General features: G+C 49.0%; 2 protein-coding genes across 3 annotated transcripts; both read right to left on the bottom strand.

Annotated features, from left to right (window-relative positions):
- Positions 1-25,021: 25,021 nt before the first annotated feature.
- Positions 25,022-26,988, bottom strand: CSF2 (colony stimulating factor 2). 2 transcript variants are annotated; one of them, XM_089334589.1, is made up of 4 exons: positions 26,766-26,988; positions 26,631-26,672; positions 25,875-26,020; positions 25,022-25,160 (listed from the first exon to the last, which is right to left on the bottom strand). In XM_089334589.1, exons 1-3 carry the CDS (start codon positions 26,922-26,924, stop codon positions 25,919-25,921), a joined length of 303 nt encoding a protein of 100 aa, XP_089190715.1. In that variant the 5' UTR covers positions 26,925-26,988; the 3' UTR covers positions 25,022-25,160; positions 25,875-25,918. The 2 variants fall into 2 exon arrangements, with proteins under 2 accessions (XP_089190715.1, NP_001164728.1); NM_001171257.1 differs by having other exon boundaries at positions 25,053-25,160; positions 25,875-26,000; positions 26,766-26,924.
- An 8,907-nt stretch (positions 26,989-35,895) lies between these two features.
- On the bottom strand, positions 35,896-38,293 carry LOC138850088 (interleukin-3-like). The gene is made up of 5 exons (XM_070075911.2): positions 38,132-38,293; positions 37,999-38,034; positions 36,353-36,445; positions 36,199-36,234; positions 35,896-36,084 (listed from the first exon to the last, which is right to left on the bottom strand). The coding sequence occupies exons 1-5, from the start codon at positions 38,291-38,293 to the stop codon at positions 35,896-35,898; spliced, it is 516 nt and encodes a 171-aa protein (XP_069932012.2).
- Between the last annotated feature and the right edge of the window lie 31,905 nt (positions 38,294-70,198).

The following is a 70,198-nucleotide window of genomic DNA, read 5'->3' as shown; positions in this document are numbered from 1 at the left end:
ATCTTTCTGTGTTTCTGTGTGTAGTAGTACAACTTTAAGCATCTTTTGTAAGATTAAATGAGTGATGGTGAGAAATTATTTCAATTTGTTTGTTATGGAAGGTCTTTATTTCACCTTCTTTATTAATGAGAGTTTTGCAGGGTACAGTATTCTGGGTTGACAGTTTTCTTCCAGTTAGCTGTGAGTCTAATTGGAGATCCTCTGAAAATAATTGGTATGTCTCTTGTGGACATTTTAGAATTTTTTCTTTATGTTTTACTGTTGAAAGTTTGACTACAGTGTGTCGTGGTAAAGATCTTTTCTGGTCATGTCTATAATGTGATCTATGTGTCTTGTGTACTTGGTTGTCCTTTTGTTTCTCCAAATTAGGGAATTTTTCTGTAATTATTTCACTGAATAGGCCTTCTAATCCATTCTGTTTTTCCACACCTTCAGGAACTCCTAAGACTTGTATATTGGGTCATTTGATAGTATCCCGTACGTCTCCAACACTGTTTTTAAGTTTTCTAATTATTTATTCTCCTCCCCCCCACCTTTTTTTTTTTAAGTCTGACTGAAAAATTTCCAAGGGTTTGTCTTCTGGCTCGGATATTCTTTGTTCTTCCTCACCAAGTATGTCGTTAAAGCTTTGCACCGTATTTTTTATTTGACCTATGCATTCTTCATTTCTATTATTTCATCTTGATTTCTCTTCAGAATCTCAATGTCATGGGAAAATTTTTCATCCATGTCATATATGCACTTCATTGACTTGTGAATTTGCTTCTCATTGCTTCTAAGTAATCCTATATTTAATCTTTTGAATTCTGTTTCAGGCATTTCATCAGTCTCTTCATCTTCACATTCTAGTATTGAAATGTTATCATATTCCTTTGAGGGGGTCATGCTTTCCTTATTTTTGTTTCTTGAATTTCTGTATTTATTTTTAGGCATTTGTGGGAATATTTGTTGGTTCTTTCCTCTGATGGCTTTTATCTTTGAACTATGTCTCTATGGTATAGTGGGCAGTCTGCTCTTTCAGTGAATACTCAGAGGCCCCTGCTGGGTGTAGCCAGGGAGCTCTGGTCAGTGCTCCAGGATGGGGCGAGTATCCAGGGCAACACCTAAGTTGGGTGTGGCAGATCTTCTCTTGTTAGCAGAAAGGGGGACATGATCACCTCTGTTGGTGTAATCACACCCTTACCTACTCTCTTCCAAGGTGATCACTGTGAGCTCACAATGTGTGCAGTACTCATCTGTGCTGCTACATGAACCGCATAAACGATCTGTGCTGTCCACACTGTGAGCACAGATTCTGCCTCAGAGACCCACCCCAGGCAGTCAGGGAGTTCGGAGTGTGTGGAGCCCCTCACAGTGATTGCCCAGACACCCAGTACGTTCTGCACCCTCTTCTGCAGTCTCAGAATTCTGTCTCAGCACAGAAGGCTCCCACAGTCATGGAATGTAGAAGATCCACTCCACCCTGCTAGCCTGTCCCATCCACAGAGAGGCAGAGATGTTTCAAGAACCAGCTGCCTGTGGGTGCTCCAACTAGGCAGTTTGAGCCCTGGAGTTTGTGATATATTGAGAGGCTGGGGGCACCTCACAGTCTTATTGGGTACCCAGGCTCTTGCCAATCCTCCTAGCCACACTCAGAGTCAATGGGGAATGCAGATTTTTCCCTCTGGTAAAATGTCTGGATCACACATGTGTTTCACAACGGTGGCTTCTCCCCACCCGTTGCTGGGCACGCACAAGAGCCTCTGCAGCCAGCGCTGATGTCAGAATGGCATCTTCTCCCCACATGCGAGCTGGGTGCATGCTCCCGAGCTGCTGCCACCAGAACTGTTGACAAGATGGCGTCTTGTCCCTGCCAGTTGTTGGGCACGCACACAAGAGCTGGTGCAGCTGTCCAAAATCTCAGCAAGTTTTTGGGCACCATTGGGAGGCATGGGGAGAGAGAAACATGCCCCTTTTTGTCACTGGATTAGTGGGTACCCTATCCCCCTTAGGGCTCCAGGCAAGACTCAAAGACGGTGTGGTCTGCCAGGCTCTCCCCCAGCTATATAACCAGTGGCACAGGCTGCAAAGTCTGATATCACCTAGGTGTTTTGTTTTGTTTTGTTTTGTTTTGTTTTGTTTTGTTGTTGCAGGCAGAGTGGACAGAGAGAGAGAGAGACAGAGAGAAAGGTCTTCCTTTGCCATTGGTTCACCCTCCAATGGCCGCTGCAGCCAGCATGCTGCGGCCGGCACACTGCGCTGATCCAAAGCCAGGAGCCAGGTGCTTCTCCTGGTCTCCCATGTGGGTGCAGGGCCCAAGGACTTGGGCCATCCTCCACTGCACTCCCGGGCCACAGCAGAGAGCTGAACTGGAAGAGGGGCAATCGGGACAGAATCCGGTACTCCGACCGAGACTAGAACCCAGTGTGCCGGCACCACAGGCGGAGGATTAGCCTATTGAGCCATGGCACCGGCTGATGAATTCTTTATTTAGTGGAAAGTTAAGTTTGTGATTATAAAACCAATTGAAAATATATCATAAAAATTAAATGAAAAAATAACAAAGGAAGGAGGAGAGAAGATGTATGAGGAGAGGAGGGAGGGAGGGAAGGAAGGAGCTCTTAAAACCATTTATGAAATACATGAGTTTTGTCCCCTTTATATAAATTTTAAAAATTAAAAAAATAAGTGTATTTATTTGAAAGGCCGAGTTAAATGGTGGGGTGGGGGGTAGAGTGAACGAGCGATAGAGAGCTTTTTAATCCTCTCCAAATGGCTGAAGCAATCAGGGCCAGGTCAGAGGCCAGAAACTCCATCTAGGTCTCCCATGTGAGTGACCGGAGTCCAAGTACTTGGGCCATCTTTTGCTGCTCTCCCAGGCACACTGTCAAGGAGTTGGATCAGAAATGGAGCAGCCAGGACTCAAACTGGAGCTCCAATATGGGATTTTGGTATCAAAGGCAGTGGCTTAACCTGTTGTGCTACAATGCTGGCCCCATCCCAGTTTTTCTTTTTTTAAGATTGAATTATATGTTTAAAAGAGTTATACAGAGAGAAAGAGAGAGAGGCATTCTATCCACTGTTTCACTCCCCCCAATGGCCTCAATAGCCAGGGCTGGGCCAGGCTAAAGCCTGGAACCAGGAGCTTTATCCAGTTCTCCCATGTGGGCCAAGAACTTGGGTCATTCTCTGCTGCATTTCTCAGGACATTAGCAGGGAGCTGGACAGGAAGTGGAGCAGCTCAGACATGAACCAGCACCCAAATGGGATGTTGATATCACAGGTGGCAGCTTTAACCACTATGCCACAATGTTGCCCACCCCCCCCAGCCAAATTCTTAAAAATGGCACAATTCTCATCCTTTCCTACCCTTGGGGTCCTTCTACAGAGTCAGACCAGCTATGAAGGTTATAATTGGATGGATCACAGATATCCACAGTACCCTAGCCACTGACATTTGTGATAGGAGTGTCTCTAGTGGATAACTTTTGTCCCAAAATTGAATGTGTATGCAACACCTCTGCCTCTTTCTGTCATAAATTGAATGCATATGCAAGACTGCTGCCTCTTCTGTCATATTGTCATTTATGCTGCAATGGTCGCAACTTCCATTCTGCACCTATCTTGGCATCCCCAGCCCTCCTGCCTTAATATCTGTGGGGCTCGGATGCAAAGTAGAGAGCTGCCATCAGTAGTACGCCAAGATGTGAGTGCGTGGTGAGTCACAAGGTTCTACTGGCTGATAATCCTCCTCCTGGCAGCTCTGTTCCTCCTGGCCTGTCACTACTGTCTGCACACTCCTCTCCACTCTCTTTGTGACCAGCAGCTCAGAAGCTACTCTAGGCCAAGTAGATGCCAGTTTAGATATCTGGCAGTGCTCAGTGGGCATTCCCTGCTGGGTACCATCCTGAATCATGTCCAGGTCAAGGTGCTGAGTGGCAGTCATCAGGCAACAGTTCAGTATCCACTCTTCAAAGTTCTGTTCAAGATGTGGGAGCACACACTTGCTGCATCTCAATTCCAGTTTCTCATATGATCAGAGTCAGGGTGCCCCGAGAGTGAGTACAGTCCAGCTGGACCAGGCTACAGGGCTCCCTTGTCATCTGTCCCCACTTCCCTCTGGATCATACTTGAACTATGCAAGGGCATTTGACAGAGGCCTTCAAGGACTGGGTCTCTAAGTGGGTGCAGGGGCCAAGCACTTGGGCCATCTTCTACTGCTTTCCCAGGCCATAGCTGAGTGCTGGATCAAAAGAGGAGCGGCTGGGACTTGAACCAGTGCCCATATGGGATGCTCGCACTGCAGGTGGCAGCTTTACCTGCTACACCTCAATGCCGGCCCCAGTGGTGTCTCTTTAAAAAGCAAGAGGCCTCCTCTTCCAAGGACTTGATCACCAAGCTCACCTTCCTCCTGTGCTCTAGCCTCTGTCCTCTGTTCCCTTGGGATCCCTTTCCTGACTGCTTCTTCTCCTCTTTACCTCCAACTTCCAGTTGAGGCCATCACTTACCAGGGCAGTTGTAATAAACTCCTCACTGCCCCTACCCCCAGCCTGCATCCCTGTGACTTTTGGCTAGTGCACCAACCTGTAGAATCCTTAAACACATAAATCCAGCTCCTCCTTGTCAGCTAGACATCAGGCATACATCATCTCCCCAAAAGGGTCCCAATTGACTCCACCAGGTGTTCACGCCAAAACCGGTTTACTGTTTCCGTCACTTTGAGCTGATACTACATTGGGAATTCTTTTGCTTACTGCTGTATTGTCTTTCCTTCACCAGAATGTAATCACCAAGAGGGAAGAGAATTTGGATTGTTTCCCACTTGGCCCCAATGTCCAGGACAGTGCCTTCTACACAGTAAGTAGGTGCTTGATAAATATTTATTGAATAAGTGAGCAGATGGATAGATGGATAGATACATCCTTCAGAAGAGCCCCTGCTGCCATCCACTGGGCTTGTTGGGCTTGTTGGCAGTCTTCAGGATGTTCTGGGTACTGAGAAGAGAGGAGAGCCTTTTGTTGTGGTGAGCAAAGCATGAGCCTACCATAACCCCAGGAGACTCATCCAAGGCACTGTTGGCCTGGTGGCAGGCAGCCACCTAGCCACGTGTCTCTTTAAAAGCAGTAGGAAGCCAGGCACTGGAGATAAGAAGTGTGGTTGGCAGCATGATAGTGATTGGAAGAGGGCCAGAGGGTGGCAGGTTAGGGGTTGCCATTTGCCCCTGTGTTGCTCTCTGGGAATGCCCAGACTTCTGCAGCTGGTCGGCAGCCACAAATGCTTCCTGTGGAGAGCAAGCAAGAGAGGAGATCCCCTGTGAAGGCCCTGGAGCTGGGGCTGCCCCAGGAGCCTCAATGGGGTAGCCAAGACCTAGATCCTTTCATAACTGCCATTCATGGATACTTGGGAGGCTGCCCTAGGAAACGTGTTAGGTCCATGTGCATCCTGCCTGTGCTCTCTATCCCTGTGCTTCTCTACACTTTAGTCTCTCCAGTGGTAATGTGAAGTCTGGGATGAACTGGGGTCTGGGTACTGGAGTCCCAAGGAGAAATGAGAGTTTAGAAGGCCAAGATCCTGGGTATGAGAGGCTTCCCAGGGGTGATGGATGGGCCTGGAAGAGCTCAAGCAAAAGGTATCAGGACAGTGTGGGACAGACCTTTGAGGCCCTAGGACTACTTAACATTCTGAAGCAACATAGCAAGAGCTGGCAACTCTGTCTTATCCTGGTTGGTTCACACTTAGTGTCAAGGTGGGTAATGGAAGAACATCTGGCAGGGAGTCTCGAAGAATTAGGTTCAGGTCTCATCTCTCCCCCTGTCTGGCTATAACCTTGGACAAGTCAGTTCTCTGCTCAAGCTTGTTACATCATCTGTGAAAGGGAGTTCCTGATCCTCTCTCATATGACTATGCTGAGCATTAAAGAAATAGCGCAAGTCATTCCAGGGCATCTACAAGGTTCATCTACTCCTACCAGGTCATCCCCTAGGGTAGTGAGGATATCTGTGGCCACAAACTAAGGAAGCTAAAAACCACTGTCCTGACTCAGTGACTTGCCCCACCCTGGCCTCCAGCCCAGATTCTGGAGGCCTTAGTCAAGGGGCGGGGGTCTGTTTGCCTAGGGCTGGGGTTTCCCTGTAGGAAACAGTGTGGCCTGCTGGAAAAGCCCTCGAAACAGCTGGATGTCGCCCTGTCTGCAGAGAGCTTAGTGCTGTCAGAATGGATGGGTGGACCAGTTAGACTTGCCCCCTCTGGGAAACCCAGATGTGAGCTGTCACCTGGACCTGAGTATGGTTCCTGTCTATCCTGCTCTAGCAAGGCCCTGGGGAAAGTTCAGAATAGGAAGCTGAGGTGAACTGCAAGCCTATAGCTGCTCTCCCCTGAATTCTGCTCAGTATCCAGCCTGTCCAAAGGTTCCAGCCTCCACGTGCCTGAACTGTCTAGGCCTCTTCCAGTCACATCATCATCCCATCCTCTCTTACCTGCCCCAAGGCTCCTGCCACCTCACCAAACACTGACCTGCTGCCTCCAGGCTCAGGGGTGTTTTATACCCTCTAGGCCTCCCCTGGCTTCCACGATTTCACCAGTCCTGGTGCTCTTTCTCCTTCCTGCTTGATGCTTATCAGCCTCCTCTATAGCTATCTTCTCCTCTGCCTATCTTCTAGGTTGGCAGATTCTTTGGAATTTGGTTCTTTCTCTCCAAATCCATACCTGCACCCTCCAACCAGGATCCAACCAGGATCCCTGCCTTTGCTTAATCATCCTCAGACTAGTGTTATTTTCAGACGTGTTTCTGCAGGCCCCTCTTTGGGGAGAAGTTCTACCATTCTGGAGCTACCCTAACTGTGGCTCCTGGGTGTGGAATCCCCTGATCTGGCCTCAACCTATTCCTGCCGTGACTTTTACGAGGTCTCTTGGCATGGGTGAAGGACTTTCCCCCAGGCATCCATCACAGGCATGTTCTTTGCTACCCTCTTGCCACACTGGCAAGTGACTCTTCCTCATCCTTGCACAGGCTGCTCTCTACCCAAGGAATTACACCTGATTCCCTCCCCCAACCCAGATAGGGCTGACTCTGCTCACTGCCAAGGGATGATGAGTGCTTGGCTGGTGTCCATGGTACCTTCTGGCTGAGGCACAGTGAATACTCAATATTAGGGAGGGAGGGGAACCTTGAAGCCATTTCTTTTGAGGAGTTGGGTATCTGAGAATGGCAAAGTGTGACCCTTTCCTGGGCTTTTATGTCCCAGTAGAAAAGAGGTTTAAGCTGAAGCAATAGAATCTTACTGGGGAGAGGATTTCTAAGCATCAGCCTTCTGACCCATTTTCCTGGGGTCCAGGCTTGTTTGGGGCATTTTAAGGTAGTCTGTGCACATGTGATGCACAGCCCAGATCCCTCTTTATGGGTGAAGATGTTATTCAGCTGTTAGCCTTCCTTGAGGCTGGCCTTGAATAAAGTCCAGCCAATGACTGAGAAATTTGAGTTTTAAAGCTTGGCTCCTTCCCTTTTGGGAAAACTCTAAAAGACCACCCAGGAGAGCTCCCATGGGCTTGACTGGAACTGTGTGGCAGCTCACTGTCTGCTTCTGCCTAATCATTCTTTAGTTCTTGTCTTCCACAGCGGTGATCACAAGGCTTTGCCTCAAAAAGTTTCTGCATGCTAACCTCCAACTCAGTTTGCTTCTTCCTGCATTTCATCTATGGCATGTTGTTCCAGAAGGGATCAATAAAATGAGATGGTAATATGGGATTTTAGAGATTGGTCACCCCCACTGTCTGGCTGCCATTGAGGACCCCATTGCAGGTGAGGCAGACAGCCTCTGGCACATGGTAATAATATGATTGTGAAAACTTTTATTCATGTTGGAGGAGAATACATTAACTGGTGCAGTACATAATGTGTTTGAAAATTAGGGGAAACTAATTACTATAGGGACAATGGAACTGCTAAGCTTGACTGAGTTTCAGCTAATGCTAATGGAGAGCTTAGAGTGATTAATTGGCAATGAAAAGCTAAGTGTGAAAACCATAGGCCTCTTTGGTGCATATGGGGAACCATTACCTCTTACCATAGCAGAGACGAAGCTGAAAACCAAATCTAAGACTTATTTGTCAAAGTAGTTGGTATGGTTTGAATGTATCCCCCAAGGGTTTATGTGTATGATGCTTGGTCCTCAGTGTGGTGCTATTGAGAGGTGGTGGAATCTTTACAACATGGGGCTTAGTACAAAAAACTAGGTCACTGCTCATACTACCTTTGGATTGATGCTGGTCTTAGGAGTGAGTTACTTGTTCTTGTGAGAGTGAGTTGTTAAACAGCAGCAAATCTGATCCTTGAATCTCTCTGACTTCCTGTCCTGTCATGTGATCTCTCTATTGAATGGGCTCCTGCCACAATGCTGTCTGCCATGATGTGGCACAGGGGCTATCATCCAAGCTGGTATCATACTGTTTGGACTTAAGTTCCAAGCCTCTGGTATTTTTGTGATAGCAGTGAAAAAGAGACTAACATAGTAGTTAATCTCCAAAAGTTAAACAGCCCTGCAACAAGTCCTTGATACCAAGAGCAGAGCCCTGATTGGAAAGAATGAAGCCTGATCCATAAGACTAGTATGTCTGATGTAGCTGAAAATCTCAAATCATCAGTGTTGCTCCCCGTCTTCGTGGAGGAGCGACACTGAACCCTGCGCTGTTCTTTCGTCTGCTCGGCCCTCCCCGGGTTTGCTGCTGGTTCTTCCCAGGTTGGCTGCCGTCCCTTCCACCTCCGTGGAAGGGCGGTTCCCCCTGGCCACTTTCCCCACTTCCGCAGGGGAGCGGCACACCGCCGGCCGGCTCTCTCGGGGGATGCACAGGTGTTCCCTCAGATGTTCCCCTTAGATGTTCCTGGTGCATGTTGTCGCTCTCCTCCTTTATAGTCCTCTTCCGCCAATCCCAACTCGGCTGCCCACACGCCGAGTACGCTGCTCTCTTCCAATCAGGAGCAGGATCAGCTCCTGGAGGTCATCACTCAAGTTGGCAAGAGGCAGCTGCGTAGAAGCTGTTTTCTCCTCTCCCAGCGCCGTATTGTGGGAGAGCAGATGCATAGAATAAGTCTTAATTCCAGTAACTTAGTCCGAGTTGCTCCCAGTTGCTCCCCACAATCAGATTCCTATAGACACTCTATACCTGCAGAAGTGGCCCACTCATCCTTATTAAAAACTAGAGCTTAACTTTGCCTCTTAACTTTAAAAAGATAATGCAAGCCTATGTCCTACAGGATCTCTTCTCTCATTCTATCAGAATCTGTTCCCACATTACCTCTTGGCCACTGGGCCAATAACTAAGATTAAGTTATAACAGTGGCTGGCTAGAGATGTGCTTGGGCTGCTAATGGAGAAAAGAACTACACCTCAAGGAAATGTGAGACTTAACCAGCAAGTACTTGGCAAGCTAGGAGAGTATGCATAGGACTGGATTCTAGAAAAAGAGAGTGGAATAGAAATTTGGATTAAAGAGTTTTGTGGGTATGGGAGCATACTCTCTCTCTAGGACACAGCATTTAAAACTGTGGCAGGGCCCTGGGAGTTGGTGCAAATACATTGTTAGAGTAGATCCTAAATGCATGGAGGAAAGGATAGCTCACACTAAGGGAGAGAAGTGCCAGAATTGCTGCGTCAAACTATTAGGAATGGACATATTAAGGAAGACTAGATAATTCACTGAAGTACCCAGAATATACCAAAACAATAAGGAATGTGCTGGGGAAAAGGGTACCAGTATCATTAAGAAGTGAAGTTGTGACTGTCTTTTCTAATGCCATGACTGACGGTAGGAAATACTGTCACAGAACTGGGCTGACTGTTAGCAATCAGGGTGATTAGTCTCTGGAATAATAGAAGCCAACTGGTAGCACCTATCTCCCACAAGTTAGGGCACAGTTATTATGAGTAGCAAAGTTAGAGAGTAGCTGAGAAGACCTGACTCATAGAGAGTTATGGAGATGGTTAATAGAACACAGCATCCCTGGGGTCAAAATAGATCAGCAGCCAATGAAGGCACTGTTAATTCTACATGGTCAGAGAAACCCATTGTGGATGATGAGTTCAGTCACCCCAACAAAAAGTTAGCTCGGGGCCAGTGCTGTGGAAAAGCGGGTTAAGCCATCGCCTGCAGCAGCAGCATCCCATATGGGTGTTGGTTTGAGTCCCAGCTGCTCTATTTCCAATCCAGCTCCCTATTAATGTGCCTGGTAAAACAGTGGAAGATGACCCAAGTGCTTAGACCCCTGCCATCACATGGGAGACCTGCAAGAAGCTCCTGGATGAAGCTCCTGGATCCTGGCTTTAGCTTGGCCCAGCCCTGGCCTTTGCGGCCATTTGGGGAGTGAACCAGGAGGCTTCCCCCTCTCCCTCTCCCTCTCCCTCTCCCTCTCCCTCTCCCTCTCTCCCTCTCTCCCTCTCTCCCTCTCTCCCTCTCTCCCTCTCTTTCTCTTTCCCTCTCTTCCTCTCTTCCTCTTCCTCTCTTCCTCTCCCTCTCCTTCTCCCTCTCCCTCTGCCTCTCCCTCTCCCTCTCCCTCCCTTCCTCTCCCTCTCCCTCTCTTCCTCTCCCTCCTCCTCTCCCTCTCCCTCCCCCTCCTCCTCTCCCTCTCCCTCCTCCTCTCCCTCTCCCTCTCCCTCTCCTTCTTCCTCTCTCTCTCCCTCTCCTTCTCCCTCCTCCTCTCTGTAACTCTGACTTAAAAAAAACCAAACTGTTAGCTTATGAGTTTCCGTATCTGAACTGATTGTTTGGAATTTTGACTCAGAACATATTGATTGAAGAAGAAGCCAAATATCCCACAAAGAATGGTGTCATACCACCACAACAGGTAGGAATGATGACTTCCCCAGTCATGGGGATCTGTGGCTTTTATTTGGGTAACCATACATACTAGGAAAAAGAGAATATTCAAACATGTCAAGGGCTGTTGAACACAAGATTTGATATCATCACCCAGGAACCTTAAATGTCACCAAAAGCTCTTGTTAGAGTAGGAGACTTGTGTGGGCCAGGAAACAAATAGATTTCTGGCCCAAGTTCTGTTTATGGCAGGCCCTCTGGATCCACAAGACCCAGTCAGTATTATAATCAGATAAACATGTTAATTTGAAACCCCTATCTTGGGCCCCTGGCCTGTGTGGTAATAGTGAGGAAAGCCCAGTAGAAACCTCCAATACTTCTTCCTATCTGAATCAAAATGGTATATAAAAGCAATGTCACATTCTAGGGGTATTGGCAGAAATTAATGTTACCAATAAAGACCAAAAGCAAGTCTATTCATCTTCACTTAATTTACCAAAAATCCGGATGGATCCTGGAACCAGTTCAGCAATCTTAGTTCCAGCTACAGCCACTATTTCTGTTGGATGCCGAATCTTTGCTTTGCTTTGGTCCCAGGCACACAGTGTGTCACTGCTGATCTGATGAATCCATTCTTTTCTCCCTCTTTCAGAAAAAGTTTGCATTTGTTTGAGACAAACAACAGTTTGAATTTCCAAGGCAAGGTTAACTCCCTTGCCCTAGGTCATAATATAAACCCAAGAGTGGGATCTGAACCATCTGGACATCCTGTGAAACATCACAGTAGTCTACTCTATCAGTGTTATGCCATTCTGACGAGATTGGTGGCCATGGCAAGATACTTGCACTCCAGAATATAAGCACTGTGAACATTCACATCTGCCATGTCATCAAAGTTTTCAGGGATCTATGTGGTCAAGAGCATGTTGGGAAATTTTTTCTGAACTATGGGACAAATCAGTATGTCTTATACTTCCTACAATGGAGAAAAAAGCAGGCTTCTTTGCATATGGATACCATCTGCTACACACCTGGGAATGTCACTATAACCTATATATCTGTCAGTGACATAAAAGCCTATCATCTGTGAGTGGGGCTACAGGTAGGAAAAAGCTCTAGGAATTTCAGTATATACTGCAATACAAGTATCTCTGCTATGAGGGCCATATGAAACATCTGAGCCTGTGGTTTTCTAGGCATCAGTAGTGGGAAAATACATTTGTTCCTAAGTTTCTGGGACAAGGCCGTATTGTCTGCACTGGAGACTTATACACCATTTGAAAAACAACTCTTACCATATTTCTGAGTCCTAGAGACCTTAAAGTCCTGATCAAATGAGCATGCTGTAAGAACTACCACGATGAGTTGGCTGTAGGATCAGGTGGGCCCAGCAACAATCTGTCACAAGGTGGAAGGGGCACATCTGGAATCAAGCACAAGCATGATTGGAGGGCACAAGTAAGCTGTAAAACTGGTAACCCAAAATCCTGTGTTATCTTCCAAAACTTTTCTCACAGGTCACATCTGTTGCTGCATGGTTGATCCCTTAGCAGCTGACTGAGGGCAGAAATGCTTAAGCATGGTTCACAAAGAGGTCCACAACTCCATGCCTTAAGGATGTCAATAGGCTACTTGATTGCCACTTAACTACTGTGATATTCCTACCCTGGAAGGTCCAGTTTTGTCATTTAGACAAAAAAAAAAAAAAAAAAAAATACACATTGAGGTATCAATTGATTGTTCCTTCTGTGGAGTTTCATCCAAAGCTTTCAGAGTTTTTAATCCACTAGTATGGTGTTTTTTTTTTTAAAGATTTATTTATTCATTTGAAAGTCAGAGTTACACAGAGAGAGAAGGAGAGGCAGAGGGAGAGAGGTCTTCCATCTACTGGTTCACTCCTCAGATGGCTGCAATGAATGGAGCCGTGCTGATCTGAAGCCAGGAGCCAGGAGCTTCTTCCAGGTCTCCCACAAAAGTGCAGGGGTCCAAGGACTTGGGCCATCTTCCACTGCTTTCCCAGGCCATAGCAGAGAGCTGGATTGGAAGTGGAGCAGCTGGTACTCGAACCGGCACCCATATGGGATGCCAGCACTGCAGGCGGCTGCTTTACCTGCTGCGCCACAGTGCCAACCCCTAGTATGGGATCTTATATAACATTAGGTTAGACCTAAGAATCTGCTTTATAGTAAAGAAGGATGCATTTTCCAGCAAAGGGTGGAAATGTAGGTCCATGACCATGAGATCTCCTGGTTATATCGTGTACTGTGTCACCCTGGTGCTGTTAGTATGATAGAGTGCTGGCCTTAGCCTGTTGAAGACATAGTTGAAGCAGCAGCTTGCGAGTGATATTTGACAGAATAATGAGTTGTTCTTTAGGACACAGTTCTTTTAACAAATAAAAGACCATTATGTGGAACTGTGTCCCAGAAGATATAACACAAGGGTTTTGAACCAAGAGATAGAATAAGGAGACACCCAATTGAAAAATTTGAGCTTCTGGGGCTGGTGCTATGGCATAACAGACAAAGCTACCACCTGCAGTGCTCGCATTCCATGTAGATGCCAGTTCGAGTCCTGGCTGCTGTACTTCAGGTCCAGCTCCCCACTAATGCATGTGGGAAGACAGCAGAAGATGGCACAAATGCTTGGGCCCCTGCACCCATGTGGGAGACCTAGAAACAGCTCGTGGCTTCTGGCTTCAGATCAGCCAAACTCTGTCCTTGTGGCCATTTAGGGAGTGAACCAGCAGTTGGAGAAGGAACAGATGCTTGAGTCTGGCTCCAGGAACAATCAGAACCACAGCCTTCCTGGGACTCATGGGACTGGAGACATTGTAACTCTGGAAACAAGGGTCCTCAAAGCCTCTAGTCACAGTGCCAAGAGGGAAAACTTTTTTTTTTTTTTTTTGACAGGCAAAGTTAGACACAGAGAGAGAGAGACAGAGAGAAAAGTCTTCCTTTTTCCATTGGTTCACCCCCCAAGTGGCTGCTATGGCTGGCGCGTTGTGGCCGGTGCGCTGTGCCGATCCGAAGCCAGGAGCCAGGTGCTTCCTCCTGGTCTCCCATGCAGGTGCAGGGCCCAAGGGCCTGGGCCATCCTCCACTGCACTCCCAGGCCACAGCAGAGAGCTGGACAGGAAGAGGACAGAACCAGCACCCCAACCGGGACTAGAACCCAGGGTGCCGGTGCTGCAGGCAGAGGATTAGCCTAGTGAGCCATGGTGCTGGCAGAGGGAGAACTTTTTAGAGCTTCCAGGCATGCACCATCTGGGACTTAGTCAAGAATGGAACTACCACTTTTTGTCCTACATGTAGTCTGCTGCCATGTCTGTGTGTGTGCCAGAGGCTCAGACTGGAAGAGGCTAAATCTATCCACCTGTCTGTCTGTCATTCTGTCACTGCCAGTGTCCCCAGTTGGCTTCTCCATCTGTCCCTTCTGATCTCTGAGTCTGCCAGTGTCTGTCCATCTATCTGTTACTACCAGGAGTCCTGACCTGTGTTTATCTGTCTGCCTATCACTTGTGGACCTGTTGTGTCTGTCTGCCTATAAGGAAAGATGCTCATTCCTACCATGTGTGTTTATTGTATCCAGGAGACCCAGGTCCATGGCTGATTTTGCTTTGTTTCCAAGCCCAAAGCTGTGTCTCTCTGTCCTTGGGCCCCCTAGGCATAGGGACCTATAGAGGGACCATGTCCCAGGGCATGGCCTGAGGCTCTGGTTTATTTCTGTCCAGATTCAGACACTGGCTGGTGTGCATCTCTTTGGTTAGGGTCCATCTGATTCACAGCCCTGTCACTAGTCCTGAGCTGCTGTTTCAGTTGAGAACCTGGGAGAGGCCCACAGAAACCGTCTCAGAGAGGCCCTAGCAGGAGGAAGGATCTGTGGGCTATGGAAGTCAGTCAAGGAGAGCACCCCAAGTCTAAGGGGAGAAGGGAGACTATGAGTTATTTTTATGTTGTTGTGTCATTTCTGGGTTGGAGCTGAGGCTTCAGCAGCATTTGCTGCTTCCCTGGTCTCCCTCCCAGCACTTGACCTCACCCTCATCCAGCCTGGCCAGAGGAAAGGCCTGGGAAGGAGCCAGGTCCTCCACCAAGAAAGCTTGGGGCTGCCCCAGGCCCTGAGCTGGAGGAAGTGTGACACATTGTCAGAGAGCCGAGCCAGGCTTCCCTCCGTCTTGCTGCTTCCTTTGAGATGGTTCCCAAATCCATTAAGTGGGAAAATCAGCAGACAGCCGTGCTGGTGTTGAGTTCCCAACTCCCTTGGCTGGACCCAAGGGATGAGGGTGGTTTACCTTTCAGAGGCTGTTGTAGATAAGACTAATGATAACAAGGTCTGTGGCTGTGAACTGAGCAGTTTCTTGTAGCCTGCTGCTGGCCTTTGCCCCAACGAATGTTTTCTTTGGGAAATTCATGTTGCCCTTCCATCCTTTTTCCTTTTGTAAAACCTGTGAACATGTCATTTAATCAAAGGTGATAAGAGGCTCACTTTCCTCAAACTCTGGAACATAACCACTGCCAGCACCTATGTGGGGAGGAGTTCTCCCAAACCCAGGAGATGGAGCAGTTTGGAGCAGAAACTCCACAGTCCAAGGAGAAGATGACAGTACACTCTTTTGACCCTGGAGGTAGGCAGGCAAGCCCCGGAGTAGGTATTGACGAAGAGGGTACCCAATAGAGGAACTTGCTACCTCCCAGTGGATATTGGTCAACAATGTTAAGGGGACAGATGTCAATCAGTTGACTGGGACACAATCCAGTCAGGGAGCAGAGAATAGTAGGAAACTGTGGCTCATTTGAGTTCCTGGAGCCCAGGACTGCTGTCAGGGAAAGAGTGTGGTGAGCAGTGATGTGGCATGTCTACAGGAATCAGTGATAGGGCAGGATCTAAGACCAAAGGGCCTAGAAGTCACTCTGAGCCAGCAGGTAGCCAATATAGGACCTAGAGGATTAATTCCCTAAAATGTGAATACCTCACAGCTTGGGGGTCCCTGTAGAGCATGGAAGTTTCTAACGTTCAGTAAATATTGTGCAATGAATTAATGGTGGCTGTCAGGAGAGAGGGTTGGTCTGCATTAGGACAAGGGTCCATGGGGCTTTTGAGGTGCTTGTCTGTATGAATGAGATGGGCTGGGCCAGAATAAGGCTATCAAGACAGACGGAAGTGGGCAGATTTGAAAGGGGGCAGGAAAATGAACACACCAGGAGATGCTGGGACTAGGGACTTGGACCCCGGGAGGACCCAGAATGTACCTAGGGCTCTGTAGCTGAGCCTGGTCCCTCACATAGGACAACAGTACTTAAGTTTCCCCTTGGGGTCTCCCGGAGGTTTGTAGGCAAAGGCTGCACTAAACTGTGCATTGGCACCATGCCTGGGTCCAGCTGGCCCTAAGTGAGCCACCACCTCCAGAAAAGACACTGGACATGGAGGTAATCCTGCCACAGCCATGGCAACATAGGAGACTGCCGACTGATAAACTGGGCAATTTTCCTTCTCATGCATAAACACACTATCCTGTAGCTTGCCTAAGCACAGTGCCTGAGGATAGGCCCGCAGCCCTGTGAGCTTGGCTGAGGGTTCAGTCAGAACTGGGCTTTGTTCCCAGCAATTGGCTTATCTGAAAAAAATGAACAATGTAGAGAAGAATGTCCAATAGTGATAAGGGTGTTGGATAAGCAGGCTCAGATCACGTGAGAGGAAAGGAAAGATCCGACACGAATAAGCAGTGCCTACACAAGACAGGGAAACCAACAATAATATTGTTTAACTAAAGACTTCCTTGGGAAAAAAGTTTGGCAATCCCTGCTGCAGCTACAAGATAATTCCTGTGACCCAGCAACTGCACCATACCCTGCATCTCCAGCAGAAAGACAAACATACACTGACCAAAACATGAGTACAACAATATTCATAGCAGCTTTATCAGTGTGAACCAAGAAGTGGAACTGCCCAAAGGTCTGTTGGTGGTGGAATGAGGAAATAAATTGTGGGATGTTCAGGTAATGGAATACTATACGTCAGCAACAAAAAAGAGACCACAACTCTGTGTAACACCAGAGAGAAGTGCACGGACACAACATTTAATGAAAGAAGTCCAACAGAAATGACAGTGTGCTGTGTATGCTTCCACTTATCTGAAGTTCAAGAAGGGACAAAACTAGCGTATGGTAAGAGGTTGGAGGAGGATACTGAACAGGAGGGAGGAACTCAGGAAGCCTTGAGGGGTGCTGGTGGTGTTCTGTGTCTTTCTCTTGGTCTTCGTTATTTAGGTGTAAGCGTTGACAAGAATTCTCTGAACTGTACAATAATTTGCCTCCAGGGCCGCAGGCGCTTGAGGCAGATCCTGGCCTTCCCCTTGAGTGAGGGTCCAGATGGGTTGAGGGTAGGGCCTGGGAAGTTTGTGCAGATCTTCCCTTGAAGTTGAAAAAAAGAACAGGGAGAAAGGTTTTCGATTAATCATCTCTCAGGTTGAAAGAGCAGGTCTGGGCTCGAGATAGCATCAGCAGCAGCAACATGAAACTGTTTCAACTGCGCTTATCTCCAACCACAGTGCAAAATAACTGTGAAGCTTCATCTTTCCTGGCAACCATAGCCCAGGGTCTCCTCACAGGAGAGAAATCGGTCAACCATTTCCGAGGGCGAGGCCTCTGCCCAGCAGCCCTTCTGAGAGCCCAGACAGGGGCTTCTGTGGAGCTAGGCCCAAGAACTGTGTCTAGCTCACCTCCTGTGTAGTCCTGAGGAAGTCCCCGTCCTCTCTAGGGCTTGGAGGCGGGGAGCTTCCAGCACTGACAGTAGGCGAGCTGGCTGTCCTTTACCCCAGCTCCATCCTGGGGGCTGCCCCTGCCCTGACCTACTCTGCAGACCTGCGTGCCATGAGCATCTGTCTCCCTGGTTCTCTGAGGAGCTGGGCATTCTCAACAGTGACAGGTTTTTCTGACTGTATCTGTGCCTCTTTGAGTCAGGGAAAGCTGGTCTAGGCTGTGTTCTCTCCATTCTTGCTACACCCCACTTCACAGATCAGAAAGCTGAGAGCAGGAAGAGACCTGAGTGCTGGATTGCCTAACTGGGAAGCCCATGTAACACTGTGGAAAGGCCCATGACAGGAGCTGGCAGACCTGTGATGACTGACTGTGTACCATCAGCACCAACCAACAGCTTGCTCAGTAGTCCTGGGTGGCACCGTCTGTGGCTGGTCCCTGCAGCTCTTACCTTCCTCTTCAATTATTCAGACCCAAGTTACCAAGCACAAATATGTGTAGGCAGCCAGGAGCCGAGGGGAGTAAAGGCTTGGGAATATAGCACACCTAATTTCCAGGGCCAGTCTTATCAACTTGGGTATGTGTGGTACAAGCCAAAGAGGTAGCCCCCATCTGTGACTGGATAGTATCTCGCAACCTTCAGTCCCATGCTGAGAGCCATCCTGCCTGCCTGCCAGGAACAGCAGATGGGCCTCTTCTGCTATTCTTGCTGAAAGAGGTACCTTGACTCTTGCTAGGCAGCTCCATTGTCTAAGATGCTACTGATTACCAGCATCTTGGCTAAACAGCTGCTGAAAGGAGTTGGTCAATGCAGTGCAAGCCATGATCAGGAATCTCATTTAGCCAGGGACATGGAAGATGCAAGGGGACCCTATCATGTCCACTGTCCTGGGACTCATCCTCTTAGATCAGGCCATGGAGCAAACTTACCTCCCATCCCACCTCCAGTCATCCCAGTTCCCTTCCAGACCTTGGCTCTTGTGGGGTCATCTCAGCATTGGTGCTATTGTGGGCGTTTCATTTTCATGGGTGCCTTTTCACATTTGCATGTTAGCTTTACTTCCATATCTCATGGCCTGGAAGATCGGCCATTTATTTATTTATTTAGTAGATGCAAAAGTGTGATCCCTTTGGGTATGATGCTGATTCAAGGAATGTGGGCATATAGTGGTTGTGACAGATACTGTCAGAGGAAAGGGGACAGGGGGAAGGGGCTGCCGTTAGGCCCAGCATATGAGATAGGGCTGTACTGCTGTTTTTGTGTGTTTCTTGGACTCCTGGTTCCACCCTCAGTACTACTGATTTCTGTGGGAAGAGGGGGTGCCTAGGAGGTAAAAGGTGATAGAGTTGAGTTGGTTTCTGGTGATGCCCCTGTCAAGGGAGGCATTATCTCATTGTCTGGGAAGTCTTGATGTGTAATGAGCCAGTCTGCTCAGAATACCCTGCCCTGCTTTCCTTCTTGGTCTAGTGATGGACCCAGCAAAACCAAGAATGTTTCTTCAAGACCGGGTCTTCCCAAAGTTATTTCCTATAGAGGCACATACTTTCAATCTATTTGCTGGCCTCTTAGGGAAAAGGGGTGCTCAGGACCAATCTCAGCCAACTAGGGGTTAAGGCTCTGATTCTTTGGCCTAGAAGTGCATTCCAGAGCTCTGGCCTATCAGTATACCAGCATCTTCTTAGAAGATGTGTGAGTAGGCTTCCAGGAAACCATGGGCTCCAGCCTACCTGGGTCTCAGTAGCACTACCCACATGGGCCTGCCATCTGCTTTCTGGCTTCTAGCAGCCATCACAGCATCACTATCTAGATCTGATGCTACCTGGAGGGACCACTGGGGTACAAGGAAAACACAAGTGGCTCTCATTGTAGGATCTCTTCACAGGTGGCTATTAAGTGACCTTTACCAAGGTTTGAGGCCGTCAAGGGGAAAACAGCAGTATTTTGTGTAGTATAGTCTCCTTCCCATATTTTTACCAAGAGAACAATCAGACACTCTCTGTCAGCCTGACTGGCCTCAGTTTCCCCAGGGTTGGGCCAAATTCTCTAAGGCTGTTTGACTTGACAAAGACCCTGCACCTTGACTGTGGTCTGGCCTCTGGTGTACACTTACCTTTGTGGATCCTGTGGCAGAGATACAGAGGTAGCTGTCCAAGGTCACATAACAAGCTAGTGCAAGCCAGGTTTATGCATATCCTGCGGCCCTGAACATTACCATGATATTAAAGGAGTACATGTAGGCCCCCACCCCTCTACTGTCAGGTCCTCATGCTTCATCAGGAGCTCAAGGTTAGGGTCCTGCGTGCTTGCTAAGAGGGGGCTGGGGCAGTGAAGTATTGGTTCTTCCTTCCAGGGCATCCCAGGTGGCCCAGCCACTGGTGTACTCTGCAGACTGCCTGTGTGGTCCACTCAGTGGATACGAGCTCACAGGTTCTAGTGGATAGACTATGGCTTTCTCCAGATTGGAATGCCCTTGGCTCTGTACCTGCCCCTGACATCTGATCTAGCTACTGCTTCATCATATTGGTGACCTTAAGGCTAGTGTGACCTCTTGAGGTGGAGTTGAACAGAAGTGGTCTGGAGGTTCCTAAGGCAAGGGCTGGAGTCAGCTGGGCTGATCAGGCCTGAAATTGGCCTGTGTGCTCTGAAACTTGAAGTTGGCAGGGCCCATCAATGTGCCAAGGATTCAGATTCCCTGAAAGTCTGATCTGGGCCAAGTTGTGCTTGTGGCATAATAGTGATCATATTCCAGAACAAATGGGTCTTTATCTTTTCTGAGGAATCTGGGTTATAGGAATCTCCTTGGAATGGCAGGGTAATCCCAGTCACTGTCAATAAACTGCTCCCCTGAATAGGGTTAAGGTTAGAATTGAGAGAGTAGGGGGTGGGTCAGAGCTTGGTAACCCAGACTGGCGGTATTTTAGGACCTGAGCGACTGGATTCCTCATAGGCAGGGCTTTCTACTTAGTGCACTAGAGGGTGTGACTAGTCAGGAAACAGGACCTCTCATGCTTTAGAGACCCCAAGGGATGATTATGGAACGGGGCTTTACTTTAAGATCATATGACTCTTGCTGGTCTAGATGGAGCTAGGAGTTTGGGGATATTCCTAGTCTCATAGCCCTGTTCCTATCCCCAGATCCCATACTACCCTGTCTTCCAAGCAGCCTGAAAGCCCGTTCTCTGAACCATTTATCAGGATTGACATTGCTGTGGAACCACACTGGGCCTAAGGGGATGGGCAGGGATGGGTTAAACCCAGAGCTCCCAGGAGCTCAGTGGAGAACAAAATGAGGGAGGCTTTGAGTCTCAAGTCTTGGTGTTTGGATCTGGAGGCTGTTAGGAGGTGTCTGATGCTGGGAAGGAGGTCTGGAAAAGGACCTGATGGAAGTTCTGGAAATCCAAGGAGAAGGGGAGCAGTGACCAGCCTCTCAGATCCTGAAAGAGCTCTTCATGGGTGCCCACTGGCACTGGAGACATGGTGAGAGTCAAGTGAGATAGGGTTGCAATCCCCCCATTCTTGGCCAGTGGCTTCTCCTGAGAGACCCCTTGAGCTCCATTCCAAGAACCCAGTTATGGAGCTATCACCTCCACTCCTTCAGGTATATAGGGTTCCTACTGAGGTTAGATTCTGTCCTGACACTCATACACCAACATTTCCAAACCTGGGTTTATTGAAACAGCAGGTGCTGATGATCAGCTCCAGACAAGTATCCTCATGCACCCCATTCCCATTGCCCATCCAGAACCTCGCTGGCCCTCCCAGAGCCAGTGAATCCCCACGCCCCTGGCAGTACACTGTTTCCAAGCCTCCTCTGTTGGCATTTCCTGCAGCTCTAACCCTGTGGGAGGACAGGGCCCCAGGGGCTTCTCTTGACCCTCTCACAAGATTCACAAGATTTTCGTCCTTTTTTTTTTTTTTTTTTTTTTTTTTGACAGGCAGAGTGGACAGTGAGAGAGAGAGACAGAGAGAAAGGTCTTCCTTTGCCGTTGGTTCACCCTCCAATGGCCGCCGCGGCCGGCGCGCTGCAGCCGGCGCACCGCGCTGATCCGATGGCAGGAGCCAGGAGCCAGGTGCTTTTCCTGGTCTCCCATGGGGTGCAGGGCCCAAGCACCTGGGCCATCCTCCACTGCACTCCCTGGCCACAGCAGAGGGCTGGCCTGGAAGAGGGGCAACCGGGACAGAATCCGGCGCCCCGACCGGGACTAGAACCCGGTGTGCCGGCGCCGCTAGATGGAGGATTAGCCTAGTGAGCTGCGGCGCCGGCCGTAGATTTTCGTCCTTCTATGGATATGATAATGCTCTGTAAGGCTTCCTTGAACTTGGAGAAGTAATTTTGCTCAGTAGTGCAGTTCTTGGGAGAAGCTGTTGGCTAAATCAGAAATACATGTTTAAGTCATCTTCTTAGCAAAAATGAATAAATAAATAAAAGCAAACTCTTATCTTCACAGTTACAATGGACTTGCAAGCCCTCCACCTCCTAGGAGATGACTTGGCAGGGCCCTCCCTGGTCTGACTTGTGGAGAGTACTGGGGGCTGCCTGGGGAGACTGAGACCCAGAGTCAGGATCACCTGTAATCATGGGGAAAGAGCCAGAGGGTTTATGCAGGATCCGTGGCTTCTAGGACAGTGATGTGAGGACAAGCAGACTGGGAGCCCAGAGGACTATGCAAACAGTGGGCAAAGAGAAGAGGCAGCTCAGTCCTTTCCCAGACTTGCCGCCTTACACTACCCTCATCTCCCTGCTAACTCTGTCATGGGCTCCCAGTGAGTTTCCTCAGTCCCAAAGAGTCCCAAGTGTGGGGCACACTGAAGCAGGCTTGGGTCAGGCTGAGTTCATGACCAGTTCTGCTATGACCTGCCTAGAACTGCCCCACATTGACCCCTGTGTGTTGGGGCGGGGGTAGCTTGGCAAAAGGACATAGACAGAAAGCCCCAGAACCACCCTTGAATCTCCATTCCCTCATGCCCCACCCTTCACTCCCATCAGTGGCTGGATGTCTTTTGAATTGGAGTCTGTACTGGATAATAGCCATCAGTGTGGCCCTGGAATAGTCCCTCCTAGCTAGGCCTCCCTTGTGGCAGGGGTGGACTCCCTACTTTGGGGCAGGGAAATGAAGTCTCCGTTTCTCCAGCTGTGAGCTCATTTTTGTGAGTTTTTCCATGTTCTTTTGAACCTTGTTATATGATGTTCTTTTTTATTGTATTTGATAATGAGATCCTTCAGGGTGGAGGTGAAGTCCTTTGTAAATTCCCTGTAAATTCCCTGTGGCAGGGCTTCTGAAATAGTGTTGAGAGCCCTGGGGTGGTAGAGGTATGCAGTAAGCTACCAGCTGATCTGCATCCTAATCCATTCCTGGTTACCCTGCCTGGACAAAACCATAGCCTCATTCTCCCACAGGAAACTCTGGTCCCTAAGAGCCATCCAGTGTAGACAGTGAGTGTTCAGTCTCTCCCTGAGCCAAGGGCTGGGCCAGGATCGTGGCAGGAGAGCCTGGCAGAGCCCAGAACCTGGTCATGGTCATTGGTTCATCTGGTAGTAAACTCTCCATCCTTTGTTTTTTCCTCTTCCCTGGAAGTTGGCTGGTCTGATCCTCCCCTACCCCTTCAGCTCAGTGTGGTCAGACAGGTCCCAGGGGTAGGGGCTCCTTATCTCAGTTGTGGTTTGGGGAGATCTGCTGAAGGGACCCTGGAAGCAAGAGAAGCATCAAAAGCCACTGAAAGCAAAATCCTATTTGATGAAAACCCGGACTTGCCTTGTATGTGTGTCAGCAGAAAATTCTCTCCGAATCTCAGTGTAGATGGCTGTGTAATTCTTATGGGAAGGCTCTTTCACTGAGGTTGAATGGCTTTTCGACCCCCAGAGGACAGAACCCTGGAGCATGTACAGGTTCCTGGCACCACTTGAAGGTGGCTTCAAGCCAGTTTGAGCTCTGGGCTTGGCAGCTTTTCTGTGGAAGGGACACCTATGTATGTGGGTCTACGTAAATGCTTAGCCTCTTATCAGTCATCACTGGCTTATGAGGAAGATTAGAGAGGTCCTTATCACTGGGCAGGATGTGCTTTTCATTCATTTTCAATGACCACAGCACATCTCATGGATTCTTGTCTTTGCTAAAATTCACCCGTGGTCTAAGACTTTCTTTGTCTAAGACTTTTTCGTGTGTAATCACATCAGGACTCTACTGAGCCCAGGGGGTGGGACAGGAGGTAGGCCATGGGTCTCTGGCCAGGACTGGGACTGTCAGCAGATGCAGGGTGGCACACAGAGGGCATGGTGGAATGATGGGTGCACAGCTGTTAGAGGGCCACAGGCTGCTTCCCAGCCAACTGAATATGACCTGGACCCTGTGTCCCTTCCCCTGGCCCGTTCTCTCAGGGCTTCAGCCAGATAGACTGTTTCGGGAAAAAGAAACCTAACAAAGGAGAAGGCTGGCGCTGCTGACAAACTGAGCCTAGGGGATGCACCCACGTCCAGTCCCAGAAGGGACACAAGTAGCAAACTCAGGACCAAGGCCTTTAGCCTGGTCATCGCTGAAGGAGTAGCATGAGGCTACCTTCTCCTCATCCTGAAAGCAGTGGATTTAGGAGCAGATGCCTGATGGCTTTCCAACTTCATGTAAAAATAAAAATAAAACAGTTCAGAACAATGCTAGAGGCATGTCCCACTGTGAACTAACATTGTGACTGTCAAAAATTGAAATCATTCTGGAGAAAGTTTGGTGAATAGGCTGAGTCCTGACCCCTGTGGTTTGGTTTCTTTCCCCTGAGCAGTGAGTCTGTTTGCTGATCTACCTTAAGAATGACTGAAGCCCTGGGTGTGGGACATGGGGTCCATAGCCTCCCAAGGGGATTTTTCCCAGTGCCAGGGTGGGCCTGTTCATCCAGTGATAGGCAGACATGAGGCCCTTTCACTTGGACTTCCATCCAGGTGAGCCTGGGGCAGGGGCCATTGGGAATCCAAGGATATACCCCTAGGGGAGCACCTTGATCCACCTAGGCCCAGCTTCCTCCTCTGATCAACTGTGAAAGCATTGTCCCTGGCATAGTGCCCCACAACCCCAGCCCCTCAGGCCCTGGGCCCCTCCCACTGCCTGGCCAGCCTTCTCCCTTCCTTGCCCCCTGGGGCTAAGGGGCACCTTCAGCATTTGCTCATGGTTGAAAATAAATCAGCACACTGCATAAATAAAAGTAAGCTTTAAATAATTTATTATTATGTTAAAACACCTCAGATAAATATGGAGTATGAACCTAAATAAATAAATAAATAAATATTTTTACAAACATAAATATATAAATAAATATTACTGATTCCATACATTATCAGACATACCCCCTTCCTCTACCAGGCCCATAACTGGGTCAGTGTGGTCCAGGGCAGGTCCATGCTGTCCCCACAGTGGCCCCTTGGTCCCTCCAACACGAAGATCCTGAGTTTTTGGCTCTTTTGGGTGGGAGAGCAGTAGTCTCTGAGGTCAACAACCAGGGCTGGCCTGGCTAGCCTGCGCTTCCTCACTTCTGGACTGGCTCCCAGCAGTTAAAGGGGATGACAAACAGAAAGCACTTCAGGTTCTCTTTGAAACTTTTGAAGGTGATAAACTCGGTCTCACAGGAAGTTTCCTTAAGAAAAAATGAAAAATAAAAAACACTTGAGTACAGGCTAGTGGGTGCCATGGGAAAGCAGTAATGTGTTTCTGCACTCTCTAAGAACTGCAAGGCTGGAAAGTCCGTTCTGGGAGTCAGGTCATACTGTTGCCACCCATGTGTCACCTGAGGGGTCACAAACATAGCTCTACCAAAGGCAGCTGGGACAAGGGGCCTGAGAGAGTGCCAGTCGAGGCTACCCCTGTCCAGGCCGACCACCCCTGTGATCCCAGGCCAAGGTGGAGCAGTTGGATTGAGGCTGGCTCCCGGTACTCAAAAAGAACAAGATTCGAGGCCACAGACCTCACTTTGGTCCCTTAGAAAGAAAGGGGTATTTGGGACCTTTGTCTATTCCAGGTGGGCCTCTTCCTTGTTCCCATGCAATCCAGGCACCCCACATGAGGCCAGGAGAAAGTCCTGTTGGCAGATAGCATCTGGGCCCTGTACCTTGAGACTTTGGGCAGGCTCTGAGTTTCTTTGGGTTTCTCTCACCTTTGACTTCATTAATGATAACAACAGTGATAAAAAGGATGGTCACAGCTCCCTGGCTTTAACTCTGAGGGATGATTCTGGACTGGCTGCCCCCTCACTAGAGGTACGCATCAGACTCTTCAGGGTCCTGACTGCCATGGCCATGGGTCTCTCCCAGCCTGGGGATTTTCCTGCTTGGTGCCCTGTAGTGCCACTTACCGGGGTTGGGGGACAGTTTTGCTTGTAGTGGCTGGCCATCAAAGTCAGGGTACTCGAGAGCCGCTCCAGGCTGCCCCGCAGGCCTTGCTTGTACAGTTCCAGGCGGGTCTGCAGGCAAGTTGGTTTCTGTGGGAATATCCATTCTTCTGTGAGCAGAGTATGAACAAGGGCCCACAGTGGGCACAGGACAGCCTCTCCATGACTCCATCCTGTTTCTACTCCAGACCCTAAGAGTAGGGCCTGGGAGAGGCACAGGCTGAATCCCAACTAGTCTCAGGCTGGCCCACTCAAACACGCTGCCTCATCTACTATGGGTATGCATTGCCTCCTTCCTGCCCAGCTTGGGCCACCTCAGTTGGCACAGTCATCTTCCCTTATCTTGGTACCTCCAAGAGGGTCCCAGTGCCCGGGGGAGGAGCTCACTTATGCCCCCACATCACCATTCAGGGAGAAGATAGGGTGAGGCCTCACCTGAGCCCACGAGTAAGGCTTGTTTCTGAAAACCCCCTGCAGTCTGCACCCTGTGTCCACAGTGAGCCCTTGAGTGTTAGGTCTGCCTGTGGCTGCTCAGCTGATAAAGGAACTCACGTGACTGCCACAGGGGCGGTCTGAGGCAGCACAATGCTGGCTCCCATCCTGGCAGCCAGCTGCCGGGAGAGAAAGTAGACAATCCTGTGAGGGTCCATTTACAGTGAATCCCCCACCCCTGCAAAGGTAGAGAACCCTGGAGAGGTGTGTCAGAGAGAAGTGTCTTACCTGAGGATCAAACATTTCAGAGACGACTTCTACCATTTCGCCCTGCAGAGAAGGAAAATGTCACTTTTCTAGCTGACAGGACAAGGCTGGGGCCAGCGGGTGGCCCAGGCACAGCCACACTCCTCCCCCACTCACCAGCACAGTGGCAGAATCGTTACTGCGGCTCAGGATGATCCGGGCCTCCTTGATGGCATCCACATGCTTCAAGGGCTGGCTGACAGTGTTGGGCTGGTGGGTGGGTGCAGAGATGGTGCAGACCACACTGCCTAGGAGGAACAGGTTCTGCAACCACATCCTCCTGAGGACTTTAGCCTTTCTCTCTGAGTACTGGGCTCACTGGCAAGAGAGCTTTTATATACACAGTTAGAGGAAATGATTAATGGTGACCACAAAACACCAGGGAGGCGGGGGAACTACCTGAACTGTGGAATCTCCTGGCCCTTATCAGCTACACATGGGGACAGTGAGCCTTTTCCCAGGTGGTCACCTCAGGGGTTTTCATTAATGAGCCCTTCCACGAACCTGTAGCCACCCGCCTGCCTCCTTGAGCCCTCTCCAGCCCCTCTGTGGGCAATGCCTAGGGAGAGACCAGGCCCTAGGCTGACCCTCCCTTTGGAGGGCCTCCAGGCATGGCTTGGCCTTCCTGGCCTGGAGTGGCTGGGGCACAGCAAGGGAGACCCTAGATTGGGCTCCTGCTCCAGGGTCCCCTTCCTGCCTGCTATCTCAGGAGGCCTTGGGTGGGCTGTGCCGACCTTGGTGTCCCTTTCCAGGTTCAGGCTTCCCCTTCTCCTCTGGTCACCGTGAGAGATTTGAGTACAGTTCTCACAGGCCTGTCCCACTGTTCATTTATGCAGAGTCCAATGAAATGGCACAGTCCTATGACGGGTTGTGCAGGCTCCCATCAAGGACCTACAGCAGTCAGAAGCTCAGCCCAGCCAGGAACCCCTACCTCTGTGAGCAGAGGCAGTGACATCCAGTGCACATCAGCCAGTGATGTTGCGGTGCCTTCCTCCAGGGTGAGGCCCAGCTGACAGTTGCTGTCCGGGTTTACCCAGCAGGGGTGAGTTGGGGCTCTCAACTGGGGCAGATCAGGGCTCTGAGTTCAACTCCTGGCTCAGCACCCTCAGATTGAGTGACACTTACCTCTGAGCTATGTGAGCCTTGTCGCCCTCTGCAGGGCAGGTTTCCCTCTCAGGTGGGCACTATATTCCCACCCACAGTCCCCAGCAGCAGGAGCTTCAGGGACGGACTGCAGAGCTGCGCCTGTACTGTACAACATCCAGGGAACAAAGGCTTTTCCAGCAAGGTCTTGTAGACTTCATTTCCTGCATGGCCCCAGCTCCAACCTACTTGCAGCTCTAGCGGCCTCCCTTTGGGAGCAAGAATTGCTTCTGGAAAACCTACAGGCTCTTGAGGGGCTGACAAGTGTTTGATTTTCACAATGGAGTTCAGAGGGGACAGCACAAGTTTGTGTTTGCACAAGGGATCCGGCTTAAGCCGCCCAGGACCTCAAATTCCATGGCCTCAGGGCATAGGTCCATGTGTGCCCTCTTCCACCAAATGCATGCCAATGCAATGGATACACTTCCGTGTGTCCTGGAGGGGAGGATGTTTTACTGGAAGGTGCATCCTTGTGAGCCCTGACTTCTGTCACCTCCAAAGGTGCCCCTCACTCTAATAAGGGGGAACCTGGATGCCATGTTTCTGATTCAGCTTTGACTGATGGGGTTGAACACCAGGGAAGACCATATCCTAGCTCAGGTAGACAAGGCCTCAGAGAGCAGGAAGCACTGGTGGCTGGGGCTGGGTACTGTGGGCTGAGTCTGCTGTGACAAGTTTCACTATACAGTGGTGCAGTTTTACTGCCTGAGCTCTTGAAGCCAGTCCTTAGTCCTGCAGATTTCCCTGGGGCTCCCTGCCAGCCTCTGGGACCCACCATGAGGCCATCCCTGCCCTCTGAGCCTGGCAGGGGGTTTCAAGGTGGTTGGGCCAGGGTGGGAGCATGACCTGGCCAAGGCCTAGCCCTTCTCCACCCTCTCCATGAGGTCTTTGCTCAACTCCCTCCAGGAAGCTCTTGGGGGGCAGAGGGAAGACAAGGGTACTACAGAGAGATACTACATGGAAGGGAGGTCTGTGTCAGTTCCCTGGAGGCTTAGGGGGCAGGGAGGGGAGCCATAGCTGTGGGCAAGGTAGGGAGGGGGAGCTGGAGTGGCCCCTGGATGGGAACTCACTTTCCTCTTGGAAATGAATCATCATGGCTCAGTCAGCAAGCCTGTCTTCCAATCCACACCAGCCCTGTTGATGTGGGGTTGGAGGGTACCCTCTGATGGGCCTCACACCTGGCCTTTGAGGCTAGAGGTCTGGCGGGGAGACAGGCTGCAGTGGGCCCTCCCATGGTAGGGTCTGAGCTGGGATGGGGGAGTTCAAAGTTGAAGGATTCCAAGGAAACACATTCTGAAGCTTGGGATTCCAGGGATCGGAAGGCTTCCTGGGAGACACTGTCTGCCAGCAAGTGCTGGGCAGGCGGGAGTCATGTGGGCAAGTTAGGTTATGGGAAAGAAGAAAAGGAAAAGATAGGGGCCACAGTATTTGCAGCACAAAGAGGCCTAGAGTGTCAGAGCATGGTGAAGAGGAGGCAGGTTCCAGAGAGATGTGAAAGAGCCTGGTGATGTAGTGGACTCACCTACTCCTTCAGTGTTTATTGAGTACCTGTCGGGTTCTCAGCAGGGAAGAGGGATACAAGGATGATAGACAAAAGTCAGGGTCCTGCCTTCAAGGCCTTTGTAACTCCACTGATGGAGTGATGTTAACCTCTCAGCCTCCTCCCCCAAAGTATGCTTTTGAAAGTCGGAGAGTTCGAATCTCAGTCTGGGTGTCCAGGTGGGAACTGAGGAGCTGAAGGAGCAGGTTTTCAGGGCCCACAGGTCCAAGAATAGTTTGAAACCACTAGAGGTTACACACAAGGTGATGGGGACCGGGATGGTCCAGGTGCCTATGAGTGCTGAGGCCATGGAGAGATGCTCCAGTGGCAGGGCTGAGGTCTCACAGCTGTGTTTAAAGCTGTTGAGGGGCGTGGAGCTGCTGGCTACAGGCTAGTGGCTCAGGACCCTGGCAGGGCAGGGAAGGGGAAAGCAGGAGCACAGGAGAGGTCCAGGCTGGCCGCATGGCCTCTGGCGCCCAAGGCAGCACATGCAGGATGGAGCTCCACGGGCTTGGCAGTGAGGTTTGTGGGCAGCCGTATATTCTTCTCCTGGAAAGATGACATCAAGCCTTGGCCATGACACAGGCAGGCATTCCTAGATTGCACCGCGTGGAAAGAAGTGGCAACAGATAGCATCAGGTGGCCGCAGTGACTCAGGGCCTCCAAGGAGCTGTGGCTAGGCTGGGGTGGGGGCCGTGATGAGTGATGTCACCCTCTTTGGCCCCCTTCCCACAGGGCCAGGAGAAAGCCCTCTGGAAGGAGTTTCCTGTGTGTGTCCTGCCCACAGGCCCTGGAGGAAATGAGGACTTGTACCGCAAGGATCTTCACCACCAGAGGAAGTAAGTTATCACAAGCAGAAGGAAACCACCTCCCCAGTCCTGTGGGACATCTTCATAGGTACCTCAGGTGACAAAATCCTTCCTTATACCTGCTACCCCCTGGTGGGCGTCTCAGGAGTCTAGTACATGGCCCAATCGCACATTCACTGACAACAGAAGCAGGGTTTGAACCTGCCACTCAAATGTGCTCTACTATCTTGAGGGTCAGAAGTACTGGTCATATGGCTGGACCCACAGAGTGGTGTAAGGGGTGTGCTTCTCCCCATCAGAGTACCTGAAGAGGGGTACTCCTGCCAGGAGTTGGAGAGGGACTGGAGTGGCCTGTGACTGACCTGGGGAAGCCTGGGGGCTGAAGGCAGAATTTCCCCAACAGCTCCTGTCATTCAGTTGTCTACACCCCAGGCTTTGGCACTTGCCTGTGCCCAGCCACATCCAGTTCCTGGGTAGCCCAGGAAAATCCTGAGCCCAGCTCCCTCATCTGTATAGTGGACTCATTATCACTGCCTCCTTGAGGAAAATGCTGTCCAAGAAACGCTGTGGGAGACTCCTAACAGGGAGGTGGCAGTGCCTCAGCCCCTCCTACCATTCGTGGGATTTCTGAAGCCCAAACAGGGCAGCAGACCAAGTTGCTCTGGAATTTTCAGGGATAGCTGCCCCTTGCCCAGGCCCAGTCCCAGAGGGCGTCTTTCTGGACAGATGTGGTGAGGTGGAGAGCCCAGTTCCTGTCAATCCAGGCTCCACCAGACCCATAAAGCAACATCTCTGGCCTTCGTGGTTCCAGCTTTAGTCTTGTTCCTCCCATATCTCCTTGTGGCACCATGAAACGGCCAGGCTTCCCTTGGCCACCTTTGGTTCTGCTCCTGTCCCCTGGGTGGTCCTAGCTCTGTGAGTCCTGAATGTTCTGAGGGATCTGAGGGTGGTTAACCCCAACCATGGGTGAACATAGCATCCATTCAGCCAAGCTTCCAGGAGAGTCTGCTGTGGTATGGACCCCATAGATCCCTTGCTCCCACAAGTCTGTGTGGTCCCAAGAGATAGAGACAGGGACAGTGAGGCCCAGACTTTCAGGTACAGTGTCAAGGGCACCAAGCAAGATGAGTACAAGGAATGAGCTGCCACATGGAGGTGGTTGTGAAAGGGGAGTAATGCACATTAACAGAAGGCATGGAGGGGACTTGTTGGGGCTGCGGGTGTGGGGCAGAAGGTGAATGAGGAGTCCCTGGTGCCCAGGGCTCTGACTCAGGGAGCTGGACAGACTCACTGTTTCCCTCAGCATCTCTCTCCCTCTGTCATGGCTCCTCCCTGTAAGGTTGGACACACAGGTCTGTTGCAGCCCCCTCCCTGTACCCATCTGTGCTCCTCTAATCAGTGGAGGGTAGACATGCTCTTCCATTTGGACAAAAAGCTGTCATATTTTTAAAGTTAAAATAGAATTCCTGGCTGATTTTTCTTTAAAGAGAAGTAGGATATATTCAAGTTGGAAACCTGCCAGTGTGGCAAAGAGAGGGGTTCCAAGGGAGGAAGACCCAGAGGGCTGCTGGTAGTGGGGTTTTTAAGCACAGTCTTGGGGAAGAAACTTTCAATCAATACAAGGTGGGGATAAACCCATCAAAAGACCTGATTTATATTTTAATATAAATTTTATTTGACCTTGTCTGGCTTGCTCACGATAAAATAAAGAACCATCAGAAGGATGGGGATACCTAATCCTGGCTGATTTTAATGTAATCAATTTCCCTGCTGAAGAGGCCTGCTGCTGCTTTAGGGTGGGGGTGGGGGACTCAAGGTAGTAGAGAGGTTTGAGGGGTTTAGCCAGACTGGAATGGCCCTGGCACATTTAAGAGGTCAAGGGACTCCAGGAAGACCTAGTGAGTTGTGGCCATCTGGGCCCAGAGGCAAGGGCACCAAGACATTTGGAGGTCATCAGTACAGAGCAGGTTCTCAAAACCTGAGGAGCTATAATGTGCCGGCTGGGGTCATGCCAAGGGAGGCTGACTTTTAATGACAGGCCAAATACAGTGGTATCTCCTTGTCTGCTTCAGGATGCAGAAGCTGTGCCTGCCACATACATTCAGGCATACCGCAGGTGCCTGAGACCTGTCTATGATGACATCTTTGCTGCATGTGCCCATTACTCTCCCTGTGCACTCCCTCCAGGGATTGGCATTGCACTACATTCCCCTGAATCTCTGTCCTTAGTCCTAGCCCTAGCCAGGCTGATTATCAGGCTCTCAGATGGAGCTATTGCCTTTACTGCCTCCTTGGGAGAGCTACTGGGGACTGCATTGAAAAAAAAAAAAAAAAAAGAACATTAAAAGGGGAGGACATTTGGCCTAACAGTAGGATGCTGATCACGACCCCTGCATCTCACATCAGTGTGCCTGGGTTTGATGCCTATCTCCTACTTTGACTGCTGTCTCCTGCATACTGATAAATTACACCCTGGGAGGCAGCAGCAAGTAATTTGGTTGCTGCCTCTCATGAAGAGACCTGGAATGAGTTCCCAGCTCCCAGTATAGGCCTGTCCCATCCCCAGCTATTGCAGGCATTTGGGGAGTAAACCAGTGGATGAGAGAGAGTTTTGTTGCTCAAATTAGTACATTTTTAAAAGATAATTTTAACAAACTAAAAGGATGAGAAGTCAGGAGACTAGAAGCCTTGGCAACTTTATGAGGTCCCGAGGACTCCCCTACCTGCCCTGTTTGTTGGGGGTTGGGATCTAGGCTTGGCCTATGAGCTAGGGAGAGCCACAGACCCTTGCTGGGCTCCCACATCTACTGTCCTATGTAACTGATGGACCAGAATCAAGGTGGCAGAAAGACTTCCAAGATTCTTCCAAGACTTTTATAGATTTCCCAGCCCCCCCCCCCCACTTCCTTTGGCCCTCACTCTGCCCCGCCCCCTGGTACACACACCTTCTTCACTCTTTCCCTCCCACCAAAGATCCCCTATCCTCCTGGACAGCCCTCATCTTCCCCAGCATCTCTTTCCCTCTGTTGTGGCTCCTTCCTGTAGGATTAGACACACAGGTCTGCTGCAACTCCCTCCCATGCCCACCTCTGCTCCCCCAATCAGTAGAGGGTAGACAAGTTCTTCCGTTTGCCCTGCCAACAAAAATCTGTTGAATTTTTAAAGTTAAAATAAAATTTCTGATTGAATTGTAATGTAATCAACTTCCTTGACAGAGGCATCTTGAATGTAGGGTGATAGGGACCTTGGCCTTCTACTGGCCATGCTGGGATTTACAATGGGGCATTACTGCCCCCTGGTGCCATTGGGGCTGTAGACCTGGCACGAAGGCAAGTCGTGGTGGGAGAAAAGAGATAAACCTGACATACCTGCAGGGGACATGTGAGCCACCACTCCCTGCTCTGCAGTGGCCTCCCATGGAGTCACGGAGTTATCAGCCCTTCCCTGTCATTCCATTCTAGCTGCTATAACAAAATAGCATAAGTTGATGACTCAAACTTATTTCTTATAGTGCTGAACGTTGGGAAGTCCAAGATGAAGGCTCTGACAGACTTGTTTGCTGGTGAGTCCTCACTTCCTGGTTTGTGGATAGCTTACTTCTCACATGCCCTCACATGGTGGGAGGGTATGAATGGTCCTTCTGGGGGTCCCTCTTTAAGTATACTACTGCCATCCATGAGGGCTCCACGCTCTTGAATAGCTACCTCCCAGAGACCCCATCTCCAGTTATAACCACACTGGGTATTAGCTGTCAAAACACAAATCTGGGTGGGGATGTGGGGACATTAACATTCAGGCTGTAGCCCATGGAAGTGTCCCCAGCCTGACCAAGGACCAGTCATCCCTTGGTTCTGGGTTTTGGTAAGCCTGAGTAGGCCGGGCAGAAGGTCATCTCTGACCTTGACTTGGCTCCAGGCCTGCAGGCAGGGCTACTCCAGAAGAAGGGCTGTGAGGAGCCCCTAGAACATCTGAAAAGGCCCAGGCCCATCAAGCAAGTCACGCTGCTGCCATTCCCTTCTTGCCCTGGTCCTGTCTCTGACCAACCTCCCTCAGGCCTGCTGATACTCCCTCACCACATACAGCTCTGACCTAGCCACTAGTCCATGCCCATTACAGGCATCAGTCGTAGCACAGGCCCTGGCAAGTCCCCTCTACCCTTGTGCCCAGCTGAGGCCTTGGGTGAGAAGGGGGAGAGAATGAAATGGAGCTGTGGCTTCCTGCAGAATCCTCTCTCATCAGAAGTCTGCTTTCTGTCCTGTGGAGGTCTCTGCCCATTTCAGCTTCCCCAGCTCTGCCTGGCTGCTGCTCCCTCTGTTCAGAGCTCTTTCCCCTCTTAATTGTCACATGACCAGCACTTCCTCAGAGATGCTTCCCAGACCAGCCAGTCTAAAGCAAGCCCTCTGATTTCTGATTCACTGCCTGGAGCATGAGTGGGTGTCTTCACTGGAGGACAGCAGGCAAGGGGCAAACTGGCACCTGCTGGCTCCCTGCTTGCTTCTCAAGTGCAGGAAGCTCTGGCAGCTGGTGAGAGGCTAACAAGAGACCCCAGGGTGTCTTTTTGGCAGCATTTGTGATTGCAATGGTATACATTTTTCTACCTGGGCAGTTTCAAGCTGTAGATAACTTGAAAATTGGATGGCAAATTTATCTAAGTCTATACAGCTGATTCTGTGAGCTACTATGAGCTGGTCCCAGCCCACCAGGGACTCTGGGCCACCAGGTCTTCAGGGGACAGGGTGTGGGAAAATCCACAGATCAAAGGAGAAGGGTGTTGACCCACTCTGCAGGAGATGAAGAGAGGTGACAAGCAGTGGCTCATCATGGGGACATATCAGTGGGGCACAAATGCTACCCCAGCCAGTGTGAAAATAAGTCCAACCAGTTGCAGGAGGAATGATGGGTTGAGGGGTGGAGGGGGCGGGAGCTCTGAGGAAGCCAGACCCAGACATGCCCCATCTGTTTCCAGTGCCCTGTGGCAACCTCCCCCAGTGGTCCTGCAGCAGCATCTCCCGTTTTTGGTCCTGGGAGGAACGAAAGCTGCTGCTGCTGTTTCTGGAAAGACCACTAGAGGGAGGCATTCCACAGGGTGAGAGCACTCCAAGACTGCACCTGTGTTAGAAAAGGGAGCTGCACGATTAACTGGCTGCGGGACTCTGGCAAATTGCTTAGGCGCTCGGAACCTGTTTTCCCATAAAACAGAAATAACATTCTCTTGATTGCAGTGAGGCATAAGTTAGCACAGGTGAAGTACTCAGAACAGAGCCTGGTAGCTGGTTAAGAGTTCTGTGGGAACTGGCCATGGCCAGGCTTGTCACCACCTTTCGGGGCATCAGGACAGTGGGAGGCAGTGTCAGATCACCAAAACGTCAGACCCACGAAGGGTCACTGAGAACTGAGTCAAAGTGAGACACTAGTGACAAAGCTGTTGTTGGGAAGGTCTGGTTTATTTTCACACCTGCACGGAAACTGGTTGAGAACCTGAGGTGTAAATGAACATGGCCCCTAGTTCCACTCTGAGTTTTCTCAGAAGGAGCAGGATATAGCTTAAATAAATACACTTCACGTTGCAGAATATGATAGATAAATAAATAAATACATGCTTAAATAAATAGCCTTAGTAGGATACAAATAAGAACATAATTGCACAAGGCCAATTGGGAGCTGCACATTTCAGAAATTAGATAATGAGCGACTCATCTAAGGCCCCAGGAGAACAGGAAATCCTTCCGACCCAGTAGAAGGTATCCCAGGATCTTCAGTCCTGTCTGCAACTGGAACACTTCTTGGCCTTGTGCTGCGGAAGTTTGCAGTGGGCATGAGCACTCAGGCTGGAGGTTCTGGGGTTTTGTGTGTGCGGTAGCACTGCAGAAAGTATATTCAGGTAGTACTTCAGTTTGTTACTGAAGTCTTCACAGTCACAGTCCTCAAAAAGGATGGGGTTTCCCTGTAAAGGAATCAGGGATTTTGCAGTGAATCAAGGCTGTAAGGGGGTGAGAAGCTTAGGGCTGGGTTGCGGCTGAGGCTGTCGCCTGCAGGGGCATGGGAGGGAACAGCTTACCTTGGCTATGGTTTGGGGCAGGCATTGCTCAAGGCTCTGTGGAAAGGGATCAAAGCAGACAGTCAGAGATTCCCCCTAAAAAGGAGTAGGCCTTGCCACCCTCCTTCCCAGAGGCTGGTCATAGACCCTCCAAACCCTCGACAGCTTTACACACCTTGAGATTTTTCAAAACATTTGATGTGTTACCCTTGAAAGTCTCAAGAGCTTCCTGGAACGCACACAGGTTTGTCTTCAGAAGGGTCTGGTTCTATGGGAGTAGAGAGGGGATCATCAGAGTAAGGGGTGCCTGGTGGGAGGGGCTTCCCACAGCCAGACTGGAGTTATCACAGAACTTCCCAAGCCTCCTATTCCTTTCCTTGCCACAGGCGGATCCTTGAGCTACTCCAAAAAATAGGCCTGGAAGTGGTTGCACACTCCAGGAGGGCCCCCTTCCCCTAAGCCCCTGGCACCACAAGAACAGGCTAAAGGACTTGGATAAATCTTTCATGAGGAAGCTGCCCAAAAAGCAGAGTGTTGGCCGAGGGGGGTATCTGTTACGGAGAAGCTGGTTGTGGGGTTAATGCCTTGGCTGAAGCAAAGGACCCTAGAAAGGGGGTGGACGTTTGGTACAGGGATTAAGATGCTGACTACGATGCCTGCATCCCATATTGGAATGCCTTGGTTCTCATTCTGGCTCTGCTTCTGGTTCCAGCTTCCTGCTAATGTGTACACTGCTAATGTGTACACATAGTGCCACCCCATATGGGAGAACCAGATTGGTTTCTGAGCTCCTGGCTTCAGCCTAGCCCTGTCCTGGCTGCTGTAGGTATTTGGGGAGTGAACCAGTAGATGGAAGTTATCTGATTCTCTGCCTTTCAAATAAATGAAATACAAAATATGAAGATAAACTCCCTTAGAGGAGCCAGTGTTGTGGTGTAGCAGGTAAAGCTGCTGCCTGCAACAGTGACATTGCATATGGGCCCTGGTTCAAGACCCAGCTGGTCCACTTCCCATCCAACTCCTTGCTAATGTGCCCAGGAAAGCTGCAGAAGATGGCCCAAGTTCTTGGGCCACTGTACCTACTTGGAAGTCCTGTAAGAAGCTCCTGACTCCTGGGTTTGACCTGGCCCAACACCGGCCGTTGTGGCCATTTGGGGAGTGAACCAGCAGATGGAAGATCTCTCTTTCTCTCTTTGCGTAACTCTTGAGTTTCAAATAAATAAATAAATACATCTTTTTAAAAAAAAAGTCTCTTAGAAATCAGGAAGGAAATTCCAGAGACCTTAGCATGATGCAGCCTGTGAACTGCAGGTGCCCAAGAGAGAGGAAATAAAAATGGCTGACAAACTCAGGAAAGACTTCAAGTTCTTGTTTGACCCAAGATGTGCATTACAGAGGTGAGACAGAGGACTGCAGCCAACTGAACTGGGCAAAATCCCTGGGATGGCTAAAACCCAGGGCTGGTGAAGGTAGAATGGTAGACTCAGGTTTTTTTAAGGGACAGGAAGGAAGCAGACCAATTCAAAGAGGAAATCTTAATCTGCCTCTCCAGGAGCTACCCTGTCAAGAACTGAACTTAAGAACCTCCACATGGTTCGCCTATGGCCGCCTGTTCATTTTATGATATAAGCAGTCATTTTTGTTACTATAGTCCTGGCTGGAGCTATATATCAAACACCTAAGTGTCAGAATCTTTTGGTTCTCCTGACAACCCCATTGAGATAGGTCTGTTAACCCTGTTTTACAGATGAAGAAACCAAGGTTAGTCAAACTAGGGTGAGATGTACTGGGTGTGCCAGTACTCCAGGGCTGAGCTCTTACCTTCAGGATCCGTTTATCGTCATCATGAACAGAGTCCTGTGGGGGCAGAAGGAGCAACAGTTATGAGGACTGTTGGCCTGAAGCACTCACCAGCACCTCCCTGCCCTAGAACAGCCTTATCCCAGCCACTCACTTTCAAGAACAAGGGTGAAAGCATGCTGAGATCATGTGCAATTTCATCGATGGTCCTATCACAGTACTCCTGGGCTATGGGAGCTTGGAGCCCAAGGCTGAACAGGAGCAGGAGCAGGTGCAGGACAAGGAGGCTGCTTGTGTTGAGGCTGGCAAGATGCATTCTGTCTTGTCCTCGGCCTCCGTGGGATTCTGAATAGTCTCCTCCAGCCTCTCCACCTTATATACACAGTGACAGTTCACCTACACCAAGGCCGAGGGGTGCAGCTACCGGCCTCAGGTGGATCTTTATCTGCCATGGAACCTCCATAGAAAACCACAGACTTATTCATCAGCTCTCAAGATCAGCGAAATGGGATGAAAGATGACTTAAACGGTTTCTCCTCCTCTTGCTGACAAGGACATGAGATGGGCAGAGGCGAGACAAGTGAGGGTCCCCATGGAGAGGTAGGGAGCAGGCTGACTCTGAGCTCACCCAGGCCTCCTGCCCTCCGGGACCTCATCCTGCCAGTCCTGACGTACTGATCCTCACTGCCCACCTTAGCCAGTGCTGCGTGCTGCTGGAGCTGCTGGGTGGCCAAGTGAAAGTCCCCTGGAATGGATGAGGCTTTGTCTGGTGGCCTGTTATGTGCCACTTGCCCACATGCGAGCTCACCTCAGAAATACAACTTAAGACACCCGACACCCCTCCCAGTGCTGAGCTCCTGATGTTCAAGCCCCCAGTGGTTAGCCCTCAGTACTTGCTGTTCTGGTGGGTAACAGGTGGAACTCTAGCACCAGTGCCTGTTTTGTTCTGTTTTATTTTATTTTATTTAAGATTTTATTTATTTGAAAGGCAGTTACACAGATGGAGCAAGATATTCCATCTGCTGGTTCACTTACCAGATGGCAGCAATGGCCAGGGCCAGGCCAAAGCCAGGATCCAGGAGCTTCCTTTGGGTCTCCCACATGGGTGATGGGGGCCCAAGCACTTGGGCCATCTTCTGCTGTCCCAGGAGCACCAGCAGGGAGCTGGATCAGAAGTGCAAAGCCAGGACCTCATATGGGATGCTAGTGTCACAGGCAGCTACTTAACCAGCTATGCCACAGTGCCAGCCCCAGGTGCCCATTTCTTGTTAGGTCTGATGGCTACACAGCCAGGGTGTGTCTGGGGATCTTAGCCCTGGCTGCGGGACTGGCTGCAGCCCCTGGGAAGTCCCTCTGGTAGCCTGAGGACAGAGACCCTTGGGGACACTGTCACTGGGAGCAAGGGGAAGGGAACTGGCCTGGGAAGTAAAAGGGGCAGAACTGGCAAGGCCTGAGGGTGAGGGAAGAGAGGAAGTAGGAGATGACATTCTTGCTTCAGACTGAGTCTCTAGGAAAGTGACTGGAGGGAAAGAGTTGTACTGCAGCCTCTGGACATGATCCTGTCAGAGCGTGGATCAGCAGTACGGGCCTAGGAGGTGGGGAGGGACAGAGTTTGCAGAGGTGAGATGAGAATGGGGACATACCATGGGGATGCCCACAAACAAGAAGTAACAGATACAGAGGAAGCAGGCAAACAGGAAGGTATAGGCCCCGTGTAGCTCCTGAAGCTCCCTACACCTCGGAACATATCAGGTAGGACCTGGCACTGAAGAGTTAAAATTGTATATGTGCAGGTGTAAAAAGTTAAGCTTAAGCTTACAGGTTTAAACCTTCCTGGTGCAGCTGTGAAAATAAGACAGAGTAAAGTAGCACCTTGGCAGTAGGGACTCCATTTTGGAGCACTTGAGACTGCATTCTGGGAAAGCACCCCCCACCGTGAGACTCTGGTCTGAAACTATGATCTCAAATAGTCGGACAATAGCAGTGCACTACATCACCCTTGGCAACACACAAAAACCCCCTAGCATGATTGCTCAAGCTTAAAAGTAGAAAGGTTGCACCTGGGTTACCTGGGCTAATAATAAAGATGTGATTTGTCTGTGTCTTGCATTAATGTCAAGTCCTAATTGCTAATTGTAATATTGTAACTGGTATTGTCAAGATTATGATAAATATTAATTTCACTTAGGTTTTAGGTTATGTTGACCCCAGTAACCATATACTCTCTTTTGATTTTATGTACTCTCTTGATTTTAGCAACTGTGTATAGCAACCGTGCATAGCAACCGTGTATTCCCCCCTTCCCGGTTTTGCGGTTTTTGCCTTTATAAACCCTAACCTTTGGTTATTCGGGGCTGCTCTGTTCATGTATGATCAGACAGCCCCAGCATGCTGGATAATCAATAAATCTTTAACCCTTTGCTGGTTGCATGAGAGAAAAGTCTCTTGGAGTCGTTCCTCGGGCGGTGGGCTTTTTCAGATTCTAACAGCACAGGTCTGGGCCAGGACGTGGGTGTGCTGGAGGCACGGGGAAAGTTCTTTTGAGATGACTGGGCCTGGAGTGAGAGAAGCAGAGAGTCATGGTGGAAAAGCAGAGTGGGGTTGGGGCAAAGTGTGATGCTGTCAGTGTGGGACAACCCAAGGGGAATCTGGGTGCTTCAGGTTCTGCACCAAAGCAGATCCTGTGAAGACAAGGATCAGAATGTGGCTGCAGGGGAGATGGGTGAGAAGACTCTGACCCCAAGTGAGGCTCTGTCCCTGGCTGTACCAGGATCTGGGGAGTAGTAACAAAAAAAATCCAGAGAAGCACTGTTGTAAGTCTTGACATTAGTAGTGTTTGCCTCTTGTTTCAAAAATAATTCTGAAGTTGATTAAAGGAGGGAAGGATCAGGACAGCAGGTAGCAAGTGAGGGGCCAGGGGCTCTTCAGGAGAAGAGCTGGGGACGGAGGCACCGGGTAGATTCTGGTGGGCACAGGGAGGGCTAGCTGCAAAGCTAATTCCTACTGAGTGGCGCTTAAGATGAGCTGGGAACTAAGTTCTTTTCATGAGTGAATGTGTTCAGACCTTCCAGTGGGCTTGTGAGACAGGTATGGTTATCCTCCCCATTCCATAGATGAGGAAACTGAGGCTCAGAGAGGCTGAGTTCACATAGCTAGGAAGTGGCATCACCAGGACATGATGTAAGTTGCCAGATGTGACCCTAGAGACTGAGTGTCCCCTTGACAGCACCGAAAAGTGACAGAGTTAGGGGGTGAACAGCATGATAGGAGGGGACAGTAGGGTGGGGATAAAAGGTGGCCCCCACTGGGGTCTCTGGGAGAGCAGCTGCTGTGTGGTAGGCATGGAATCTGATGTCAATGGGCTAAGGAGTGAGTAAGGGTGAGAAAGAGGGCGGCAGAGTCTGAAGGAATTTTATCCCCAAAGGAAGGAGACACAGAGAAGCTGCAGGAGTTGTAGGGCTCCTTCATGGGCTGGAGTTTGGGATGGAAGGGCCCCCGAGATAGGTGCAAGGCTGGGAGGGGCAGTTGTGGGCAAGAGCAAGGGAGGCAGGAGGTGGGATGGCCTCAGCCTCCCTGGAGAGGCCCACTGAGCACAATTCAACACCTGCTGTGTGAAGGCGGGGAAGGAGAGGAGAGTGGGGGCGGGGGGGTTCCAAAGAGCAAGGAGGTTCGGGGGCAGCCTGGATGCCACTGCCCAGGACAGTGGGGTATCCACTTCTGTGACCTCTTGATGGAACAAGTCCAAAACTGTGCCTCCCTGTAAGTCGCTTCTGAGGCTTCCCTGACTATAGGAGCCTTCTTGGGCTAAAATCACAGGAACCCACTTTCTTCCCTATGGGTCACAGTCCCACCTGTCTCCATAGGAACAGCCCCATCCCCTGTCAGAGATTCCACTCCAGGTCTTCCCAGCCCGGCCCAGGGCAAGCCTTCTCTGCCCCTGGGCCAATGGCTATTAAGAAGTGAGCTGCACATGCCACAGTAGAGCACTGGCCCAGGACAGCTGTCTGGGATCCACAGGGCAGGGGCCCCAGAGGTTTCTGGGTGGATATTCAGGTCCCATCTGACAGATCCTGGTGGATCTGGCTCAGTCCTCACAGAGAGGGGCACAGGGCCTGAGGTCCACACCTGCTCCTTTCTGTCACTCACCCACTTGGACCTAGTGGAATTTTCTGGGTTGCCCACCACCAGCAGGACTCAGGCCTGTCATTATGACAAGCTCCTCTACCACCCTCTATACATCATATGACAGATTTATCTGCCTGTGATCTCAGTTGTGCTTGCACTGGTGGCCCTGACCATACTGCCTCGTTTTGTCATGACCAAAGGCAGCTCAGGGCCATTAGGTGTCTCAAGCCTGCCTGAGTAGAGAGCTTAGGCACAGCTGCCTGAATGGGCCCAGTTGGAGAAGCCTGGCCTCCTGTGCAACTTGGCTCTACGTAGCTTCCCCTGTGCCCACAGCTTTCCATCCCAAGGTGCAGGGACACACAGCCTCCTGGGGCCCAGTCTGCGCAGAGTAGACCTCCCTCCCCACCCAGCTCAGCCTGATGGAGAAGACAGGTGGAGAATAACAGTCTAGAAGGATACAGCTGGTGGGAGGTGGGGAGCCGGAATGGGCAGCCCCGGCCAGGATAGACTGTGAGGGAGGACAGGAGGAAGGGACAGCTAAGACTCAAAGGACAATGTGGAGCTGGCTGCAGAGGCAATGCCTTGGAGCAGATCAGGTTCAGGCTGCAGGTGCTCTGCCTGTGGACCTGCTATCCGCTGATGCAGCACCTGGGTAACCAGAGATGGCCATGTTATTCCTGTTGTTATTTAGTACCAGTATGGACACCTGGTGCCTGTCATTCTCACTGGCCACCTGGAATAAAAAGATTTGGAATATTTATTCCTACTGTGTTTATCATACCAGGGCACTTCAAAATGTTTATGGGAAAATGGAATTAAGAGATAATATGTACTTTCCACACATTTTTTTGAAACATCCTTGTGTTTGTATCAGACAAACTGAGAGCTAGGGAACAGAGAGAAACTCGGAGCCCTTGGCCCCCACATTCCCCATTCTCGGAGAAGTGAGGTGACTGTTGGGGCCTCAGTGCTAACAACCCAGCCTTTCTGGCTCTTGGGAAGTGCCCTTCCCAGGGTGTGAGGCTCCATGTGCATCGCCAGCTTTGTGGATGACATCACTGGCAGATTCATGTCCACCACTGAAGCAGAGAGAAAGGCTGTCTGGGAGTGACAGGACCAGGTCGGGGCTGAGCAGAGGCATGGTCAGACCCAGGTGAGCTACAAGCCATGCTGCCCTTTCACCTGTTCCCACTCTGTCCTGAGGCATCCAGCACTTCAGAGGTGATCAACTTTGCTTATCTTAATTCCCAGTAAATGGTGAGGGGTGTGTGTGTATTTTCCACATTGGAAAAGGGAGACCAATCCATCAGGGGTTCCTCCACCCCACCCCATAGACCCATACCACACTGGGCCTATGAGACAGGATGCGGACCAGGCCGCTTCACATCCCGCGGGGCCAGGGAAGAGCAGGGCCTCCCAGCTCCAGGTCTGTCCCACTTCCACCTCATCCTGAACTCAAGGGGCACCTGAAAAGCTTCTTTGGTAGTCACTGGGCCAGGTTGTTCATGCGATGGGGATAGCCCAGCTTAACCAGGCTGGAGGCACCCATGGGTCCCTCCTCTTCCCTGCTGGAAAACAAGGTCCAGGAATGGTGGGTGAGCCTGGTGGTGAGGGCTCAGCCCTGTGGCCACTGCCTCCCTGCCAGCCCTTGCTACTGTGTCACTGCTCACTGCTTTGGGCTTGGGCACTTCTGCATCAGGTGCACCTGGGTGGTTGCACCTGAGTATTAACATTTACCTGGCATCATCACTGCTAGTACTGGACCAGCCTTGCCAAGTGTAAGGTGGGTGTAGGTATTTCCCCAGGTGTCAGCCTCCTTCTCTGTGGGACCTTTCCAGCAATGCAGGTCAGGAACAGCATTCCCACTCCCACCTCCAATTTGATCCTCTAACCCACTCACCCCCTCACCACCCCGCCACCACCAGAACCTTCCTAGTCAGAGACTCTCTGGCTCTGATGAGGCAATCCTGGTCCTCCTGGCTTCCCCAAAGGGCTGACCAGCTTCTCTGGCCCCTGGTCCATGGGAGCACCTGAAAACCCTGCGCATTCCCATACCCACAGCGCACATAAGCTGTCCCTGAGCTAGGATGCCCCTGGCCCCAAACTGCCATGCCCCTTCTACCTTCTCCACACCTGACCCAATCTTCTGACTTTCTCAAAGGAGAGAGCTGTTGTACACTCCAGACAGAGATTTCAGTAACTTCTCTACGAAGCTGAGTGTTTTCCTGGACGTCCTGGATTATTTCCTGAAGTCCATACTGAGCAACTCTCCCAGGCCTTTGTCCAGGCCCTTTGACTCCCAGGGTAACATCTGAGGTGCTAAAGAGAGAGGCGAGGAAGACTGGCCCCTGCCCACACCATTTTTGCTGGTGCCTGTTTGGGGAGGGGAAGAGATGGGGATCACAGTGGAGAAGGGACTGAGGTCCAAGCTGTGCAGGGTTTTCCCTTGTAATGCAATTCATGAGAATCTGCCCAAGAAGTGGAGAAGGAAGGGACACTGCTGGAGGCAGTTATTGGAAGACCCAAACTTGTTTCCTTTGTGTGCCCCACCATGTTTCAGGTGTCCTGCTGCCATGCGTGGGTACCTCAGGCCTCCTAAACCAGCCATGTGATATTCCCTTCACTCAGACCCAGTGTTTCCCACATGATTGCCTCCCAACTCAGGCACCCTGACCAGCCTTTCCTGTGGGAGACTTGTTGGGTGTAAAATCCTATTCCTGTAGCAGCAGGAGTCACCTGATACAGAGAAGGGAGGGTTTGGACAAATGCTCGCCACTGCGTTTCTGATGCACAAATGCTTTCTCCTCTGGAGCATTGCTGTTGGGAGCTTAAGCCCTTCCGCTTCTGGATCATCACCCCCTCTTAGGGAAGCCCTTTCCTAGGCTGCTCCTTCATTAGTACTCAGCTCCTGAGATCTCAGGGGCCTGCACCTTCGCAAAGCCTGTTCGCACTCAGGCCGATGCCCACTTGTGCTCCTAGCGTTCCAGTCTCTAGTAGGCACTAGTCACAGCAGCAGGAAACTGTGACAAGCAGGCTAGAGCAGAATTGCCAGGGCCCTGAACGGCAGTCAGAGGAAGAGGAAGAAGCAGGGCCAGGATCATGGGGCTATGTCTGAGGCTTGATTGTATGCAACTGGGCATTAAGGAGAGAGTGACTCAATGGCCTGGTGGACCCAGAGCTCAGTGATGTAGACCTTGGCAAGTGGGATGGGTCTCCCTGGTCTCACTGTGAGAGCCCTGCATGCTATTGCCTCTGTACCTGCTAGGGGAAAGGACCAGGCTCTTGACAACACCTGGACCCTTAGAAACTCTGCTCCTAATGCAGCACTAGGGCTGCAGGGCTGTGGGATTTACTTGAGTTCCAGGACAGGCACACAGAAGTCCCTCTGAGAGCTCACTGGAGAGTACTGCCTGGTCGCTCCCACCCCTTACTCCCCCTCACATAATCATGTAGGTATTGTTCTCCAAAGGGCTTTGAGCTTTGGAAGTGAAATTGTAGGAAGCCACACCTTGGATCATGAGCCAAGCATAAGTGTGTCAACCAGGAGGGAAGACGTCTTTCTGTAATTCATTTGCTCACTCCTGTGCTAAGAGACTGTCTTCCAGGGGCTTGCTGTTGTCCTTTAGCTTACTTGGCTCTATTTTCTGTCTCAGATTAGGGATATCAATGCCCTACTCACTGTGAATGTTGCCCCTGCAGGAACCCAGAGGTAAATACTGAGGAGATTATATATATATGTATATATATATATGCACAATTTAACAAAGAATGATAATCACCCAATTAACCAATGCTATGGTTAAAAAAAAAAAAACAGCGTTAGAGTGAAGTGGGTTAAGCTGCCACTTACAATACCAGAATCCCATATCAGAACGCAAATTCAAGTCTTAGCTATTACTCTTCTAATCCAGCTCCCCACTAATGCGTCTGGGAAGGCAGCAGATAATAGCCCACGTACTTCAGTTCCTGTCACCCACAGGGAAGACCCACATGGAGTTCCTGGCTCCTAGCTTCAACCTGACCCAGCTATTTGGGGAGTGAACCAGTGGGTGGTGTATTTCTCTCTGTGTGTGTCTCCCTTGTTTCTTTCTCTCTCCCTCCCTCCCTCCCTCCTTCCCTTTCTCTCTCTCTGTGCCTGTCAAATAAATATTAAAAAAAAAAAAGAATGTTATCTAAGTAAGGTCCAGGGTTCTTCCCATATTTGTCCTCTAATCATGACTGCCTCATGCTTAGGGGTCACCTACTGAGCCTCTTTTATGATTGGTTTTCTTTGTAGCTTTATCACCTGTGTGTGCATTCCCAAACATTAGAGTGGAGCTTTGCTTGCTTTTAAACTTCAGCTAATACTTTGATTTGTTTCTATTTTGTGTTGCTTACAAATCTGCTATTAATATTATGTATGAGGACTCTTCAGAAAGTTCCTGGGAAATACATATTTTGAAAAAGTATGCATGCATTTCAAAATGGTGTTACACCAAATGAGCTTATCTTTTCATTTCAGTTTTCCACAGACTTCTGGAAGTGCCTTAATATATGAGTGTGTTCACGTGTTTATTAGAATAATAGGACTTGTGTTGTGGTGTAGTAGGTAAAGCCGCTGCCTGAAACATTGGCATCCCATATAGGCACTGGTTCAAGGTGCTGCTCCACTTCTGATCCAGAGCCCTGCTAATGGCCTGAGAAAAGCAGTAGAAGATGATCCAAGTACTTGTGTCCCTGCTGCCCACACAGGAGACCTGGGGGAAGCTCCTGGCTTCAGTCTGGCTCAGCCCTGGCCATTGTGGCTGTCTGGAGAGTGAACCAGTGATGGAAGATCTCTCTCTCTCTCTCTCTCTCTAGCTCTGACTTTCAAATAAATAAATATTTTTTTTAAAAAAGGACATAATAATGGTCCCACAAGATGTCAAAACCTGTGAATATGTGGTTTTACTTGCAAAAAGGACATTTGCAGGTGAGATCAACTTAAGGATTTATGGGAAGAAGACCCTGGATTGCCCAGGTGTGCTCAGTGAAATCAGGAGTCCTTAGAAGAGGAACTAGGAGAGTCAGGTGCAGAGGAGGAGGTACAGAACAAAAGTGGGTATTAGAGAGGAAGGGGAGAATGAAAAGAGGGTCAGTGAGAGAAAGAGAGAGATTTTAAAATGGCTACACTGGAGGCCTCTGGAAGCTGGGAAAGTCGGAAAAGTGGATTCTTTAACAGATGCAGTTCCACCAGCACTTTGGTCTTAGGCCTTCTCACCTCTACAACCATAAGATAAGTGTGTGTTATTTTAAGTCACTAAATTTGTGACACTTGTGTACATACAGACACACTAACACACAAGAGTGGAATTGCTGGGTAATGGGAATATATTCAGTTTTACTGGATGATGTTAAACAATTTCACAAAATCGTGTAATTTATACTCCCATCAGCAATACTGAGAATTCTATTGTTCCATAACCTTATCAACATAAGAGATTGCCTGAAATTGTCAACTTTTTTTTTTTTTTTTGACAGGCAGAGTGGACAGTGAGAGAGAGAGACAGAGAAAAAGGTCTTCCTTTTGCTGTTGGTTCACCCTCCAATGGCCGCCGTGGCCAGCGCGCTGCGGCTGGCGCACCGCACTGATCTGATGGCAGGAGCCAGGTACTTATCCTGGTCTCCCATGGGGTGCAGGGCCCAAGGACTTGGGCCACCCTCCACTGTACTCCCTGGCCACAGCAGAGAGCTGGCCTAGAAGAGGGGCAACCGGGAGAGAATCCGGCGCCCCGACTGGGACTAGAACCCGGTGTGCCGGCGCCGCAAGGCGGAGGATTAGCCTAGTGAGCCATGGCGCCGGCTTAACTGTTTTTTATTTACAGCATTCTTCATGGCATAAATGATATCTCATTTTGGTTTAAGTTCGCCTTGTTCTGATTACCTGTAAGGCTGAGAATTTTTTCTTATGCTTACTGAACCTGTGAATTTCCTTCATTTTGAAGTGCCTGTGCAGGCTTTTGACCAGGCTTCTGTGGGATTGTCTGCCATTGGTACTTGAAGGAGTTGAGTACTTTGTGTATGCTAATGCTCTGCGGTTTACATGGGCTTTCTGATGTTACTCATGTTTTCACTCAGTGGTGTCTTCTGAGAAACCAAAGTTCTTGATTTCAATGTAGTCAAACACTTCTGGGCATCCTTTTTGAATCTTGTTGAGGAATCCCTCCCCTACCTTGAGACCATGAGACTTCCTTGTGCACTCTCAACAAGCTTTATAATTTTGTCCTTTACATCAATGCCGTTAGTTGGTTTGGAATTGTAGGAGGTTGGACTCTGATTTGATGATTTCCGTATCAGTACTCACTTGTTCCAGCACCACTTTTTGAAAAGACTGCCCTCCTGCTGATTTACATCGCTGCTTCTGTCATATTTCAAGAGCTCATGGATGTGTGGGTGGGGTCTCTTTGGGAGCTCTGTGTTCTGTTCCATTGCTCTTCTTATCTCTCCTTCAATTAATATCACCTTGTCTTCATAATACATCTTGGTGTCTAGGAGAGCATGTTCTCCCACCTTGTCTTTTTCTTTATTTTTAAAAAATGTTTATTTATTTGAAAGCCAGAGTTACACAGAGAGAGAAGGAGAGACAGAGAGAGAGAAGTCTTCCATCTACTGGTTTAGTCCCTAGATGGCTGCAACAGCTCGAACTGGGCCATTCTGACACCAGGAGCCAGGTGCTTCTCCCTGGTTTCCCACATGGGTATGGGGGCCCAAGGATTTGAGCTAACTTCTACTGCTTTCCCAGGCCATACCAGAGAGCTGGATTGAATGTGGAACAGCCAGAACTCAAACTGGTGCCCATTTAGGATGCCGGCACTACAGGCAGCTGCTTAACCTGCTATGCCCCAGTGCTGGCATCTGCACTGGTTTTATACCTCAGCATAAGTAAACTGGTATCTTTAAAATGTTGAGACTTCTAGTCTTTGCCATGGAATATTCACTTCTTTAATATCCCTCAATAAAGCTTAAAATTTTCTCAGTAGACAACTTACATATCTTTTGTTAGATTTATTGCCAGTAACTTTGTGTTTTGAAATAGTATTAAAATGGTAAGAAATGTGGTTGATTTTTATAGAATGGCTTTGTGTCTATGAAACTTTGTGAACTTATCAATGTTAGAAACCTTACCTACAGTCTTTTGGATTTTCCATGTATATAAATCTATCATGTGTGAATAGTGACAGTTTTTCTTCTAGTTTTTTTTTTTTTTTTTTTTTTTTTTTTTTTTTTTTTGACAGGCAGAGTGGACAGTGAGAGAGAGAGAGAGAGAGACAGAGAGAAAGGTCTTCCTTTGCCGTTGGTTCACCCTCCAATGGCCGCCGCGTCCGGCATCACGCTGATCCAATGGCAGGAGCCAGGTACTTATCCTGGCCTCTCATGGGGTGCAGGGCCCAAGGACTTGGGCCACCCTCCACTGCACTCCCTGGCCACAGCAGAGAGCTGGCCTAGAAGAGGGGCAACCGGGACAGAATCCGGAGCCCCGACTGGGACTAGAACCCAGTGTGCCGGCACCGCAAGGCAGAGGATTAGCCTAGTGAGCCACGGCGCCAGCCTCTAGTTTTCTTATTTTAATATCTTTTACTATTATTTTTTCTTTCCTTACCACACTAACTAGGACATCCTGTGCAGTGTTGAACAGAAGTGGTGCTATCTGGCATCTTTGTCTTGCCGTAGACTCACAAGGAAAGATTTCATTGTTTTACCATTAAACACACTATTTCCTCTGAGTATTTTGCAGATGTGCCTTATCAGATCAAGAAAGTTCCCTTTCATTCCTAGCTTTGCTAACAGCATTTTATCAAGAATGGATGTTGATTTTCTCAATTTTTCTGTATATACTGAGATGATCATTTGTGTTTTTTAATCTCTTAATGTAGTAAATCACATTCTTTTATTTTCTAATGTTAAAATAATCTGCATTCCAGATAAATCTAATATGGAAACCATATGTTACTACCATATTTATGTATTGCTACTTTGTGTATCCTAATTTTTTTTAAGAAATTTTGCTTTTAGGTTTAGGAGACCATATGTCCAGGCGTAGGACAATCTCAATTTACATCTGTTGTCCTGGCATCATCATTAATAGCATTTCCTTTCTCTCTCAGAAGTGCCTGGTTGAGATAATAAATCATGTGGCCACTCCAATGAGAATGACCTGGCATGCTGCCTTCTCATCTTTGTCCAGTTTGGGAATCACTATAATGTTTCTCTTCCTATATTTTCCAGAAGAGTTTGTATAATACTAAAAGTGCATATTTCTGGAGAATTTGGTAAGATTCACTGTGAGGCTATTGACGCAGCAGAATTTTCTTACTTAGTTCATTATTTTATAAGTTGTAGACTTACTAATGTTTTCTATTTCCCCTTGAGTCAATTGTTGAAGTTAGTTTTAGATTAATTTGTCATTTTTTTCTAAATTTTGTGATTATATGGTTTTCCGAAATATGTACTAATCTTTTTTTTAAAAGAAAGATTTTATTTATTTATTTGAGAGGTAGAGTTACAGACAGAGGGGAAGACAGAGAACTGGTTCACTCCCCAAATAACCACAACAGCAGTAGCTGAGCTGATCCGAAGCCAGGAGCCAGGAGCTTCTTCCAGATCTCCCACGTGGGTGCAGGGGTGCAGCACTTGGGCCATCTTCTACTGTTTTCTCAGGCCATAAGTAGATAGTGGACTGGAAGAGGAGCAGCTGGGACTCAAACTGGCACCCAAGTGGAATGCCAGCTCCACAGGCAGAGGCTTAGCCTACTGAGCCACAGTGACGGCTCCTGTGGTTACCTTTTTAGTGTCTGCAGCACCAGGGGTATTGGTCCTGATATTGGTTATCAGTTCTTCTGTCTACTTCATTATTCATTTCACTAGGGATTTTTACATTGTTTTAGTGTTTTTAAAAACCAACTTAATGCTTTAGTTGTCATCTCTATTATATGATCATTTTCTCTCTCACTACTGCTTGTTCTTTATTGTTTCCTTTCATGTATTTTCTTTGGGTTAAGTTTGCCATTATTTGTCAAATTTTGGGATACAAATGCTTAACTTCTTCTTTTACACCCTGTTTTCTGATATAGATACTCAATGCTCCAAACCAAAGTTTTTTTTCAGATAAGGGACAGATAGTGTGGGCTTGTCCTGCGAGGCCCACACTGTCAGGATGGTGTGTGATGGCATTCTTCAACAAGAAGCACCAGAGACAGTTTCTGTGAACATGTCCGTTTGTTAACAATCAAGCACAGACTTTTAAAGGGCAGGCAGAGGGTGCATACCTAGTTCAGGGCAACACTAATTCTATAGGATAAAGCCGATAATGGCGCCTCTATGCTTCTCCAATCAGCTTGAAGGTCACATAGCCCACGTAGCCTTCCAGGTGGTCTTTATGGGTTTGGGCCACACCCGGGACAAGGCCCTTCAACAGGAAGTAGGGGTGGGGGAAATGTGCCTGGGGCTCCTCCTGCTTACCAGCAGTCAGGTCATAGAGCCCTTCCCTGGAGGCATGGTGTGCCATGCCTCTTAACCTCCTGCATGGGTTAGGCAGGCGGTCTCCCAGCCAGGCACAGGATCACCCACATCTCCCAGCGATCTCTCGAAAGACACAAGCAAAACCTTCTCCATCATTATGAGGGGATCAGGCCTTTTCCATTGTTGGGTGGTTGGGTTCTTCCATTGAACCAGAAGCAACTATGTTGGGCCTATGAGAGGTCTCCACGGCCTCACTGTTGACGGCTCTCCAGAGGGTGAGACTTGTAAGAAAGTTAAGGTGAGGGGCCAGCGCTGTGGTTCACTTGGTTAATCCTCCGCCTGTGGCACTGGCATCCCATATGGCCGCCGGGTTCTAGTCCTGGTTGCATTTCTTCCAGTCCAGCTCTGCTGTGGCCTGGGAGGGCAGTGGAGGATGGCCCAGGTGCTTGGACCCCTGGACCCGCATGGGAGACCAAGAAGAAGCACCTGGCTTCTGGTTGCAGATCAGCACAGTGCCGGCCTTAGGGGCCATTTGGGGAGTGAACCAACGGAAAGAAGGCCTTTCTCTCTGTCTCTCTCTCTCACTGTCTATAACTCTACCTGTCAAATAAGTAAAAAAAAAAAAAAAAAAAAAAAAAAAAGGAAGAAAGTTAAGGTGAAGAGAGCAAGGTTACGGTCTTCATGGGGAGAATCGCATGAATGGCGGCCCCTAGAACTTGGGGGCAGTGGGCGGGGTGGCTGGCCATGTGGACCGCCATCTTGTGGTAGAGTCTGTTGCCCATCTTCTGATAAGGGTGGAAGTTCCGGTGGGGGGGATCGCCATCTTGGGATAGAAGTCCCAATGTCTGTAAGAAATAAAAGAGTTTTTTAAAGTTTCAAATTACGAACAACTTAGAACACTTAGAAGATAGCCCTCTGTGAAAATCTTTCTCATCTCTCTCTGAATTTGGCAGCAGCACGTTGCCACAGGCACTGGCAGAGCCATAGGAGCCGAGGCTGGACACGCTGGAGCGAGCACTGCGCGCTCCTACCCAACTGTGGCCTGGGGCTGAGGTGCAGGTCTGAGCAGCTGGAGCTTGGGCTACACACCACGGCCCTCTCCGTGCAGCTCAGTTCATCCACCCCAACCTCGGGGCCAACGCCACTGCCACCATGAGCAAGGCCTCCCTTCCCCCATGGAGTTTGCACAGTAGGACTAGCCAGGATTCAAGTGCATAGTATGTGCCTAGTGGCTCCCATTCTGGACAGTAGAGCTCTAGTTAATGTCACTCTTTGAAATTTGAGACTGACATTATTGTCCAACAAATGGTTGATGTTTATAAATATTCCATGTACATTTGAAAGGAATTTGTATTCTTTAGTCAATGGATAGAAGATTTAATACATGTCTGTTTGATCAAGTTTTCTCACTGTATTGCTCAAATCTTTGTATCTTTATGGGATTCTTGGTATGTTTATTCTATCAATCATGAGTAGTTTTTGAAACTCTTCCACCATGATTGTGAATTTGTCTATTTCTCCACATAGTTCTGTCGGTTTTGCTTTATATATTTTGAGGTTATGTATAAATATCTTAAATGACTATTAATTATCTGTGAATTGAACAATTCAGTACTATAAAGTGACTTTCTTTGTTTCTAGAAAGGCTATTTCCTTTAAAGTCTACTTTGTCTTATATTACTCCACTAGCTGTCTAGTGGCTATTGCTTGCATGGGATATTTTTTTGTCAACTACTTTGTTTTAGGTGTTCTCTTGTAAAAATATGTAATTGAGTCTTTTTCTTAATCCAAATTTTATCTTTTACCTAGAATATTGTTGTATTTTTAAAATTTAATGTAATTACTCTTACATTTTGGATAAATTTGTCACCTTATGTAGGGGTTTCCTTTTGTCTTGATTGTTCTATTCTTTCACTCTTTTGGATTAAGTATTATTTTATTATTTTTTTCTATTTCTACTAGTTTGGAAGTTAAACATTTGGTTCCTATTCTTTCAGTGGTCATAACATTCTTGATTTATCAAAGTCTAGAGTTAATTGTTATTTTCCCTTGGGAAATGCAAGGAATTTGAAACTCTGTAATCCCATTTGCCTTTTTTCTGGCTTTTATCTTCTCATTTTTGTGTATTTCCTTCTATATTTTAACTTCATAAGAAATTATTATTGTTATTTTCATTTTTAAAATTTATTTAATTAAGTGAGAAGCAGAGAAACACAGAGAGTGCTCACCCTCTGGTTCATTCCACAAATACCTTCAAATCCCATCAGTTGGGAACCAAAGCCAGAACCTGGAACTCAGTCTAGGTCTCCCATGTGGGAGACCGGGTGGTTGAGGTACCTGCCCTGCCTCCTGAATCTGTTATTCCATATGTTTGAATGGTTCTACCTTACCCAATTCTGCATTTGTTTTCTTTGTTCTTCCTTCATCTAAAATTTCTATCTGGAATGACTTTCCTAATGTTTTGAGTTTAGTTTTAGAATTTCCTTTAGTGAGAACTAAGTGGTTGTAATGTTTCTCATTTTTTATTTCAAAAAATACAATTTTTCTCTGGATATAAATTTCTAGATTGATAGCTGTCAGTCTAGTTCTTACCCCTTTGAACAATGTTTCCATTCTCTGGCTACTTTTTAAGATTTCCTACTAGTTTTTATAAAACTATAATGTGTCTTGATATACATTTGTTTTTATTTCTTCTTTTTGGGAGTCATTGAATTTCTGAAATATGTCAGTAGTTGTCTTTCACCAGTTTGGGGAAAATATGTTTTGTCTGTTGTTTCTTTATGTTTCATCTGGGATTCTGGTTAAAAATATTTAGTTCTTTTCTGTGATCCTTAATGTGTTTTAATTTCCCTTTCCTATTTCTGTTTTTTTTTTTTTCCTTCTGTGATGTAATCTGGATATTGTCATCTGACCTACCTTTCAGTTTACTGTCTCCTTTCAGCTAAATCTAATATGTTAGTAAACCTTGAGTTTTCAATGTAAAGTATTGTGCTTTTGAAATGCTACAAATTCGGCCAGCACCGTGGCTCACTAGGCTAATCTTCCACCTGTGGCGCTGGCATCCCGGGTTCTAGTCCCAGTTGGGGCGCCGCCGGATTCTGTCCTGGTTGCTCCCTGCACACGCATGGGAGACTGGGAGGAAGCACCTGGCTCCTGGCTTCGGATCGGCACAGCACACCGGCCCATAGCGGCCATTTGGGGGGGGTGAACCAACAGAAGGAAGACCTTTCTCTCTCTCTCTCTCTCTCTCTCGCACTGTCTAACTCTGCCTGTCCAAAAAAAAAAAAAAAATGCTGTAAGTTCCACTTTATCTTTTAAAAACTGTTTTTTTTTTTTCAAATCTTGTAAACATAGTCATTTTATTATCTATGTCTGACAACTGCATTATCTAAAGTCTTTGTGGTATATTTCTTCTGTCTTTTTCTTCTGGGGTTTTGTTTCCTTGTATGCCTGAACATTCCAAAGTCCTTGAAAGGGGCAGGTGTCGTGGCACGATGTAGGTTCAAGTGCCACTTGGTATGCTTACATCTCCTATCAGAGAGCTGGTTCAAATCTCTTTTCCTCCGCTTCTGATCCAGCTTCCTGATAATATAGCTGGAGAGGCAATAGATGATGATGGAAGAGCTTGGGTTCCTGCCACATTTGGGAGAGATTTGGAAAGAATTCCTGGCTCCTGGCTTCAGTCTAGACCAGCCTCAGTTGTTGCAAGCATGTAGGGAAGGAACTAGCAAATAGAAGCATCTCTCTCACTTTGTCTCGCTCACTCTTGCTCTGCCTCTCTGCCTCTTGATCTACCTCTCACTCTCACTCTCACTTTCTCTCCACCTCTCTATGTCACTGTCTTTTTATTATTATTATTATTTGACAGGTAGAATTATAGACAATGAGAGAGAGACAGAGAGAAAGGTCTTCCTTCTGTTGGTTCACTCCCCAAAAGGCTGCAAATGACAGAGTTGCACTGATCCAAAGCCAGGAGCCAGGTGCTTCTTCCTGGTCTCCCATGTGGGTGCAGGGGCCCAAGCACTTGGGCCATCTTCTACTCCTTTCCCAGGCCACAGCAGAGAGCTGGACTGGAAGAGGAGCAACCTAGACTAGAACCGGTGCCCATAAGGGATGCTGGCACCGCAGGTGGAAGATTAACCTAGTGTGCCGTGGTGCCGGCCCCTATGTCACTGTCTTTCAAATAATAAATCTTTTAAAAAAATGTTCTTGAAAAACATGTATGGTGAGAATGAGGTCTGAGGGGAAGGTGTCTTCATCTGCTTCTTCCAGGTGGATTTTTGACTCACTCTTACTCTGACAGTGATGGATGGCCTCTTGAGTCAGGGACTGTAGGGAAGTGTTCCCTGTCAGATTCCCTGGTCAGGGCAGGCTTGCACCAAACTTCTTCCTTCTCACTCTGTAAGGCCATCAGAAGTGAAGTCCAAGTTTACAGAACCAGGCTTTCCCTACAACCCTCTTTCAAGTCACAACTACCCCTGCATAAGGAATCCTGGGAGCGTATCTGGCCCATCAGCCTACACTGGGGTCTCACCAGTCTCTAGCTCTAGCACACAGCCGGAGCCGTTCGCCCTGAGGTCTTCTAAATCCTTCTGGGCAGATCAAAGGAATGATAGGACGTGGTCCCCGACCCTTTTCCCATGGAACCTCACTTCCTTTTGTCTGCCCTCACCCGATACTTTGCCCCACCAGTCCAGACAATCTGTATCAAATTAGGCAAGAGGCCTGGCTCTAAATCCATTCATCCATGCGTACCAAACCTCTCCAGAGTGGGAGCTTCTGAAACAAAACGTTTTTTGTATCTCTGAGGAAACGCCATGCCCTGGAAGTCCTGGGCACTTTTCATTCCACCTGTGGGCACTGAGCGTGGTAAACTTTACCAGGAAAATGCAGCAGGGAGGATGCTTCCCTCCATTTTCATTTTACGTTGTTGTCCTCACCCCTTCTTCCCTTGGCTTCTTGGGAAGGAAGGAAAGTCATAAGGAGCAGAGCCCAGGGACCACAGTGCAGAGAGGGGCACTGGGTTCTGTGTAGCAGTTTTGTCCTCTCCCCTCTCATGTCCGTCTTCCCCTCAGTGTGGGCTGTCAGCACACCCCCAAGGAGGCTGCCCTGAAGGGAGTGCTGCTCGAGGTCTTTACCGTAGTCAAAGCACCATGAGTGGACTCCTGCCCCGGGATCTCTCTGAGTGGTTTTTGGGTCCTTCACCTGTTGCAGCAGCTACATGGCCACTCTTCAACCTCCTAGGGCCAGGCCTCCCTGGGTAGCCTCCTGATGGCCTTTTTTAGTCTCTAAAATGTGTATCTTTGCCTTTGCCTGCCCTCCGGTCTTAAGACTCTACTTCTTCAACCAGGACAGCCACCGTCCCATGGCTCCTGCTTCAAGGTTCACATGTCCCCTTGAGTGCTCCATGAAGACTTCCAGTTCACTGTGTCCCGAGCTGGTCATTCTGCACCAGAGCCTTGCCTCTCACAGCATTTCTCAGCCAATTACTGGCACCAACACCCACCCACCCAGGTGCCCACACCATGTGGCTTTCCTCCCCTTCCGTCTGCCTCTAAGTGCTACCTTTGGCCTTTGGATGGAAACTCCTCTTGGCTCTGTGCCTTTCCCCTGTCACCGTGGTTTCTCACTGGAATCTACCCCTCCACCCAGCAGCCAGATGCAATCTCCCTTAAATCCATCACCTGTCATCTCCCTCTCCTGCTTCTCTAAGCCCTCTGGAGTGTCTCCATTTCCTGGTCTGAAGGTCTGGCTCCTTGGTTTTCCAGCCCCATCTCCCCTCCCTCCCTGTGCCCTGCACCCTGTGTTCACCCAGCCTGGACTTCTCAGACCCCTGTGTCTCCCTCCCAGGCCTTTACACAGTTGTTTTTTCAGCTCTGGAATGCTGGTGCTCCCTCCTGTCCTGCAGCCCCTGATCCACATCAGCTCCAGCTCAGACATCTCCCCTTCCTGGAACCCCCATGGATGGACCAGACACCTGTTGTGGGCTACACAGCTTATGTGCTTCCAGGATGGGCAGTGGACTTTCTCCTTCTCTGTTAATTATTGTTTGATCCCCTTTCTCCCTACTGTGTAAAGACTGTATCCTCTTTCCTCTTATGATCTCAGCATCTTGTCAATGTCTTCATGAAAGCAGTCCTATTGTAAATGCCTGTTGATTGAAGGAATGGTTGAAAACATCCCTCTCTCCATCTTTCCTTAATTCCTTGTTCATTCACATCCTGAGCCCATTTCACCATGGAAGGCTCAAGTATTTTGCCTATAAGATTTTTCATATATTAAGGGGTGAAATATTTTATTATATTTGTGTGAGGTATTTCCTTCAGCCTGTTCCTTACCTGTTAATGTAATTCATGGTGATTTTCATGAATAGAAGTTTTCATTTGAATACTAGCAACTCTACTGTTCTTTTGGGATTTTTTCTGGCTAATTTTTGGGGGGTATTGAGGAAGAGGGGCTATGAAGAAAGCGTCTGGGCTGCAGGAAATATTGCAGATTCAGACGTGACTGTTGCGTCCACGAGTGTAGACGTATGTAAAGATTCACTGAGCTGCTGGTGCTGCGGCTCAATAGGCTAATCCTCCGCCTGTGGCACTGGCACACCAGGTTCTTGTCCTGGTCGGGGCACCGGATTCTGTCCCGGTTGCTCCTCTTCCAGTCCAGCTCTCTGCTGTGGCCTGGGAAGGCAGTGGAGGATGGCCCAAGTGCTTGGGCCCTGTACCCACATGGGAGACCAGGAGAGGCACCTAGTTCCTGGCTTTGGACCAGCATGGTGCGCCGGCCACAGCGGCCTTTGGAGGGTGAACCAATGGCAAAGGAAGACCTTTCTCTCTGTCTTTCTCTCTCACTGTCCACTCTGCCTGTCAAAAAAATAATAATAATAAAAAAAATTCACTGAGCTACACACATAATATCTGTGTAGTAATACATACAAGGTAAACTTCAGTAAAGAAGTTTTCAAAAATCCATTTAGCTTTTTATCTGTGACTTCCTTCATCAGTTTGAAAAAACAGTTGTCTGTTCATACAAGGATACTTCAAAATGTTAATGAAATCTACCTCTACAGTGATTCAGACGTTGGCCAAAGAATTACAGCCAGGAATGATGTTCAGGGAGGAGGGAAAGGCCAACCTAGTGGCCACTTTTTCAGCTAAAACTTCTTCCCACCCTGCTTCACTGAATGAGGCTGGAGAGAAAGCTTGGGTGTAGACGATAGGAGGCTTAAATGCTGAGCCAGCCTTTCATGTTTTGATACCTGCTCTGAGTACAACCCTGCGGTGAGTGCTGATTTTATAGAGATGACCAAATGTTAGGGCCCTCTGCCCTTGAGGTGCTCACCAAAAAGTAAACAGACAATGATGGCTTATTTGTTCCTCTGATATTTACTGATTACCCACTAATTGCCATTCACTTTTCTAAGGGCTTAGGATACACAGGTGAACAAAACAGCTGGAGATCTCTGCCCTGGTGAGGCTCGGCAGGGGGGAAGAGCCAACGTGGTATGACATCAAGTGATTGACGCTTTGGAAAGGTACAGTAGGTGAAGGGGAGGCAGGAATGCTTAGGGGAGGAGGGAGCAATAATGTTGAGTAAAGCCCTTTGTGGCAGCCTTATGGAGAGCCACAGTGTTCAGGGCTGTGGGCGCACAGAGCTGACTCCTGATGGATCAGTTAACACAACTAAGTGAAGATGGCCAGGGAAGTCCAAGGAAGCCACATGTGTGATGCTTGAAGTGAAATTGGCTCTGTGGAGAGCCACATATGGCCACTGTGGCTAGTGAGCAGTAACTGTGAGTAGGAGATGCCTATCCTGGGGCCGAGTTACGTAAAGATCACAAGCAGGGATGGTAACCCACAGGTGGCCCCCTGGACCCAAACACCCCATCTGGTGGATCTTCAGGAGGCTCCAGAGCCCAGGAAGTGCTCGTCATGCCTGTGCTGAGTTCGCATCTGCCCCTTAAGTACCCTGGCCCTCCAGGGCCTGAGCTGTTCCCAACAGGCTGTTCAGTAGACCCGCCACTGAGTATGCCCCAACTCTGAAAGTGCCTGCCTTAGGAAAGGCTCAGTGAGGAGGGGCAGGGTAGCTGATGTCCCAGGCCTGCTCTGTCCTTAAAGTGTCCTGGCCAACTCTCAGCCATAGTCAGCCTGGTGGGGGCAGTTGCGGGGACTGTGTCTGGGGTTTCTCCTCTCAGAAAAAGGCAGGAAGCTGTGGCCAAGGCTTAGAGGAGAAAGGAAGTGTACGTCAGGAAACAGGTGCGGCAGCGTCTCACCAGCCCAGGTCTGAATGGTCTCCATACCACAGAATCACCAGTCTGACTGGGGGCCTGTGCTCCCTCTCTCCTAGATGGCATCACCTGCCCCCGAGTGGTCAGGGTGGTTACTACGGCACCAGGAACTTAGCCCTGGCAGATGTGGAATCTGTGACCAAGGCCTCAGGATGACTTGAGACCTCCCCACACACACCTGACACCAGGCCTCGGTGAGTTAGGGCTTCCTGTGGCTGCCACCGCAGATGTTTCTCAGGGCCCTTTACGCTGACGCTTTTTCCATACAACAGCTGGGAACTGATGTAAATCATTCTCTGGAGCCCCAGGCATCTGCCCCCGCACTCTCACATAGCCCAGAGACCTGCCAAGAACTGTGGCTTCCAATGCAGTGAGTGGACAGATAGTCCGACATGAGCTAGACTGCAGCCACCCTCTGAATCTGGAATAGTTGCAGATGTAGCTGAACTTTACTCTCTGTGCAAACAGTGTTAGGAGCCAGGACAGAGCAATGAACAGGACTGGGCCTGCCAGGAGACTGACAATAGAATGCAGACACACGTGCAAGCAAGACGGGGGATGGGAACATGAGAGCACTGTGTCTGCTGTTGTGTGGCTCGTGGTGCACCAGTTGACGAGTGACAGAAGTTCAAGTAAAACTGATCTCAGCATCAAGGGAAATGCATGGATTCTAAAACAGCAAAGTCTAGAGGGGGTCCAGAATCCAGGTGTGGTTTGATCAGAGGGTCTCCATCCTTTGGTTTATTCCCAATCTGGCCTCCCTCAGTAGGGCAAAATGACTGTAGTGGTTCAAATGCTGACACCACCAGTAGAAACCTGCTGCCCAACTATAAAACAAAAGTTGTGAACTTTTGTTCAGTTTGATTGGTCCAATTTAGATCTCCAGTCACTGTGGCAGAGGGGTCAGAGTTACACAAATTGCCTCTTGGTAGGGGTATCTGTTAAGCAAGGGGGAACTGTGGAGTGGATGCTGAGAAAGTATGTCCACACTAGTGTCCATAAAGCCATGGGTCATTGAAGAAGCCATGTAGGTGTCTAGTGGAAGGTACCAAGAGGAAAGTGGGATATGAGTCTGCAACCCAGCTTAGAAGTCAGGACAGGAATTAAAACCTTTGCTGTCACTGGCACACACATGATACCTGTGAGGGCACCTGCGAAGTAGGTACAAGCAGCAGTCTGTGGACTCAGTCCAGGACCCTCCAGCAGCTGCAGGCAGAACAGATGTGGAAGAGAAGCAGCTAGTGAGTGGAAGGAAGAGCTGGGGAGTGGGCCATCCTCTCAGCTGAGTCAAAAGCTGTGGAGCAGAATACAAGATGAGAACGAAGACACGGACCCTGTTTTTTTTTTGTTTGTTTGTTTGTTTGTTTGTTTTGCAGAGTGGACAGTGAGAGAGAGAGACAGAGAGAGAAAGGTCTTCCTTTACCATTGGGTCATCCTCCAATGGGCGCTGCAGCGGTGCACCGCGCTGATCTGAAGCCAGGTGCTTCTCCCGGTCTCCCATGGGGTGCAGGGCCCAAGCACTTGGGCCATCCTCCACTGCACTCCCTGGCCACAGCAGAGAGCTGGCCTGGAAGAGGGGCAACTGGGACAGAATCCGGAGCCCCGACTGGGACTAGAACCCGGTGTGCTGGTGCCGCTAGGTGGAGGATTAGCCTATTGAGCCATGACGCCGGCCAAGGACCCTGGGTTTTTTAACAGCATGGTGGTCAGTGGTCATCACTTGACAGGTGATATCTCAGAAGAAAGACCACGAGCTGAGCAAGTGGGAAAAGCAGGCGCAGATGACTTTTTCAGGGAGTTCTGCTGTGAACAGGAAAGAGGAAAGATGTGGTACTGAGAGGGGGTATGGAGCCAAGTTAGATTTCATCTATCTTGGCTGGAACAAGTGCCCATTTGGTTCACAGCATGGTCTAAGAAGAGAAACCAGGCCACAGGACAATCATTTTCTTCTCTGTTCTGGGATGAACATGGACTCTGAGCCACCATGGAGTAGGAGCCCCTCTTTGTCCCTGAAGCCCCTTGGTGTGCCTCTGTTGGAACACACAGCTCACCATGCTTTCTGTCCCTACATCCACCTCTTTGCAACAGTTTAGGCTAGCACAGCAGTAGGCAGGAGTGGAGTGGAGGATTGATCTCCATTCATTGTGCTGCTGGGACAGATGAAAAACCCGGGCCCTGACAAGAGTGAGTGATAAGGTGTTTTGGATGGGCACCGGGGAGTTTGGTGCTGGACAGAAATAGATGAGAAGGGTGAGCAGCACAAGGCTGTGTTGTGTGTATGGGTGAGGGTGAGGGTGACAGGAGGAAGAGCCAGGTCCCAGAAATGTGGGCCGGAAGGAGAGACTGAGAACAGGTGCTGAAGGTGATACTTGGGCTCGGAGAAGCCCTAGAGGCTGGTAGCACACCGTCTTATCTATCACCATATTTTTGAAGTACTAGACTTTCTAAGCTGCCTTGTCTGTCTTGTCCATGCCACAAAGAGAAAATACCACATGCCAACCCAGAGATACAACCACACCAGTGACAGAAGCCATGTGGGGCACAAGCAGCTGCCCAGGCCAGCACCAGATCCATGGCTGACTCCAGGAGCCACATGAGAACCCCAAGGACCACCTGTACTGCATTCTGGGGATGGGCACTGGAACCAGCCCTTGAGAGGTCCCCATGGGTTGGGCTGGAGTCACACACATAGCCGGGAGCTATGGTGGAGGTGGGAGTGTGTGTGTGTGTATGTGTGTGTGTGTGTGTGTGTGACTGATGACACTGCTGTCTTGCCTGTCTCTCAAACCTACCTATATGTCAGCTGTGAGAAGAAAACAGCTCCTGTGGAGAGCTACAAGGAGGGAGTGGCCCGGGGTAGATCAAGGCAGGGGGTGGAGGGAAGGCCTTTGTAGATGACCAGGAAGTGTGGGGTGTCCTGCTCTGGAGTCCAGAGGACACAGGAGAAGCTTTGTGGGAGGGAGACTGGGCAAAGGAAGGGTCACTGAAGGGGGCTGCTGGGACAATGTCCCGAGGCCATGGTGTGGCAAGGATCATACTCTGGCCTAGGAGTAAGACGGTGCATCTGTGAGAGAACAGCGGTGGAGGATGGGACCACAGCCTCTCTGGAAGGACTTGGGCTTGGCTGGCTTGATGGGCGTGGGAGTGGCAGGTAGAGGAAGGGCTACAGTATTTCAGGATGTGGGAAAGAATCTTGGCCACCCATTGCCTGGTGGGTGCATAGTTTGATGAATAAATGAGAACATCAGGTGATCAAATAATTAGTGACCAGTTCTGAAACCTTGTGGTGGAATGAAAAGGCCATGCTAAGATGGTTGCTGGCAACAGAAACTGCCTGGCAACAGGCTGTGATTGTTTAGCTTCGGAAACCATATGAAAATGGAGCCTGCCTGGCTGTGATTGGATGGCTTTGGAAACTGCCTGGCAACAGGCTGTGATTGGTTAGGGCATAGACCGCCCCTTGACCAGATTGGCTGCCTTGGCTATTTAAGCTGCTGTACCAACTGAAATAAAGGAGTCTGCGGGCTGCTCGCCTCTGGCCGGCTTTCACCTGACTCCCAGAGTCTGTGTGGTGACTATGTGCCTCTTGCCCCCACCATGCTCCTCCTCTCAGAACAAATCCACAGCAACAAAACCTTATTTCCAAAAAGGCAGCAGGTCCTGAAGGATTGATTGAAGCCTGGAGCTCGGCTGCACGTGGGGGTGAGAGGCACTGACTCGAGGGAGGCCTGGTGATCAGGACTGGTGTGGTTCTGTGGGGAGGATGCTGAGGACCTGGAAGCTCTTCTTCAGCCTGGACTTTATCTTCCTCCCCTGTCTCATCCTATGCTGTTGGTCCTTTCCCCTCACCTCCATCCCCAGAGCTGCCTGCTCCAGACCCTCAGCCAGTTCTGTTCTCTAGAGAAGTGGGCAGTGGACTTGCAGAAAAACAAACTCCAGGATTTTTGAAAAGCCGACTATTATGTATGTCTTATAACTTGCATCTTTTTAGAACACAGAATGTTTTTTCATTCTTTCTGGCTACAAATGTGATCTACTCATGTGTTCATTACAAATTTGTAGGGCTCAGGATAGCAGAAAAAGAACAGAAACCACCCTTCATCATGGCACATCAGTTTATGTCTCTCCTGACTCCATTCCAAATGCATTTTTCTTTTTTGCCCACTGAAACCATACTTTACATTCCAGTTTATATGTTTTGTAATGGAAGTTATGCTCCATGAGATCAGGGATTTATTGTTTTTTTCTCTGCTATCATCTAGCACTTGGTAGTCACTCAATAAATATTTGTTCAGAGAGTAGATTTGATTGATAATTTGTTTTCATGTAAACAGAAAATGTAATTATTTCCTGACATTATGATGTTTTCTCTTATGCTGTTACCTGCTGTCTCCTATGGTTTCCGCTAGAAGTAAGCTGTAATTGGGAGTGAAACTGGGATTCTATTAAGAGACTTGGGCAACTCAAGAAGAGTCTTGACCACTACACCAAATTCCTGCCTCACATATAGTAATTTTATTTAGTATTTGGGCCTTCTAATCAATTGATCTCTCCATTTTTAAAAAAAAATTATTTATTTTGTTTGGAAGGCAGTATTACGGGGGGTGGGGGGGAGTAGGGGAGGCGGGGAGGCAGGGGAGACAGAGAGAGAGTGGAAGAGACAGACAGAGAGAGAGAGAGAGATCTTCCACCACTGGTTCAATCCCCAGATGACTGCAACAGCTGGGACTGGGCTAGTCTGAAGCCAAGAGCCAGGTGTTTCCTCCGGGTCTCCCATGTGAATGCAGGGGGCCCAAGTACTTGGGCCATCTTCCACTACTTTTCCCGGCACATTAACAGGGAGCTGGATCAGAAGTGCAGCAACTGGGAGTTGAAACCATTGCCCATATGGGATGTAGGCACCACAGGCAGCAGTTTTACCCACTGTGCTTCAGCACTGGCCCCAGCCTCTCTGTTTTTGTGCTAGTACCGCAGACTTAGTATTTATTTTTTCCTGTACTTATTTATTATGGCATTGTAATATTTAGTATTGTAGCATTTATTATTTTGCTTTCCCAAATGTTTCTTGGCTGCTATTGTACATGTACATTCTCCAAATTAAATTTAAATTCATTTTGTTAAATTTCAAACTGAGATTACATGAAATAGAAATATAACCTTGGTGAGAACTGACATTTTCAGAATGTTTAATATTATAATCCAGGAATATAATTCTTTTCTTCCTTTCATGTTTTGTCCAATTTTATACTGTTCTTCATCTGGGTCCTGTACACTTATGAAGTTTACTGTGTTATTTTCTGTTTTTTGTTCCTTTTTAAATTCCTATTTTTTCTGTTTTGTTTATTTTCATATTTAATGAATATTCAGCCACCTGATAAATAAGTACAAAATTTGTAGTTTTTTGCTTCCTAGGAGTGTGTGCTCTGTGAGTGTCCACCTGCCCGCCTTTCCTCTTTCTCTCCCATCCGCACACAGATGCAAAACTACATTTGAGTGACGCATGGCAGCTTGCCATCCTGAACCCAGAGGATTCCCCCAGTAAGATCATTCCGTGGAAAGATGAATCCATGCGAATGCACAGACTTACCCAAGGCGAGACAGAGGACACAGTCCACCCCACGGGAAGCTTAGAAACAGGTCTCGAGGAAGGAGGCAAACCTAGATGGAGCAGAGAGTATGTGGAGGGAGCTGTGGCTTAATACTGAGCTTAAGGCAGCAGGAAGCTGAGTAGAAGCAGTAGAAGAGCTTGGGCAGGTAAGGGGCCCTGAGCTTCAGGCTCCCATGGGAAGGACCTACTCTTCAGAAGCACGATGATGGCAACAAACACTCCCCAGAGGGAGCAACAGGGGCTGAACACGGGAGTGTTGTCAGGCGGGAGTCCATGGAGCAGAGGCACCGGGAAGGATTTGCAGGGCATTTTACCCCCAGGAAATCATAAACAAGGTAGAAATCAAAGTAAAGACAGTTGTATTTGGGTGCAGCATAGATTTGCCAATGGGAAAACAGACTCAGTGACACCAAACCATCCTTCCCTGGAGGAAAGTGTATTGGGCAGTTATCAATACAGAGGCTGGAAACGGATGCAGTCAGGGCAGCTGTAAATTCTTTGAGGGCCTGGAATCTCCAGGTCAGGAGGCAAAGCAAGTGACTTCTACCAAAGTGGGCAAGGTATAGATAGAATCTGGGAAATTGTTCTCTCTGGGGATTCAGCCTCTGATCCAGGATCTGTGGCAGCTGCCCCTCCCCGTCAGTAAAATCAATAAGGCTCAGCAAAGGAGTTTCCCTCTCTTTTTGAGCATTCTCAGCCATTTTGGTATTTATGGTTTCAGTAGAGACCTATCGGCCATTGCTCCTCTTCCTTCAAGTGCCACTGTCTAGCCCTCTCCCACAGAGAAAGCCCTTCTAGATCCTTCCTGTGGGTATATCTTAGGAGCCTATCATCTCTACTCTCAAAAGTTGTGTGCTGACTCTGAATTGTTTCCAAATCCCCAGAACTGCTGTTGCATCTGCTCAAGGATTTCTTTCTCATTCTGGAATTCCGTAGCACCAAACCTTTATCAAGGGCCTCCTGAATCTCTGATGACTGAGTGAGCTTCCAGCCTGTGGGGTAAGTGGAGGAGACGGTGGAGGGTTAGGGGAGGGGAGCCTGTGGCTTTCAGCTGGATCCTCCACAAGTGTTGGTGGTCAAGTCACCTTCCTCCCTCCTTATCCCACCATCTCTGAGCATTCAGCTTGTGAAACTGTGCTCCCCCTGTGGCACAATTGGCCCAGCAAGTCCATCATGGGTGCTTGATGTCCCATGACTGTTTTCTTGTTAGGGAGTTTTCATTGTGCAGATTTCAGATTTGCTTTTTGGAAATTATTCTGAGTGGGGTTGAGGGATAGAAAGTACTGGTGTTGTGGGTGGATTCCTGCTGTGTCACCACTGAAAGCTTGAGGTTGGCCCTGTGCTCCTACCAATGCAGGGGACCTTCTCCTTCCTGCCCTCTGGGGTCTGCCCCAATAAACCACAGTAACTCGGGGTGAGACCAGAGTCCAGCACCTGAGGTTTCTGGGGTTGCGCTTGACATGTTCCCCACTTAGGAACAGAGGGGCTCCTGAAATCAACTTGTATCCTCCCAATGAATTACCTCTTTCTCTTTTCATATAAGAAATCCTCTTTCCTAGTTTCAATTTTATTGAAAAAGATGTTGAATTGTTGTGAATTCCTCTTTACATGATTTTTGGCAGTTTCCCTGTTAAGATGTGTAATAGGAAGAACATAGGCTTAGGAGTTGGGGGGTTTGGGGTTCAAGTGTCAGGCCAGCTGTGAGACTCTGGCAGGTGGTTTTAGCTGTCTAAGCCTCAGCTTTCTCAACTGTAAAATGAAGTCTATTACTTAGTACCCAAGACAGCTAAGGCTGAAAATCTCCTGGTTTGTTTTAAGGTGCAATGTTGTTGGGCCTGAGCTCTCCACCACTCTTTTTCTGTCTTGGTTTCCCACTCCTCATTGCTGTAGAGAGCCCAGCAATGAATTCCTCCCTGCTTCTCACCTCTGCTTCTCTGAGCCTATCTGCTTCATTTTTCCTGTTCTCTATAGATACGTATTCTCTGTAGAAAAAGACTAAAGTCCTAGTTCCAAATTCCCAGGATGGGACTCTCTCTCTCTCTCTCTCTCTCTCTCTCTCTCTCTCTCTCTCTTTTGACAGGCAGAGTTAGATAGTGAGAGAGAGAGACAGAGAGAAAGGTCTTCCTTCCGTTGGTTCACCCCCCAAATGGCTGCTACGCTGCGGCCAATCTGAAGCCAGGAGCCAGTTGCTTCCTCCTGGTCTCTGATGCAGGTGCAGGGCCCAAGCACTTGGGCCATCCTCCACTGCCTTCCTGGGCCACAGCAGAGAGCTGGACTGGAAAAGGAGCAACCAGGACAGAATCCAGCGCCCCAACCAGGACTAGAACCTGGGGTGCCGGCGCCGCAGGCGAAGGATTAGCCTAGTGAGCTGTGGCCCCGGCTGGGACGATCTCTTTTACCAGTTGTCAGTGACCAGAGGACAGGGTCACACTGTGTGAATGTGGCAGCTGATACTGGAGTGAAGGACATTGTGAGAGAAGACATGTGTGTCCTAAAGAAGCTGCTGCAGAGATTATTCTAGCAGCCTCATGCAATTGCCCCTGAATGATATTCAGTAAATCTTTAGGTAATCCCCCGTGTTCCAAATTAGCACCTTGGTGCCCTGGAGAGAGATTCTGTTTTATTAATGTACATTCAGTTTATCTGTTTTTTTTTTTTAATTTATTTACTTGAAAGTCAGAGGTACACAGAGAGAGAAGGAGAGGCAGAGAGAGAGAGGTCTTCCATCCGCTGGTTCACTCCCCAGGTGGCTGCAATGGCCGGAGCTGTGCTGATGCAAAACCAGTAGGCAAGAGCTTCTTCCAGATCTCCCATGTGGGTGCAGGGACCCAAGGACTTGGGCCACCCTCTGCTGCTTTCCCAGGCCATAGCAGAGAGCTGGATCGGAAGTGGAGCAGCCGGGACTCAAACTGGCGCCCATATGGGATGCTGGCACCGCGGGCGGTGGCTTTACCTGCTATGCCACAGCACCGGCCCCAGTTTATCTGTTTAGCCCATCTGTTAAAATTTCATTTAGGATTTTTGTGCCTTTATTATAGTCAGCATTGGCCTATCTTTAATTGTTTGAAATTTGATGTCACATCAAGTTTTAGAGTTGTGATTTACCTCATAAATCAAGTTGAATGACAAATCATGCCTCTCTATAATGTTATGATTTGTACGGGATTTGGTTCCCCAAACTCTTGTAAGTGTTTCAGCCCCAAAGACTTAAATTATCACTGAGTGGATTCATTTTAACAGTTGATGAGTTTAGGGTGGAGACTAGGTCTAATTATGGCATCTAGCAGGTAGGAATAATGGGAGGTCTTCAGATTATTGGGGCTTGCCCTCCCAAGGTGGCTCTTGTGTGAGGTTTGCTTACATAAGCAGAGTGAGCTTCCTGTCTCTCTTTGCTTCCTGGTGACCACGTGAATGCTCCTCTACTGTCCTCCAGCCTTAGCAGATGCCTAAGCCAGTGGAACCTCTCTGTTTTAGACTGTGAACCTCAACTGTAAGCTAAGGTAAACCTTCTTTCCTAAGTAGTTACTCTCAGGTACTTTAATTGAAGTAATGAAAAGTTGACTAATACATATACTCTTAAATAATTTATGTAAGGATTACTTATCTTTTCAGAACTTAAAAAATCTCTTTAGGGTGTAGTGGATAGTGCACTATGTAAATCTTTAAAAAATAAGAATGCCCAAGTTTGCATTTGATCTTAGTCTTCTTTTTTAAAATATTTATTTATTTGAAAGTCAGAGTTACACAGAGAGAGGTAGAGACAGAGAGAGAGGTCTTCCATCTGCTGGTTCACTCTCCAGATGGCTGTAACGGCAGGAGCTGTGCCCATCCAAAGCCAGGAGCCAGGAGCTTCTTCTGGGTCTGCCACGTGGGCACAGGGGCCCAAGTGCTTGGTCCATCTTCTGCTGCTTCCCCAGGCCATAGCAGAGAGCTGGATCGGAAGTGGAACAGCTGAGTCTTGAACTGGTGCCCATATGGGATGCCGGTGCTTCAGGCCAGGGCGTTAACCTGCTGTGCCACTCGCCGGCTCATGGTCTTAGTCTTAATTTTGTGTGTAGCCTTGGTCAAGTTCTTGAACCTCCCTGGGCCTCTGTAGAATTGGGGAGGGCAAGATGGCAGGTGCAGGTGGTTTACTAGCACTCACCTTGCTGGCCTTTCTGAATAGTGTGCTGTGGTCCTTGGGCATTTCTCTCAGCAACCCCCTCTGCATCTACCTTTCTGCTGCCCTCTAGTGGATTCCCTAGTGGGTGGGTTCCCTTCCCTTTGAAGGGCTGTGTTGTGTTCCTGCTCCTCTCCTGCTCCCATGGGTCTGAGTACCTGTGGGCAGGGCCCTCTCTGGGGAATTCTCTTCTCCTCTCACTTCCCTGGCACCAGACCTCTCCCTGAGCCCCTCCTTTCATCACCTCTAAAAGGATCTGCCTCTGCCTCCCTCATTCCCTCCCTGTTTCCCCCTGCCCCCTAACCCCTTATAACACCTTCCTGGTCAGTGAGCCACCCTGAAGGTCTTTACGGCCTCCTGCAGCCTCGTTCTCTCTTCCTGGCCCCAGCTCACTGTGGTCCTCTAATGGTGCTAAAGAACAGGAGGGTTGGAGCAGATGCCAAGAGACCACAGGGTCAGGAGGTGGCAGGTCCCTGTAGCCCTGTCCCTCTCCTCAAATCCTGCCTGCTCTCTTGGATGATATTTCCATGATCTGCTTCTCCTCTCCAGTACCCCAGCTCTTTTGTAA

This window comes from Oryctolagus cuniculus, chromosome 6 (genome assembly GCF_051225735.1).
Source record: "Oryctolagus cuniculus isolate XC-2025 breed Fujian yellow rabbit chromosome 6, ASM5122573v1, whole genome shotgun sequence".
Taxonomy (NCBI): domain Eukaryota; kingdom Metazoa; phylum Chordata; class Mammalia; order Lagomorpha; family Leporidae; genus Oryctolagus; species Oryctolagus cuniculus.
The sequence above is the reverse complement of the archived record's forward strand: the minus strand, read 5'-3'. Positions and strand labels throughout refer to the sequence as shown.

Bases quoted from the DNA above. Each gene is read 5' to 3' on its own strand.
- CSF2 (NM_001171257.1), bottom strand. From the start codon at position 26,924: ATGTGGTTGCAGAACCTGTTCCTCCTAGGCAGTGTGGTCTGCACCATC. The intron at 26,673-26,765 runs GTGAGTGGGGGA...CCTTCTCTGCAG, and splicing joins ACGATTCTGCCACTGTGCTG to GGCGAAATGGTAGAAGTCGT. The intron at 26,001-26,630 runs GTAAGACACTTC...ATATTCCCACAG, and splicing joins CTGAAATGTTTGATCCTCAG to AAACCAACTTGCCTGCAGAC.
- LOC138850088 (XM_070075911.2), bottom strand. From the start codon at position 38,293: ATGCATCTTGCCAGCCTCAACACAAGCAGCCTCCTTGTCCTGCACCTG. The intron at 38,035-38,131 runs GTGAGTGGCTGG...CTGCCCCCACAG, and splicing joins TTTCACCCTTGTTCTTGAAA to GACTCTGTTCATGATGACGA. The intron at 36,235-36,352 runs GTGTGTAAAGCT...CCCTTTCCACAG, and splicing joins ATGTTTTGAAAAATCTCAAG to AGCCTTGAGCAATGCCTGCC.